The 72,089-nt window shown below is 34.1% G+C and overlaps 2 protein-coding genes and 1 pseudogene across 3 annotated transcripts; 2 read left to right on the top strand and 1 right to left on the bottom strand.

Moving 5' to 3' along the window:
* The first annotated feature begins 8,155 nt into the window (after positions 1 to 8,155).
* Positions 8,156 to 9,804, top strand: LOC150034329 (uncharacterized; annotated as a pseudogene).
* A 24,933-nt stretch (positions 9,805 to 34,737) lies between these two features.
* On the top strand, positions 34,738 to 40,092 carry LOC120083336 (glycosyltransferase family protein 2). 2 transcript variants are annotated; one of them, XM_039039054.2, is made up of 5 exons: positions 34,738 to 34,842; positions 36,248 to 36,295; positions 36,373 to 37,512; positions 38,139 to 38,809; positions 38,919 to 40,092. In XM_039039054.2, exons 3-5 carry the CDS (start codon positions 36,407 to 36,409, stop codon positions 39,935 to 39,937), a joined length of 2,796 nt encoding a protein of 931 aa, XP_038894982.1. In that variant the 5' UTR covers positions 34,738 to 34,842; positions 36,248 to 36,295; positions 36,373 to 36,406; the 3' UTR covers positions 39,938 to 40,092. The 2 variants fall into 2 exon arrangements, with proteins under 2 accessions (XP_038894982.1, XP_038894981.1); XM_039039053.2 differs by lacking the exon at positions 34,738 to 34,842 and adding an exon at positions 35,459 to 35,998.
* A 1,697-nt stretch (positions 40,093 to 41,789) lies between these two features.
* On the bottom strand, positions 41,790 to 43,427 carry LOC120083337 (KIN17-like protein). Its single transcript, XM_039039055.2, has one exon. The coding sequence runs from the start codon at positions 43,053 to 43,055 to the stop codon at positions 41,868 to 41,870; it is 1,188 nt and encodes a 395-aa protein (XP_038894983.1). The 5' UTR covers positions 43,056 to 43,427; the 3' UTR covers positions 41,790 to 41,867.
* Between the last annotated feature and the right edge of the window lie 28,662 nt (positions 43,428 to 72,089).

Below are 72,089 nucleotides of genomic sequence, written 5' to 3'. Positions count from 1 at the left end.
AATAAACTAGGGCATAACACGCGCCCAGTGCAAAATCTTCCACTTGCCCTAGACTATACGCGGCCTGTCTTGTAGACCCATAATCTGCAGGTGTCCTTTAAACACCTTAATCGTGAGGACCTTTGCAAATGGATCAATAACGTTGTGCTCTAAACCTATCTGTATGACGATCACATCCCATCGATGCACAATCTCTTGGATGAGATGATACTTTCACTCTATGTGCTTCTCGCATTTGTAACTCCGAGACTCTCATAAATTGGCCATAACACCACTATTATTACAATAAAGGGTGATGGGCTTTGACATGTCTAGAACCACTTTCAGATCAGTCAGAAATTTCCTAAGCCACATAACTTCCTTAGTAGCTTTACAAGCCACTATACTCAGCCTCCATGGTGGAGTCAACAATGCACCCTTGCTTGGTGCTCCTCCAGACCACTGCTCCTCCGTTAAAAGTAAACACTGACCCTGATGTGGATTTCCTATAAACCTTATCAGTCTGGAAATCAGTGTCCGTGTATCCTATAAGGATCAAATCCTTAGAACCATAAACGACCATGTAGTCTTTCGTTCTCCATAGATACTTGAGGATGTTCTTAATGGCGGTCCAATGATCAAATCCCATATTAGACTGATATCTACTGACTATCTCCACTATATAGTAGATGTCAGGTCTAGTACATAACATTGCATACATCAGGCTACCAACAATCGACGCATAAGGGATCTGTCTCATTTCCTCAACCTCTTGAGGTGTCTTACGACACTATTCCTTAGATAATATAACTCCATGCTTGAAAGGGAGTAAACCTCTTTTGGAGTTCTGCATAGAAAATTTTACAAGCATTTTATCAATGTACGATATTTGAGACAAACCTAGCGTTTTGTTCTTTCAATCTCTAAAGATTTGAATTCCCATAACAAACTGCACCTCTCCCAAATCTTTCATTTAGAATTAGGTTGCTAGTCAATTCTTAATTTCAGTCAATAGTCCTACATCATTCCCAATGAGTAAGATATCGTCTACATACAACACTAGAAAAGCTACTGAATTGTTGATGATCCTCTTGTATACACAAGGCTCATGAACATTCTGATTAAAGCCATAAGATTTGATTGCAGTATCAAATCTTATATTCTAAGATCGAGAAGCTTGCTTCAATCCATAGATGGACTGATTAAGCCTGCAAACATTTTGCTCTTGACCTTGGGTTATGAATTCCTCAAGTTGCTACATATAAATGGTCTCCTTAAGATTGCCATTCAGAAAAGCAGTCTTGACATCCATTTATCAAATATTATACTCATAATATGAGACAATGGATAGGAGAATCCGGATATACTTTAAAATGGCAACGGATGAGAAAGTATCCTCATAGTCGATTTTCTCAACTTGGGTATAACCCATTGCCACAAGTCTAGCCTTTAAGGATTGCACCTTCTCATCAGCACCCCATTTTCTCTTGTAGATCCATTTGCAACCTATAGTTTTAACCCCATTAGGTTGATCTACAAGATCCCAAACAGAATTGAAGTACATAGACTCCATTTCGAGATCCATAGCTTTGATCCACTCATCTTTGTCAACATCCTTGATTGTCTTCTTGTAAGACAATGGATCCTCAACATCTTCGTCAGCTACCATAGCTAGGATTTCTATTAAACCCATATAATGAACAGGCATATTCACAACCCTCCCACTACGTCAAGGCTTCCACAACACTTAAGGCGGATTTAACATATTAGATGATCTAACTTCAACAACTTTTGTTGAGGTGGTGGGTTCTTCAATAACTTTTGTTCAAAGTTCAATAGTTTCTTTGAAAATTTCATTCAACACAATCTTATTGCGGGATTATGAACCCTTATGTGGTCTTCCTCTAGAAATGTAGCGTTTATCGACGTAATCACTTTATTTTCTTTTGGATCGTAAAAGTAACCTCCTATCGTTCTTTTAGGGTAGCCTATAAATAGGCACAATCTTGAACAATGTTTCAGTTTCTTAGGATTTGCCTCAAGCACAGGTGATGGGCAACCCCAGATCCTGAAATGGTGTAGACTACCTTTATGTCCATTCCACAATTCCAAAGGTGTTCTACTAACACTCTTGAATGGAACACAGTTCAAAATATATGTGTAGTCTATACTACATAACCTTAGAACAAGCCCAGTAGGGATGCATAACTCATCATAGACCGAACCATGTTCAATAGGGATCAATTTCTCCTTTTTAATACACCATTCTGCTGAGTTGTACCAAGTGTTACGAGTTGGGATACAACTCCATGTTCTATTAAATAGTTCTTGAATGTAAGATCCAAAAACTATCAGATCGTAATATTTTAATCGTTTTATTTAATGCATTTTTAACTTCAGCTTTAAACTCTTTAAACTTTTCAAAAGCTTCAGACTTCTGTTGCATTAAATAAACATATTCATATCTAGAATAATCATCAGTAAAAGTGATGAAATATTCAAACCCTCTCTTGCTTTAACATTCATAGGACCGCAGAGGTCTGAATGTACAAGTACTAAGGGTTCTTTGGCCCTATGACCTTTTCCAGTAAAAGATCTTTTAGTCATTTTGCCTTCAAGGCATGACTCACACACTAATAAAGAATTTTCTTCTAACTTGCTTAGAAGTCCGTTCTTGACCAATCTCTCAATCCTATTGAGATTGATGTGTCCTAACCTTAGGTGTCAAAGACGAGTATTTTCTTTAGAAGAAATTTTAAGTATTTTATTTTGAGTTACCACAGTTTTAAACATTCCAGTGTTAAAGAGGGCTTTAGTTGCTAACGGTCTTAGCACATACAAATTATTTTTCAGCTTAGCGAAACAAATATTAATACCATTCTTGAAAATAAATGCTTTATTTATAGAGAATTGTATAGAGTAGTTTGTTCTAATAAACACTTTATAGAAATTAAGTTCCTCTTCAAACCAGGAACAAGAAATACATTTTCAATTAAAATATATCTATTCTATAAAGTTAGTTGGAAACCTTCTACTACCACAGCTGAGACGATGTCCCAGTTCCAACATGCATTGTCATCTCCCCAACATCCAGTTTCCGCTAGGAACTAATTCCCTGAAATGAAAAACAAACATGGTTAGTAGCTCATGAATATATTATCCAGGTAGAATCATCATTCTCCACTAAACATGTCTTCAAGATAAATAAATCAGATTTACCTATCTTGGCCTTTTTCTTTTCTGCCAAGTATTTGGGACAATTCCTCTTCTAGTGTCCTTCATGGTTGCAATGGAAATAAATTCCCTTTGCAACCTTGGCCTTCTTGCCCTTCTGGGTAGTAGCTGGTAGGTTAGGTTTCTCCTTTCCACCTTTCTTCTTCTTCCACTTTTGGTATCGGAAGAAGAAGGCACAAACTTAGTTCCAGAGGATGATTCTCTATAGAACTTCTTAGAGGACGACGCAACATTTGTTTGTCCCTTTTTTTCCTTACTTTTCATCAAGGACTGAAACGTCTGAAGCTTATTGAGCAAGGTTTTCAGGTTGTAGTCAATCTTGTTCATAACAACATTGCTACAAAATTGTAGGAAACGTTCAGGTAAAAACTCCAAAATGAAGCTAACCTGTCAAGCTTCATCAATGACAGACTCATTCATCTCCGACATGTTGAAGTGGACCATCATGTTGAGAACATGTTCTCTAACAAATACCCCTTTCTTGCCTATGAGGATTAAAGATATGTTTAAGAGTGTCGCACATGAGTTGTGTGGACGGTTGTCCAAACATCCTCTGCAGGGACTCCATGATTTCATGGGCAGTGATCATGGGTTCATGCTTCTTGGCTAGGACTTCAGAAAGGCTAGCCAATGTTGGGAATGTCCTAGAACTCGCAATTCGTGTTAAACATTCTATTTTATCAATAACAATGACTTGTTGATTTTGCATCTTATTATGAAAATCCAATAAATGCATCCTTGGCTATAGTCTGAATGTTGTAACTTTATGTATTGACATAAACAGGATGATTTTGACAGTATATAGCCTAAATGGTCTAATAAGTATATGGATGAAATTGGTTATCTCATCCTGGTAACACTATTGGATGCAGCCCACTATGTAGTTATTAAAAGAAGTTGTAAGGTGCTACAAACGATGTGATCCACAAATCGTTCATGTTGAGATATGAGAGTGGGAGCATCCTATGCAATGAGTTTGCATATAGACTGGACCACGAATATAGTCACTTTTCTTTATAACGACCGTTTACTGTAAAACAGATTATTTTATTTATTATATAACCTAGACTAATTTGATCTTAATCCTAACCTAGCTATGAACTTCTGTTTGTTTGGGATTATCCTTTGATCTACAAACGGCGAGAGTAGTCCAACAGCACTGCTCAATAAGCTTACCATTTTAGGGATAAGACCGGATGAATAGCTAGGGACATAACTTTGCAAGATGGAATTCACTCTTACCCTATTTAGGGTTAGCAGATAGGTTGTTCTCTTAATTACTAACTCCAGGTCATGAAAAAACGGGGACCCGCCTTCTCGTGATAGAGAAAGAATTTGATTCATAGAGGTTATGAATCAGAATTGTTCATTAGAGGATCAGTAGGAACTTAAGGAACAAGATGTAGTCACAGAGGTAAAACGGTGTTTTTGACCTAGCTGTGATTACGAACAACCTCCACATCGTCTTGTTTCGATAGAGTATGGTTTTGGGCTGATCGACCTCTACTGATTATGGTTATTAAGTGGACATAATATATCTACAGTGAGGGGAGTTCACCTATGGGCTATAGTGAAGAGTCCCATTAGTTAACGAATGAGGGTTAGATCAGACTAATGAGTTTAGCCGATTAATCTCGAATCGTTGGAGCCCGTGATCTATAGGTCCGCGAGGTCCCCCTACTAGCTCGTAAATGGATAAGCTTTAGGGTAGCTTGAGAAATTAATTTGAAACGTTCAAATTAATCGGAACAAGAGAATAAATATTTAAATATGATTTAAATATATGAAGATGATTATTGTGCAAAAATTAATTTAATATTTAATATTAAATTAATTAATTTTTAAAATTAATTTATGAAATTAATTTAAGAAAATCATTTTTTATGATTTAAAGTCATTTATGTTCTAAAAAGAAAATGGAAAAACGTTTTGCATGGTTGCACAAAATGGAAAATGAATTTTCTCCATTACCATCATTTTTATACTTACACAAAAGGCATTATCCTTTCTACTTTGATTCTCCAAGCATGAGCTGCAAGCCATGCACTCCATCTCTTTGCATGTTCATCTACTATATAAAGAAGATTGGAGTTGTTGGAGAAAGAAAGGAATACAAAATTTTGAGAGAAATTTTCTGAAGAAGAAACTGTCTTGTTCAGTCGGGCTGCTGTGAGATCTTCTTTTTTCTTCACATCTTCAAGCTGCTCTTGAGTCCCACAACTCTGCCTAAAGCTCCAATATCTTAGTAGGAAAGGCTTTGAGGTGGGTCACGGTGATTTCAAGTGAAGACAGCAGCTGTACAAACATTTTCTTGGAGAGTTCTTCAAAGGTATGTTTTGAAAACCCCACTTTTAAGAAGAGCATGCTTTAGTTTTTGCCAAAATTAGTGAATTGGAATACTTATGGATCCTTGATACTTCCACTGCATGTTGTTTAACTTTTTCAATTGGTATCAGAGCATCTTTTAAGCTTTCAATTCAGTCTAATTTTTGCAAGGTGGGTGTTTTTTCATGAGATATATGAAACTAATGCACTGCTATGGTTTTCTCTATTTTGGCATCTTAATTCTCTTTAATTTCTCAATTAAATTTGTAATTGGCTCTTCTTTGATGAGCATTTATGTGTTAGCAAGAGTCTGTAATTTATTTAGAGTCATTAGAGTTAAAATTAAGATGTAATTGAATAAACAAGCGAAGGAGGTCGTGCTGCTGTTCCAAATTTTTCAGCTTCTACTTGAATTTGTTGCTGAGGTCCAGTTGCTAAACGGTCGTTTAGCTCCAAACGTTACACGATGAGAAGAAAAGCTAGACAATCATTTAGTAATATGCACTGGTCGTTGTGATGTTGAACGCTAAACGACCGTGTACCTACGGGAGTTAAGCGATGCATTCATTTGCTATACGATAGCATTATGCAATCGTTTAGTTTTGTCGTGGGAACTAGACGTACGTTAATTTTGCTAAACGATAGCGTTATACGATCGTTTAGCAATGATATGTGCTAAGCCTGTGATGAATTGTTGCGCGATAGCACTGAGCGATCGTTTGATCGTGAAGCTAAACGATCGTATAGATAAATGCTATGCGACGTGATGATGTTCTATACGATGGAGCTATATGATCGTTTAGCTGCGGCGGATATTAAACGATGACTTGAATGCGCTAGACGATGGTGTTATGTGACACTTAGTACTATGCAATGGAGCTAAGCGATTGCACTATGATGGAACTAAGCGATCGTCTAGTTCTATGTGATAGATCTAAAGGATCGTCTAGCTTTCAGCAAACACTATGCGATCGTGTACTTCCTATCAACCCAAGGTGATGACATTAGATGATTACCTCCAGGCGTTACACGATCGACCTTAGTAGCATATTGAGGTTGGACCGAGAGCAACTGGTTCGACTAGTTTACTCAAGGTTCAATCTGGTTCAGGCTCAAATGTGTTGGTCCGGTTTAGGCTTTGTTGGTCTGGTTCAGACTCGTCCAGCCCAGTTCAAGTTGTTTTGGGTTTGATTTGGAGTGGTTCGAGCGGTTCAAAGACGGTTATAAAGCTGTTTGTAATAGTTAGCTAGTTGTTTGCTTGTTTATGCCAAAACGAAAACCATAACAGTTAGTATTTAATTGTTTATGCATGAGATGTATGTGATAATTAAATAAATTCATGTATATGCATATAGTATGTCATGTAGATTTAAAACTCCACCGTAGGAAGCATGTTACATGCATTGATAGTATGTTATAATTGTTATATTATATAGTATGCATGTTAGGGTTATGTTTAATATAATAGTTATATTAGATACCTTTATTGAATGTTGTGGATGTTAAGCATGTCTAAATTTTGTATGTTGTTATAAAATTGGTTAGACGTTTAAAATCCATAACAAAGAACAGCTGCATGCTCACTTAGGTTAACAACTAATTTTAGATTGTTGCCTTATAAAATACGGTTACAAACTCATATCGGTTCATAAACCTATCTAAGGCTGGGGTACTTAAGTTAACGGTTTACAAAACACCTCCTACCTGGGGATTATGACCAAACTATTGAGAGTTGTTAACTAATTTTATGAGCTTGCATGAGTGATGTGAGGTAATAAAATGGTTTTTCACCTAGACATTGTAGGTTAAATCCAATTATAAGAGTTATATTTGGATAAACCACTTAGACTTAGGTTGTATGAAATTGGCCGTCATGCCTAAGTAAACTACCCAAACATTTAGAACAATTTAGTGGAAGATTAACAATATATTTGATATATAGTTATTAGCTTTCACGTCCTCAAGAGTTCACACCTGAGATTCATACTCGACTTCTTATCGATTTTATCTCGACAACTCCATACGGAAAGTGTTTGCATCGGTCAATAACAAGGTGAATGAGGGAAGTGGATATAGTAAGTGGGTGAAGGAAATGTGTCAACATTGTCCTACAATCTCCTCTATTAGTTTGAACTGTGAGAATCCTACGTTGCACCTGTTGTAATTTTTATGTGGCACTAGCTAGTCGTTAACTGTGTCGATCCCTACGGAGGGTTGTAACATAGGATTTGGAATAACCCATGCTTCAGTTAAATGAATAGGATCTTATAGTTCCATCGTGGATATTGTCTTCTCTCTCGGAGGCATATTCATACCGTCCTATAAGATCTGAAAATGGTCAGTCACACTTACAAGAATTACTAAGTGTTAGTAAAGATCTTGACCGAAAACGATAACCAAAAGAACTATTGGGATATGCGTTATTCTAGATAATAGTATTTGGTCAAGAACTGTCTTGTTTCTATGAAGGAATTCTTGACTGCCCCACGGTAGCACTTGTTCTAAATCACTTAAGTATCGTTGCAAATAAATAAAGATTTATTGGGTACTTTATTAAGTTTTGCTAAAATGGATTTAGATGCATATTTAATAGAATTTGTTTAAAATGTTTCAGCAAATGTCGAACTCGATTATAAATCTACTTGATTCTGAAAAATTTAACAGAGACGATTACTCGAATTGGAAATCAAATATCAATCAAATATAAGTAGTCGATGACTTGAGGTTTGTGTTAACGGAGGAGCATCCTCCAGTTCCCAGTTCAACGGCGACCCGAAATGTTTGGGATGTTTATGATAGGTGGGTAAGGGCAAACAAAAAAGCCTGTGCCTATATCTTGGCGAGTATATCTAATGTGCTCAACAAGAAACATGAGGTCATGCCCACAGCTCGTGAGATCATGGCATCATTACAGGAGATGTTCGGGCAACCGTCATCGTCTGTTAGACATGAAGCTATCAAATATGTGTATGTGACACGTATGAAGGATGGGACCAATGTGAAAGAACATGTTCTCGACATGATGGTCCATTTTAACATTGCAGAGGCTCACGGGGCTATGATAGACAAAACAAGTCAAGTGATCATGATACTGGAATCTCTTCCTGAGAGTTATCTGCCGTTTAGGACAAATGTTGTCATAAACAAAATCACTTATAATTTAACAACATTATTGAATGAATTGCAAACTTATCAATCCATGATGAAACTCAAGGAAAAAGAAATAAATGTTATTTCTAAACCGAAAAAGTTTTAAAAAGGGTCTACGTCTGGTACAAAACCCGTTGATGATGATAAAAAAAAAAATGGTTCTTCTTCTAAAGATAAAACCATACGATGAAAAAGAAAGGAAAAGGGAAAAAGAAAACCGCTGCGAAGAAAAACAAAAACAAAACTCCCAAGGGAAAATGTTTCCATTGTGGAGAGGTTGGGCATTAGAAGCGTAATTGCCCAAAATATCTGGCTGAAAAGAAAGTAGAAAAGAATAAACAAGGTAAATATAATATACTAGTTCTTGAAACATGTATAGTAGAAAATTCTCACCTTACCTGGATATTAGATTCAGGCGTCGCTAATCATGTTTGTACTTTTCTAGAGGAAACTAGTTCTTGGAGAAGACTTTTTGAATATGAGATGACTTTCAAAGTGGACACAGGTGAAGTCATTTCAGCTGAAGCAGTGGAAAATGTGAAGTTGTTTTCTAGAGATTCTTTTATCTTACTCAAGAATGTGTTCTTTGTACCTAAGATGAAAAGAAATCTGATCTCCATTTCTTGTCTTTTAGATAATATGTACAGTGTATCTTTTGAATATAATGAAGTGTTTGTTTATTCAAGAGGTGTTCATATTTGTTCTGCTAGACTTGCAAATAACTTATACATATTACAACCAATGGAAGAAAAAGCTATTTTAAATATAGAGATGTTTAAAACAGCTGAAACTCATAATAAAAAAGTTGGAAATTTCTCCTAACGCCTATCTTTGGCACCTCGGGCTTGGTCACATTAATCTTAACAGGATTGAGAGATTGATAAAAAAACGATCATCTAAATCAGTTAGAAGACAATTCCCTACCTCCATATGAATCATGTCTTGAGGGAAAAATGACGAAAAGATCATTTTCTGACAAAGGTCTTCATGCCAAAGAACCTCTTGGACTTATACATTCAGACCTTTGTGGTCCAATGTATGTTAAAGCTCAAGGAGGATATCAGTACTTCGTCAGTTTTATTAACGATTACTCTCGATATGGCTATATTTCCTTAATCAGTCACAAGTCTGAAACTCTTGAAAAGTTCAAAGAATTTAAGGCTGAGACTAAAAATCAATTAAGTAAAAGAATTAAAACACTTCGATCTGATCGAGGTGGTGAGTATATGGATTTGCAATTTCATAACTATTTAGTAGATTATGGAATTCAATCCCAACTCACAGCACCTGGAACACCACAACAAAACGGTGTTGCAAAAAGGATAAATCGAACCTTGTTGGACATGGTTCGGTCTATGATGAGTTATGCTCAATTACCTCAATCCTTTTGGGGATATGCAGTACAGACTATAGTTTATATTCTGAACATTGTTCCATCCAAAAGTGTTTCAAAAACACCATATCAATTGTGGAAAGGACACAAAGCAAGTTTATGTAATTTCCGTATTTGGGGTTGTCCAACACACATGTTGGTACAAAATTCTAAAAAAATTGGAAACACGTTCGAAATTATGCTTATTCATAGGATATCCCATAGAAACAAAAGAATGATACTTTTATGATTCCCAATAAGATAAAGTGTTTGTATCGACAAATGCAACTTTCTTGAAAGAGGATCATATTAAAAATCATCTACCTCGCAATAAACTAATATTGCAAGAACTGTCTAAAGATACTATAGAAAAATCAACAAGAGTTATTGATCAAGCTGGTCTATCAACAACGGTTGTTGTCCCATCACGTCCATCCTAAGAGTTAAGAATGCCTCGTCATAGTGGGAGGGTTATTCAACAACCTGAACGCTACATGGGTTTAACAGAAACTCAAAGCATCATACAAGATGATGGTTTAAAGGATCCATTAACCTTTAAGAAGGCAATGGAAGATGTTGACAGGGAACAATGGATAAAAGCCATGAACAATGAAATGGAGTTTATGTACTTCAACTCAGTCTGGGAACTTGTAGATCAACCATTAGGTGTTACACCTATAGGTTTAAATGGATCTAGAAGAGAAAACGAGACCAAACTAGCCAATGTTGGGAATGTCCTAGAACTCGTAGTTCGTGTTAAACATTCTATTTTATCAATAACAATGACTTGTTGATTTTGCATCTTATTATGAAAATTCAATAAACGAATCCTTGGCTATAATCTAAATGTTGTAATTTTATGTAGTGACATAAACAGGATCAAGTTGATAGTATATAGGCTAAATGGTCTAATAAGTATATGGATGAAATTGGGTATCTCATCCTGGTAACACTATTGGATACGGCCCACTCTGTAGTTGTTACAAGAAGTTGTAAGGTGCTATAAACGATGTGATCCACAAATCATTCATGTTGAGACATAAGAGTGAGGGCATCATATGCAATGAGTTTACATATAAACTGAACCACGAATATAGTCACTTTTCTTTATAATAACCATTTACTGTCAAAACTAACTATTTCATTTATTATAAAACCTAGGTTAACTCGATCTTAATCCTGAGCTAGCTATGAACTCCTATTTGTTCGGGATTATCCTTTGATCTACAAATGTTGAGAGTAGTCAAACAGCACTGCTCAATAAGCTTACCATTTTGGGGATAAGACCGGATGAATAGCTGGGGACATAGCCTTGCAAGATGGAATTCACTCCTACCCTGTTTAGAGTTAGCAAATAGGTTGTTCTCTTAAGTACTCAGTCTAGATCTTGAAAAAACGAGGCCCCGCCTTCTCATGATAGAGAAAGGATTTGATTCATAGAGATTATGAATCAGAATTGTTCCTGAGAGGATCAGTAGGAACTTAAGGAACAAGATGTAGTCACAGGGGTAAAACGGTATTTTTGACCTAGCTGTGATTATGAACAACCTGTGAAGGATCGACTTACTGATTATGGTTATTAAATGGACATAATATATTTACAGTGAGAGGAGTTTACCTATGGGCTATAGTGGAGTGTCCAATTAGTTAACGAATAGAGGTTAGATCGAACTAATGAGTTTAGCCGATTAATCTTGAATCGTTGAAGTCCATGATCTGTAGGTCCGCGAGGTCCCCCTACTAGCTCGTAAATGGATAAGCTTTAGGGTAGCTTGAGAAATTAATTTGAAACGTTCAAATTAAACGGAACAAGAGAATAAATATTTAAATATGATTTAAATATATAAAGATGATTATTGTGCAAAAATTAACTTAATATTTGATATTAAATTAATTAATTTATGAAATTAATTTAAGAAAATAATTTTTTGTATTAAAATGATTTAAATTCATTTTATGTTTTAAAAAGAAAATTGAAAAATGTTTTGCATGGTTGTACAAAATGGAAAATAAATTTTCTCCATTACCATCATCTTTATGCTCACACAAAAGGCATTATCCTTTCTACTTTGATTCTCCAAGCATGAGCTGCAAGTCATGCACTCCATCTCTTTGCATATTCATCTACTATATATAAAGAAGATTAGAGTTGTTGGAGAAAGAGAGGAATACAGAATTTTGAGAGAAATTTTCTAAAGAAGAAACTGTCTTCTTCAGTCGGGCTACTTTGAGATCTTCTCTTTTTTCACATCTTCAAGCTGTTCTTGAGTCCCACAACTCTGCCTAAAGCTCCAAGAGCATAGTAGAGAAGGCTTTGAGGTGGTTCACGATGATTTCAAGTGAAGACAGCAGCTGTACAAACGTTTTCTTAGAGAGTTCTTCAAAGGTATGTTCTGAAAACCCACTTTTTAAGAAGAGCATGCTTTAGTTTTTGCAAAAATTAGTGAACTAGAATGCTTATGGATCCTTGATACTTCCATTGCATGTTGTTTAACTCTTTTAGCCAAGATATACGCTCGGACCTTTTCATTTGCTCTTATCTAGCACTCGTATGCCTCTCAAACATTTCGAATGGCATTTTGAGCAGGAATAGGAGGACAATCCTCCATAAGGAAAAAATGCAAGTTAGGGATGATCAGTATTGTGTTAATTGTGTTTTTCCATGTATAATTTTTGCCTGCAAGTTTATCGGCGAGGAGAAAATTTAAAGTTGCAAAAGTCATGATTAATAAATTATTGAAACCATACAAATTATTTATATTAGTACTCTTTGCATTAATCCATTTAGGAAAAAAATCAAATTTAACAAAATATCTAATACACCCTAAGTGACATCTATTTTGCAATAATATTTCAGTGAGTCAAGACAAAAGCCACTGTAGGGTGATCAGGTGCCCTTTCACTAAAATGAGACTATCTCAACCAATAGAAAGAACAACTCCTTGTTACTGTAACTATAAGTCACAATTGTTCGGTCTAGAAATTGTTAAACTTGCTTAACATTTCTTGTATGTGTAACCCCTCATTTTAGATTCTAAAGTTTCTCCCCAATGAGCCAACTATAGGGAAAACCAATTGGGGTACAAACTAAAGTAATCTTATCCATTTTTGGAGTTTGATGTAAACAATCATGCAAATGTCATCCATATGGGGACACAAGAAAAGGTGCCTCAAGGCCGAGCATGGAACTTTACTACAAACTAATGAGAGAGACCGTGTGATATGTTGACACATCCCACTCCCACTTACTATAAACACTCTCTTCATTTACCTTGATATTGACTTATACAAATACCATCTATAAGGGGACACAAGCAAAGGTGTCTCGAGGCCAAGTATAGATCTCCCGGTATGAACTTTTAGGGAGAAATGTGAAAAGGTAAAATGAAGTATCATATGCCCCATTTTCCTCCCACTGAGTGTTATACCTAGGGTTATTTAACTTAGAAAAATCCGGGTAGTGATTTTTAATTAAGTGTTTTGTTTAATTTGTCCAAAAGTAACACTTACTTTGGATGTTTAAACAACTTTGATTAATCATTATTAAACACTTTAATAAACTTCAATTAACCATTGCATGCTTGTAACAAAATTATCTAATTCACCATTCCAAGTAAGTTCCCAGGTAGGGGTGTTACATTTCCGTTAACTTAAATACCCCTACCTAGACAGAACTAACTTTAGACAAAAGATCCCTTATAGATACAATGTTACAAATTTAATCTTTTAATAAAGAATCAATTTAATCCTATTAAACTTATTAAAAGATTAAACTTTATTTCTAATCTTATAAGAAAAGTAATCTTAGGTCTATGTGAATCATATTTTAAAACTATTTTAAAAAATAATTTTAACCTAAGATTTGCATGCAATTCTGAATTATTGATTTAATTTCTAATTTTATTTAATTATAACTTTGATAAAATAAATTAAAATCAAGTAATTGCATTCATTGACATACTTAGTAAATTATAACAATCATAAATTACCTAAGGTAGTGTCATGCTTCATGTAATTCCATTTCATTACTAACTATAACACTTATATAATTAGGTAATGGAATAATTAATAACATTCATCCATATATACATAAAACTATATATTATAACACTTATAATATAAATTATGCATGACTATTATTAATGCATACAAACATATACATATATTATATATGTATATGTTATTATTAATGACTATGTTATTATAACACATATATTATATGATGCATAAGTATGCTATAAAAATTCAATCATGCAACTATATATTGTAACATTTATAATATAAATGATGCATGAAATTAAATGCATAATCTATGGTGGGATTTTATACTATATGATGTACATTATGACATATATTACTAAAAATAAATCATACATTATATGCATAATTATGGACCAAGATTGGACACCTAAACAGTAAGTTAAATTAATATAACACTTATATTAATTTAGTTAATAAAAAATGACTATCTATTACATAAATATAGCCAACCGTTCGAAAACAAGTGAACCGGGCCTTAAATTACTCAAATCGAACCGATCAGCCTTCGAACCATACCAAAACCACTCAAACTGATAAAATCGCAAACGAACCAATCGGATCAGGAACTGAATCAGACGAAAATCGATTTGTTCTTTCCATCTCAGAGTGTTACAACGTTGTGCCCTACATTGCAATGCTACGAAAAAAACAAATTTTCTTCCTTTAATACAGCGTTGCAATGCTGCGGTAAAGGCAGCACTATACAGCCGCGATCTTCTTCAAAATTCCTCCATTTTTTGCCTCAATTTCTCCAGAATCACACTGGAATAAACATGGTCTACTCAAAAATAATAAATACAGACTAGATCACAAGAATTATGTCCAAAACACGGGCCCTTGCAAATAAAATTAGTGAAAATAAAGGCTGTAAAGACTAGAATCAATCCTGAAAACATCCATAATTACAAACAAATATTCTACACATTCATAATATATAGAATACAAAATTTCCCATCATGAAACTGTAAAAAATCATTCTGAAAAATTGAAAAATTTTGGGCAAAAAACCTGGCTCTGATACCAAATGAAGCAACCGATGAAGGTCCTTGAGAAGAAGCGAGAATCAAACCCAAATCTTAATTTTACAAAACACACAATTTTACAGAAAACAAACAAAAAATTATGTAATTAATTAAAATTACAGCATGCTTTTAGAAGAAGAGGAAAAAGATAAGGAGATAGAAAACCAACCCTTGAAGATCTAATCTTCTTTCTGTGAATCATTTTCTCCAAAAAAAAAAAAAAAATCACGAACTCGAAACCCTGATTTGGACAGCACCACTCATAACCTCTTGTATTCACTATAGAGGAAGAGAATCTCTAAGGAGTTTTGTGGGCTCTTAGGTATTTGGAAGAGAGGGAAAATTCAAAGGATAAAAGAGGAAAGGTATATACTTTTTTGGAGATTTCTTGCAGAGAGATCGTTCTATAAAACTCTCTAGCCATCCAATTTTGTTAAGAAGACACAAATCCCACAACCACTTTTCCTCACACGTAGTGAGTTGAGAGAAATTAAGGGAGGGAAGTTATTTCTCTCACACTAATTCAAAAATTAAAATCAAAAATAAAAAAATTAATTAATTTAAATTTAAATAAAATTATTATACATATATATAATAACTACCTTAATTTAGGATACCTGAGGATCGTCTTGACCGCCATCCAGTGATCAAATCCTGGATTGGACTGATACTGACTGACAATCCCTACTGTATAGCAAATATCGGGTTTGGTACACCATATTGCATACATTAAGCTTCCTATAGTTAAAGCGTAGGGAATCCATCTCATCTCCTCAACCTCTTGAGATGTCTTAGGACATTGATCCTTAGACAAAACGATTCCATGCATGAAGGGTAATAAACCCCTCTTGGAATCTTGATCTTGTACCTAATTAACATTTGATCGATGTACGATACCTGAGACAGGGCTAACCGTTTTTTCTTTCGATCCCGAATGATCTGGATCCCTAGAACATACTGTGCCTCACCCAAATTTTTTATTTGGAACTGAGTAGCTAACCATTTCTTAATGTCAGCCAGATACCCTACATCATTCCCAATGAGTAGGATATCATCCACATACAGTACCAGGAAAGCTACTAAACTGTTGATGATTTTCTTATAAACACAAGGCTCATCAACGTTCTGATCAAAGCCAAACGACTTGACCGCAGTGTCAAATCTAATGTTCTATGATCTAGATGCTTGTTTCAGCCCATAAATGGACCTATTAAGCTTGAAAACTTTTTGCTCTTGTTCTGGAACTATGAACCTCTCTGGTTGAGTCATATAGATGGTTTCTACAAGATTACCATTAAGAAAGGAAATAGATGTCCATTTGCCATATTTCATAATCATAAAATGTGGCTATGGACAGGAGAATCCTGATAGACTTGAGCATGACAACAGGTGAGAAAGTTTCCTCATAGTCAACTCCCTCGACCTGGGTATAACCCTTTGCCACGAGTCGAGCCTTAAAGGTTTGCACTTTTCCATCTACATCTCTCTTTCACTTATAGATCCACTTACACTCAATAGGTCTTACCCCATCAGGCGAATCAATAAACTCTCAGATGTTATTGAAGTACACAGACTCCATTTCCTGGTTCATGACTTTAATCCCTTCATCTTTGTCAACATCCTCCATCGCTTTCTTAAAAGACAACGAGTCTTCAACCCCACCATTCGAAATGATGTTTTGGGCTTCAGTCAAATCCATTTAGCGATTCGGTTGGTTCATAACCCTTCCACTACGTCGAGGCAGTCTCAACTCTTGAGCTGGTTGACTAGATGTTCCGACCTCAACAACCCTTGTTGATCTGTCGGCCTGTTCAACAACTCTTGTTGAACCCTCAGCAGTCTCAGTCTCACTAGAAATCTCTTGCAAAACGAGCTTACTCCGTGGTTTATGATCCCTCATGTGGTCTTCTTCCCAGAAGATAGAATTTGTAGAAACAAACACTTTGTTCTCACTTAGATCATAGAAGTATCCACCTCTTGTTTCCTTGGGGTAACCTACAAAAAGGTAAACCTTCAAATGTGGTTCCAACTTCTTTGGATTAGTCACTAGCACATGTGTCGGACAGCCTCAAATCCTGAAGTGGCGTAAACTACCTTTACGGCCTCTCCACAACTCAAAAGGTGTTTCAGAAACATTTTTCGAGGGAACGTTGATCAGGATATAGCATGCAGTCTCCATTGCAAAATCCCAAAACGAGTCTGGAAGATGAGCATAACTCATCATAGACCGAACCATGTCCAACAAGGTTCTATTTCTCCTTTCTGATACACCATTCTATTGAGGTGTATCAGGGGTCAAGAGTTGAGACGCGATCCCATGTTCTATCATATAGTTCTGGAATTGGAAGTCCATATACTCTCCATCACGATAAGATCTTAGTGTTTTTATCTTCTTACCTAATAAGTTTTCAACTTCAGCCTTATACTCCTTGAACTTGTTAAGGGCTTCAGACTTACGTTGCATTAGGTAGAGATACCCGAATCTTGAATAATCATCTATGAAAGAGATGAAATATACATACACACCCCGAGCTCTAACATTCATCGGACCATAGAGGTCTGAATGTACAAGCTCCAAGGCTTCCTTGGCTCTATAACCTTTTCCAGTAAAAGGTCTTTTGGTCATCTTGCCTTCGAGGCATGATTCACATACCGACAAGGAGTTTTCTTCTAAACTCTTTAGAAGTCTACTTTTCACCAACTTCTCAATCTTATTGAGATTGATGTGACCAAATCTTAGATGCCAAAGATGGACGTTTTCCTTAGAAGAAACCTTTGGTCTTTTAGTTGTTGCTGTACTGAACATTTCAGTGTTATATAAGGCTTTTATGACTAATGGCCTTAGTACATATAAGTTACTTTTTATTGAACCATAACCAATCTCCATTCCATTCTTGAAAATAAACACTTTATTCTGATAAAAAAAGACACGATATACCCTTGTTCAATGAGACAAGAAACCGAGATTAAGTTCCTCTTCATATGAGGAACTACAAAAACATCATCCAGTAACAGATAATGTTTATTGTCAACAAATATCTTCAGCCTACCTACAGCAACAACTGAAAAAACCTCACCAGTATCCGACTTAGAGAGTCATCTCTCTTTATGGCAACGTTTGCCAGGAATTGAATCCTTTGTAAGAGGAACTGACATGGTTGGTAGCACCCGAATCAAGGATCCAGGCAAAATCATCATTCTCTACCAAACACGTCTCCAAGACCAATAAATCAGATTTACTGTCTTTCCTCCTCTTTTTAAGAGTAGTGGAATCAGTGTCAGATCAATTGGCACTACTAGTTTCATCATCCATCCCTTTGTGCTCGACAAGTAAGAACTGACGTTCAAACAAATCTTGCAACGAGTCCATGATCTCGTGTGCAATGACCATGTTCTCAACCCTTTTGGGCAAAACATCAGGTATGTTAGCCAAAATGTGAAGTCGAGCCAATGAATTAGCCTTCATCCACACCTCATATGCATTACGAACACTTCGCGGTGCATCAAGGGTCGGGACTTGAGGACACTCCTCAACCATGACAAATTGAGGTTGTTTGTCATGAAATACATTTTACATGATTCTTTCCACTGTATATATTTGGTCATATTAAAAACAGTAAACGGAATACTAACGAGTTGCTGAAAAGAAAAACACATTGACCTACGATAGGTTTTAAACAAATACCCTTTGTAAAACAAACAACATCCAATAAGGTTTTCGAAAAACTAATATGAACCCCGTGTGAAATCTAGTTTCACAATGACGGTTCAAAGGTTTAGGACAAAAGCCGCTGAAGGGAGGTCAATTATCCCTTCTCTGAACTGAGAAGTTCTCAACCAGTCATTAATACCAAAACAACTCTTGCTCCTATAATGACTAGCCATCATTGATTTGGTCAAGAGATCATTAACTTACTTAACAATCTCCCGTAAGAGTGACCAGCCATTTTAGACCCTGGAGATGATTGTTAGGATTTGTGTCCTAATTCTCCCAAAGTCTCGTTGTTTGTAATGATACACATTATTTTATGAATAAAATAATTGTTATTTGATTCTGGCATTTACTCATATCCAATAAACAAAACTTCATGGTTATCCTATGTAAACTTAAGCATGCATATGTGATATACAAGTGGATCATGCCTTAAGTGATAACCTAAATAGGTTTGTAGTATAAGGATTAAGGTGGGATACCTGATCCTGGTGACACTACGGATACGGCCCGCTTTGTAGAAGTCTGCAAGTGTTGTAAACTACTATAGATGGTAGATCATGACCATTCATATGGAGACATGCGAGCGGGGGTGTTCTATACAAAGAGTTTGTATAAGACCAGATCACGAGATGACTAGACTCTGTATATAAGTCGTTGATCTTGGAGACTTACATCTCACCTAAACGACCATAGGTGACACGACCTCAATCTTGAGTGTTTTGGGAACTTCTGCCTTTGAGAGCTGTCCTTTGATTAGTATCGGTGAGAGTGGCCAGATTGTCAACTTAACATGCCTACATTTTTGGGGACTTGTCTGATCTGAGAGTAGGGAAATCAATACACAAGATGGAATTCACTCCTTCCCCGAAGCAGGGGTAAGTAGAGAGATTGCTCCCTTAAGGGCTGATTTTAGGGCTTGAACATAGTGGCCACAGCTTCTCTTTGGAAGAGAGGACTCAGTCATAGTAGGACTATGACTTATGTTCATTAGAGGATTCAATGGTACTTAAGAAGTTAGATGTAACTACAAGGACATAACGGTTATTGGCCGAGTTGTACGTATGAGCAATCTGTGAAGGGTTGTCGCACTACTGATTGGTTAAGCTGGACACATAATATATCTATGATAAGGAGAGTTCAGTTGTCAGTCTTTAGTGGAGTGCCTGGTAGTTAACGGATGGTGGATCCCGTGACTAAAGAGTTTAGTCAGCTATTCACATACCGTTGGAGCTTCGAGCTACAGGTCCATAAGGTCCCCTTGGTAGCTCAATGGATTCAAGTTGAGGATCAGTTCTTGGTGTTGATTTGAAATGTTTAAATTGACAAGAGGTAACTCGATTATATATGATATGATCTGTATGATGTATGAGATACATCTAGTAGAGGATAATGTAAATGAGATTTACATTAAGTGCCATGGAATAGAAAAAGAGCTATGGTTTATATTTTTCATGAGATGAAATATTAAAACTATATGTTATAAATATATTATGATAAATTAGTTATCATTTATTTTATAGTAATTGGATAATTATCTTTTTTTCTCTAATAACCAATTGAGTGGGAGGTTATTGGTGGTTTCATAGTAACCGTGAGATAAAAGAAAAAATGCTTTCCTAATTTTAGTAAGAAAAAGATTTGCAAAAATTTTTTTTTTTAGATTTCCAATCTCAGAATATACTCACAGATAGTTGTCAAGTAAATTAGATTTACTAAACGACAGCTTGGAGTTAGGTAAACGATCATGGAGTGTTCTTAGGTGATAGACACTCAGCTAAGAGATGAGCTAAACGATCGCGTAGTTTTTGTTAGACGATCACTTAGCTTTTCCTAAACGATTGGGCATCGACCTATACGATAGGTTATTCCATCTCCCATTTGCTCAATCGTTTACACAATTGTGGTTCCTCTGGTTTTCTGCCTCAAACCAAGTCCACACAGAGCCCACCCTCTAGATTTTCACACCAAGAATACCAAGATAACCTTCTTGGTGGTGTCATATTCAATTCGACACGGTCGAGGTTCTGTGGAGGCCATTCGGTGTGTTTGGGGTGTTCATGACCTTGGAGATCGCTTAGTTCGAGTGCGCGGTGTTCGTGTAGTGTAGGGGTCGTGTTGGACGAACGTTCGTGTGTTGCTGTGTTGCGATGATCGAGCGTTCGTGATCAAGGAACTCGAAGATGAGTTTGCAAAAGTGTGTTGCTCTTGTCTTTGATCTTTTGTATAGCATGCTGTAATTTCTGTATTTTAGCATAACTGTATGTTTCCGTTTGTGATTGTAATTGTAAAGTTTATATACGATTGTAATTTGAAATGATCCTTTTGCTGCTCATGGAAATCCTCGTATTTCAATTTCCTTCAAATTTCACGTCCACTTTCAAAGCAATATCATATTAGGTTTTAGATTCTTCTAAAATTAGGTAGAATTTTTAATTAATACTTAGTTTTCAATTTTATATTTTAAAAATAAGATTTATTTTATATATTTATCTATTTATCACATAATCAAATCTATTTTCTATTTTTCATGAGTTAAATGCATCATTTTTTTAAAAAAAGTATACCATATTGATTTTTTTTAAAAAAAAATAAAGTTATTTTCCTTAATATTTAAAAATAATCTATAACAAATAAAATCTATCATACTAAATAATTATTTAAAATTTTAAATTACAAAAAGAAAAATTAAAATTCGATTATAAGTCTATTTTAGTTATTATATCTAATATAAGATGTTTTTGTATTTATTTACCAAACACTCTAACCTACCTTTTCAAGTTTAATTTTAAATTTACAAAACACTATTTTACTTCTTTTCACAACTGATTTTTCTAAAATCAATGTTGTCAGCAATTATTTTAAAAGCTATAGTAATCCCAAACGAAACCTAACTTATTTAATTCATGATCATGATGAAGATACATAGCATTTTTGAAATTTACCAATTTGTATCTTCGATTTCTATATGGGACACTTGTCCATTTTTAATTGATTCTAAAATTTGATTATTTGTAATTTTATCATAATAATCCAAAATTTCTCATTATCAAAAAGCCTAGAAGGAGCAATAATAAGAAAACACACTCAAGTACATAGAGGTGAGAAAAATAGAAATAGTCTCTAAAAATATGTTCACATAATGCTATTTTTTACATCATCATTGTTATTATTATTATTATTCAACCCATTTTATAAAAATTTAACTTTAAAGGACCAAATTGGTTTAGAACTATAATCATAATATTCATATAATATTTAACTGAAATTACATTTTGGACAAATGAAAGTACCGAAATTAAAATGGATATAAAGAACTCAAAATACAAGGACCAAAATTAACATAACAACTCGAAGTCTATCTATTACCATGTCAAGTGCTTCCCCATCGTATATAGCCATCACTGATACAAAAGAGACATTTTATTCCGGTGATGGCAAACTTAGTAGAGAAGGAATCTCATATTCAGGGGGAATTGGTATAGATGGCCCTTATTTAGGGGTCAACTTGAAATTTGACCTCACTTTAAAAAATGCTCGAAAATTGGCCTCTTGTTGATGTCATCCACATGCGAAAGTACCCATTTGACTTCAAAACGGGCACGAGGGCCTGTTTCTAGCTCCTCAGTCCCACTCTCGTTCCCCGCTCCTACTCCTCGCTCCCACTCCCCGCTCTCACTTCTCGCTCATTTGTCTTGATTCTCATATGACATAATTACAATTTTTTTTCTTCAATTTTCTTATCATTTGTTCAGATTATTCCTCTTATTTTCTCACTCCCCACTCCAACTCCTCATTCTCCGCTTCCGCTCCCCACTCCCACTTCTCTTTCCTTTGTCTTGTTCTTTATCAGACACAAATGAAACATTTTTCATGGGGAAAAACTACAAAGCGAAGAATAAATAGAGAAAAACGAAGAAAAAGAAGGGTGACATAAACAGAAATCGTCGGAGAAGAAAAAAGGGATATTGACAGAAACAAAAAAAAATGAAGAAAATTAGGAAAAAGGGAAAAAGAAGTGCTACAAAAGAGAGGAATACGGAGGAAGAAGAAAGAAGGTTAAAATGGTAAATTCACGATACGATGACATCAGCAAAAGGCCAAATTTCATTTTTTTTTTATAAAAGTGAGGTCAAATTTCTAATGAACCCCTAAATAGGGGCCATCTATACAAATTTCCCGATATTTAGCCATCAACTTGAGTAACAACTCAATTGAATATGACATATATTCTCAACCAAGAAGTTAGGTTAGATTTTAAATTTTGTCACTCCACAAGTTGTTAGAACTTTTAAAAAAAATTGTGGTCAAAATGAAATGTCATATTTTTCATGTCCTTTTAAACTAATTTGATAACACATGTAAATTTGTAATTGATCTCTCAAATTTATTAGCATATATTTGTATTACTAATTCAAATTAATGACATAATAATTTGTGATCTAGTGAACAAGAATTAACTATGACATTGACTCCAAAAATATTATCAAAATTCATCACTCAAACCATACTATCAAAATTTGTCTGTCACTCAAACTATACTATAAAAACTTTTTGAGAAGTGTTTCTTATCAAAGGCATTTTGATATGGCTAATGAGTTAACCAACGGGACACAGTACTTTTAATCGAAAAATCAATTTGATTTATTTTGTATCATTCGCTCAATGAAAAAATATAAAAATCAGATTCTACAAACAAATCTATGAGACTTAAAGAAATGATTGAAAGTAATAAAAAAAGTTAAGTAACTAAAAATTACTTAGAACGACCTATATTTCAAACAAATGAAAAATATGTTTTTTTAAAAAATTGTTATAAATTTTAGAGAGAGAAAAATAAAAGGGAAACTATTTACACAAAATAGTAAAATTTTAATCTTCTTTGATAGAGGTTGATAGGAACTGATAGATACATATAGAAGTCTATCAGTGATAAAAATTTATAGAAGTCTATCAATGATAGAAACTGATAAAAGTTTATCACTGATGTCTCGCTAATAAGAGTCTATCAGTGACCATGAGTATTCTTTTGTTATTTCTATAAGTAATTTGATATTTTTTTTAATAGATTTTAATAGTAAACCTCACATTGAAGTTATAGAAGGAAAAAAGTTTATAAAACAAGGTTGTAATAATTTTTTTTTAATTTAATTTTTGAAAAATCTAAAAATGTGATATGGCAACCATCATTGTTTATTATCTCTCTTTAAAAAAAGTGATTATTGTAACAAAAAAAAGTATAACATTGTTACAATCATGTTAAAGAATTGGAGTTAAATTAAGCATAGATCAATTGGTTTAAAATTATATATCATCAATTAAAAAATTCGAAATTTAAATCTTTACTCAAATAAATAAATAGTTAAAAGATATGTTTAAATATATGGAGAAAAAAATGTCAATAGTGAGCATTGGGGTTATTAATTTTGAACTTGGAAAGAAAGAATGAAATATAATTGGGTGTGTCTCCACTTACTTCAACTTGAAGTATACCATTAATGACCTCCCTCTATAGGCCATTGACTTTTTCCAACTAAACCTCTTTTCATACAACTTTATGAGATTTATAATTAATTACATTTTATTAAACTAAAATCTTAGGATTTGAAATTGATTTGATTGCAAGGTCAAGATAAATTAATATTATTTGATTTCCTTAATTATATTACAACTTTTTGACCATCTTTTTGAAACTAGACAAAACTTGCCAACTAAACTTCATTAAACATGTTTAGTTACTTTATCCTTCAAATACTTGACATTTTTTAAAGGAAAATTGATCATATTTCACTCTATCATTAATTGTAATCTCTTTGGAAAGCATGTCATTATTGCTTCAATGAAGATATTTTATCAGCTTAAATTATAAAAAATGTCCCTGAACTTTACACTTTGTGTCAAAAATGTCCCTAAAGTTTCAAAAGTTTCAAGAATATTCTTAAACTTTAAAAAAGAGTTCAAAAAAATATCTTAACCATTAGTTTTGGATGGAAACCGTTAAAGTTTTGTTTCAAAAATACCCTTAATAAAATTTCAAAAATACCTCAACGGCTAGTATTTGAATAAAAACGGTTAATTCCTCGTGAAAAAAGTGACTTTAAAAATTAAAAAATTCTACTGATCAATTTGTTTGAAGTTTACTTAAGTTCGAAAAGAACCAATTTTAAAATAATAGATATCTTCATTTTTTTTCATATAGGTACTCTCATATTTCGCTTAACTTTCAAATTCTTAGCTTGCACCAATTTTCTCAAAAACTAAAATAAAAACCAAAATGTTAAGTTAAAAAATAAAATACCACAAAATTTCACAAAGTTCCAAAATCAATATCTCCTCTTGAAACATACCAAAACGATAAATAGTCAAATAAAAGAAGTATCCGCCTAAATCATGTTAGTTCTTAGGAATTTAATATTTATTTTAGGTCTTAGATAGATTATCGAGCAAAAGAAGTCATCGAACATTTCGGATGCAATTTGGGCTAAAATGGATCAATTAGCAATCAACATGGGGCAAAACAGAGAAATCGAGCAAGGGGAGGCACGACATTGCGCAAGCACTACGATTCATATGCCCCGCGCTATTTACAAAGACAGTCTGCTAGGCAAGCTTGCAGTCCTGCCCTACGGTGCCGCAACACTCTCCATTTGATACGCACGCATGAAGAGGCAGTTCTTCCAATTTGCACTCGTTCCAAAGAGTCAAATATAATTTTTTTATTTGATTATTTATCATTTTGGTATGTTTCAAGATGATATTTTAATTTTGAAATTTTGTAAAATTTTGTGATATTTTATGTTTTAACTTAAAATTTTGGTTTTTATTTTTGTTGCTAAAAAAATTCGTGTAAGCTAAGAGTTGGAAAATTAAGAGAAATATGAGAATACTAATATGAAAAAAATGAGGATATCTTATAATTTATTTTAAAATTTGTTTTTTTGGAACTTAAGAAAACTTCAAACAAATTGATCATTATGAGCATTTTTTTTAATTTTGTTAATATTTTTAAAGTCATTTTTGTCATGAGGAATTAATGGCTTTTGTTCAAATATTAATGGTGGAAGTATTTTTGAACTTTTATTAAGTTAGTATTTTTGAAATGTTTGGAAAGTTCAGTGGTATTTTTGAAACAAAACTTTAACAGTTTCCATCTAAAACTAATGACAAAAGTACTTTTTAAACTCTTTCTTAAAGTTTAAGAGTATTTCTGAAACTTTTAAAACTTCAGAGGCATTTTTAACGTAATGTGTAAAGTTCAGGGTATTATTTATAATTTAACCCATTTTATCATTTATATGTTATATTGACCAATTGAATTTTATCTTCAAAGGTTGGTCGTTTGAAGGATCACATTATTTCAAAAAGTCTTAAATATATTTTTACTATAATTTGATATTTAAGAATATAACCTTCTGTCTCATGGTTGAGTTTATAATATTAAAAATAAACATATATGAGTTATATAAGCACATATTTGAACTTTTTAGATTTTTGTTTATTTCATCTCTAAATAAAAAAAAATTTAAAAAAATTTGTCTTTGTCTAATAGATCTTTAATTTTCAATTTTGTGTTTATTAATTTATTGACCTATTTGATTTTTTTTTTTTTTTTCATTTCACAAGATTTTGTTAAACATAAATTTAATTTTATATCTAACATATTAGTTAAATTTTAAAAACTTTGAATATGTTAGATATTTATTAGATAGGATTATTGAATGTTCATAACTAATTAGACATTTAAATAAATGGTTTAAATCACTTTTAATTCCCAGATTTTCATAAAAGTAACAATTTAGTCCCTAAACTTTAGTTTTTAATGATTTAGTTCTTGAACCTTCAATTTTGTAACAATTTAATCCTTAAACTTTACTATGTAAGAATTTAGTCCTTATACTTTCAAATTTGTAACAATTTGGCCTTTATTATAGAATGAGTTAAGATTTAATAAGATTTATGGCATAAATAAACCAATAAACTAACTAGAAAGACTCAATATTTTTATAAAATACAAAGTTTACATCATAAAATAATAAAAATTGACATTTAATTTTGATAAGTTTAGTTACATTAGGGATTAAATTGTTATGAATTTAAAAGTACAAGAACTAAATTGTTATATGCTAAAGTTCAATGACTAAATTGTTACAAAATTAAAAGTACAGAGACTAAATCGATACAAATCAAAGTTTATAGACTAAATTGTTACTTTCATATAAGTTTAGGGATCAAAAGTATTTTTTAACTTAAATAAATTTAGTAAGATAGATTCACATATTGATGAAAGAAAAGAGTAACAATCTCTAGGTTACATTATTATGTTTTCGCATATGATAACAAAAATAGTTCTTCTAAATACAGTATAATTCAACTAACTATAAATGTTGGAATCCTAATATTTACACATTGTTGAACATACACAAAAATAATATTAATAATAACAAGCAAACTGTCTTTCTCTTATCATCTCTATACAATACTCCAAAAGCAATTAATTAGTATAATAGGAATAAATACTTAATGGAGTTAGAGACATGTTCTTGAATTGAAAAAAAAAAAAAAAAAAAAGTAAACACAAAACAAATTTAAACATCTCAAATATTTATTTAACAAACATTATTATTAATAGTAAAACATTGATGTTATTATCGTTTTTGTGATAGTTACAAATTGTTGTTAACTTAATTATGACATATTCTACCATCATGCATAAAATTTCTTTTTGTCGTCACGAGCCCTTTGTGGGCTTCCTTGTCAGCAAGCTTCTTTTATCTGGTCTCATTCTTCGAGTTGACCTACATGAGAGTTACAAGCACAAGTGTGCTACCAAGTCTATCACAGTCCGATGCCTAAGTACATGGAGTGTATAATTCAGCTAAACACATAGAGTAAAGTCAGGGTCCTCCTTTGGAAATTAATTATATTTTTTCCCTTAGGGATTGTCGAATGGAGATTTTATAATACCCTTCCTCTAACACTTGCCTACAGTTACGTGTAACATCGACAATGTTAGGATGGTTGCGACCATCAAGATTGCAAGGTGCCATGGTTGAGCTCGACTCATATATTTCTCGATTGTATATATTTTCCAGCTCGGTTGGTCAGCTCAAAACCTAAAGTTCTTACTTTTTCCTTTTGGAGGATGCACTCCATGTTGCCTCTTATTTTTCATTAGATTTGAGTTCACTCATGAACTTTGAACCTTGTCTAGGACAACACTCGATCCATTGCATTGCATTATGTCTATTTTATGGTTTACCTCTTTCAAAATCAACTAAAATTTTAGTTGTGTTAGGTAAGTGCTTTCTAAGTTCAAAACCTCTCAAAGCTTTGAAATTTTCACCTCTTTGCAATTTCCATTCAAAGGTGAGAATGCTTGGGATTTTTTTTTATTCCATTCAAAATGGCTTAGCCAACATTTAAATTGGTGTTTAACATATGGCATCAATAGTTAAATCATATCTTGAACACATACATAAGAAAATGATGTTACCCTAAAGACTATATTACGCAATATAACAATATTTTTTTTAGTATAACGAGTGGAATTGTATGAGAATTTGGATCTCCGACTTCAATGAAATGAATATATATGTCAAAATTACAACAGATCTATATTCACTTTGGCCTATATAATAGTATCAAAATTACAATAAGACATTTTTATTTCTTTCTTCTAACTTGATTTAGCATTCCTCTTGTGTCATGAAAATCTAAAATTGTTGTAAAAAAAATGTTGTATTGTATATTCATATACCAATATTTCTACCATATACTATTTTATTAATAAAGTGTTTTGAATGTGGTAGCCAACCAAACTGATTTGAATAAAATTTTCCCTTTTAACATAAACTTTATCTAATATTGTTTGGTATGCAAATGGGAAACCATTGTTTTCAATCAAACAAATACAATAAAATTGTTATTATTATTTTGTGTTCTTTGAATTTTCTACATTGATAGGCCAAATAGAGCTACACCAAACTTTGCTCTTTTTTTCTATACATAAGTTATAGTGGTCAAAGGCAGCTGAAATTTGGGTTCTCTTAATTAATTAAGTCAATCCACTTAGTGCTTTTGTTATAGTAAATTTTACAAGTTGTTAGAAGCTTTTCAATTGGAATTTAAATTGATTATCAATGAATTAGCTTTTCAAAAGGATTTCCATTATGGATACAAGTTTTCAATATTTTTCTCCAAATTTCTTTGGCAGATGATATTTGAATTCTTAACTAAATTTTAAAAATGATAATAAATTTTAAAAATTTGAATTCGAAAAGTTTCTTTAAAAAAATTAAATAACAAATATATATATATATATGTGTGTGTGCGCGCGCGCACAAGTAGAAGTTGGTCAATAAGCATCATTTTCAAAAATAAAAATCAAATCGTTATCAAAAGAGTTTTTTTAAAAAAAAAAATGAATTTTGAAAACATCTATAAAAAGTTGATAACAAAATGGATAAATTTATGGACAAAGATAGTGTTTATAAACTTACTTTTTAAAAATTAAAAACCAACAATCAAATGGTTATTAAAGGGCACCTTAAGATCCCATTTGTTAATCATTTGATTTTTTATTATTTTAGTTTTTGAAGATTTTATTGGTCTTCTTTCATAATTTTATCATGATTTTCATTTTTTCTAACAAAAAAATTAATATCTTAGCCAAATTTTAAAAACAAAAGTTATGACGTTGATAACTATTTGATTTTTTAGTTTAATGTTTGAATATTAAACTAGCATATAAAACACTCCTTGTATATTAATATACTATTAAAAAGCAGACAAAAAGAATTGGCGGAAAACGTTTATAAACTTAATTTTCAAAAACCAAATGGTTAATGAAAAGAGGCTTAAATATTTAAGTATTAGAGATAAATAAACTTGAGTTCTTGTTAGAGTATTATGAAATTTTTTAGATCAATTGGAAGTCTAAAAAAGAGGTTATATTTTATAAACAAGTACTTTAATGAAATGATATAAATAATAAATTTGTACTATTAATTTATGTATCGTTTTATAAACAATAAATTTATCATGATTAGTGATTACTTAACAAAAATAAATTTTATAAATAATTATTAATTAGAGTTATTTTCAAATATAGGAAAATGAATTTGTTAAAAGACTACAATAAACCGCAATAGACTACTCTATGTGTCTATCTATGTCATGATAGACAAAGATAGTAATATTGTATATTTATTTCATGATAGACACAGATAATAGTCTATCGTGCTATCCTGTAATATTTTGTTATTATTTATGAATATTTTTAATAGTTTTATCATTTAAAATAATTTTTTTATTAAATACTAGTTTTTTTTGTTATTTATTTATTAAGAAAAATACCTATGAAGTGCTTACTTAAATTATTATATAAGCAGAACTTTAATTGATTTTAATTATTCATATGTTAAATGATCAAATCACGCATATTTATATTTCTACGCGTTAAAGTGTTTTTTTTAAATAATAATAATAATAAATTAATAATAAAGGACAAAGAAAAAGTATTCTTCAATCTGAATGATACTTCGAATGTGCTTCCAATCTGCCAATGATATAATGTATTTTATTTTGGTGGATTTTATCCTATTTTGATCACTGAGAATTTATTTAATTTTGATCCTTTTATTTATTTTATTTTATTATATTATTATTTTATTTTATTTTATTTTTATCTACACTAATTTTTTCAACATCTATTTTAAAAAGAAGAAAAAAGAAAAAGCATATCTAGTACACATGCTCACTTAAAAATAAATTTATCGAAAAGAGACTATAATTTAGTTTACCTTTTTAAAATAATCGTGGATAATTGTGTTTCTTTTAAAAAAATTAACAATAAAATAAAGTAAATTAGAGTTTGACAAATTTCAATTTCCAACATAAAAATGTATATTATGGTATTTTCGGTAAATAGTATTAAATTATTGTGATTAGAATAATACTTAAATAGACCCACTATCAAAATTTCCACATTTTTATTATTTTGTTGATAATTTATATTTTTTAGTAACTGGATACAATTTTATATCCTTTGTTGTTTTTTTTTTTAAAAAAAACTATATTTTGTTTGCTCTAGATTAATGGTTATATATGAGAAAAATACGTGCAAATCTTTTTAATAAAATATAACCAAAAAAAAAATTGGTGCCACTGAACTAATCATTTTTTAAAATTTAGAATATAAAATTTGGGTGTGCAAGGAATATACTAAAAATACAAAATCAATTTTAATATTATAAAGGATAAATATGAGATCTTAAAACTTATTAATTAAGAAATAACTATCTATTCTAAAAAAATCTACCTAAATAGTGTGAAAATGAATGTGTATTTTAAAAGGTGATTTTAACACATTTATTCACAATCAACTTTACAAATACTTAAAGCATTTAAAATTTTTACGTCACCACTTTTAGCGTTCTCAAGAGTAATACCAAAGCCAGCCTTAGTGAGTTTTTTTTTCTTAAATAAAAAAAAATAAGGACGATTTGTAAATACAGAGAAATGAGCTAAAATATTTATAAAATATAGTAAAATTTTAGAATATGATAGATGCTGATAAATACTAATAGACTTCTATCAGTGACATTGATAGACACGAATAGAAGTCTATTAGTGTTTATCAACGTCTATCATTAATAGTTCTAAAATTTTGTTATATCTTGTAAATATTTTCAACAGTTTTACCATTTGAAATAATTTTCCAAAAATTAATATCGGAAAGGTAAAGTGAGTTTTTTAAATGTAAATTTGAAAAATTAAAATTGAACAAAAACGATATAGTAAATTACATCCTCGAATGAAGACTAAAGTTTTGTGTTGAAGATGTTTCATTTACATTTTATATAGAATCTATTATCTACCATAGTATGAAAAGAATAATTGTTTTAAATGATAAAACTATTTAAAATATTTTCAAGTATAGCAAAATGTCACTGTTTATTAGTAATAAAACAAGATAAACCACGATAGACTTCTATCACTAAATGATAGACCACAATAGTAATAGAAGTCTATTATGGTTATCACTTAGTGACATTTTACTATATTTATAAATAAGTTTACTCATTTTTCTTTATTTGAAAATAACCCTCATTTTCATTTCATTATATATATAAGAGAAAATATTAGTTGAAATATTATTTTGGTCTTTAAGCTTTTAATATTCAATTTCAATACTTTCAATAAATCTTAAAATTAGTCCATGAAAGTATATTTACAGTGTAAGTACAACAGAAGTGAAAGAGTTCAAACGACACAAATCTCTTAATTGCCTAACACATCTTATATGTCAATTGAGCTATGTTTATTTTGACACATTCACAATGTCGTGATTTTCTTGCATTAAAATTATTATTAATAATATTTAACCAATTTTGAAAAAAGAAGACTTTGAATGAATAAATTTAATATCTATTTGAAGTACAATGACTACTCGAAAATATATAGATTGAAATTAGACAATAAAAAAAATACAGGACTTAAAATAGAATAGAACAGAAATATAGAGACCAAAATAATATTTTTGATTGTTCATTCGAAACCGTTATGGAAACGAAAAAAACGAAGTTGTGATAGTTACAATGAATATATAACAACTTGTTGAATTTCAAAGCATTATATTCAATCAAATCTATGGTTGAAAAATGAAGAAGATTGATGGAAAAGAAAAGGTTATCAAAATTACTTTCTTTTTGGTAGGAAAGTTCAAGAACTTTAGGCTTTCTAACGAATGCTAATATACCCACTGGGAAAATATCCTAATTTCATGCTAAAAGGAAATCCTTTGATTGTGATATGTGTTGTTTCATTTCAAAGTAACAAATGCTTTTTGTTTTTCTTCTCTTTTATTATATTTTACATGACCTTTTCTAAATGAGTCTCTAGAGACTATGGTGGTAAGTTACTACCCATTTTAGAATAAAATATAATTTCGCACACGTAAAATCGTGGATAGATTGTCGAATTTTTTTAGGGATGACTGTAAATATAGTAATCAAATTCCAAATACAGTACAATGTAAAATAATTTACAGATATAGCAAAATTTAGATCTAACTTTCGGAATCTATTAATAATAGATTGTATAGCTGGTAGGAGCTTATCATTGATACATTTTATTATATATTTACAATTCTTTAGAAATGTTGTTATATATTTAATTATTAGTCCTAAAAGTGCTATCCTACGCTATTACTCGTAAAAAATGTATGGGTCCAATTCATTTATTCACTATAACAAAAGTAGAGAAGGGAACAATGCCAGCTTAAATATTGAAACATTTAATATTTATAATTTAGCCAATGAAATGTATTTGAATAACACCTTTTCACCCTTAGTTTGAATAAAACTTAGTAGATAAAACACTTTTTATCATCTAAGAGTTGTAGATTGGTTCAGTTCCCCACTCCAACAAGAATTGGATTTATATGGCATATGATGCTCACAACAATTTGATTTAGATTATGAAATTAACGCAAAAGCGAGCATAGCCAATTGACCTCGAGATCTTTGGTTTAAGTCCCTTTGTGCTCTCACTTGTACTAAAAAAAGAAATTATGAACTTAACATAATAAATAAAATTGTTAAGAGTTAAACACCTTGGTATGTTCTATGGGTGTTCAAAAAACCCGATGACCTAAAAAAACTGATCAACCAACCCAACTGTGTGGTTTGGGTTGGGTTGGATTCGAATAAATGAAAATTTTATGGGTCGGATTGGTTCATAGGTTCACCTAATATAACCCAAACCAACCTGAATTTATTATTAACTTTAAGATATTTTTTATTATTATTTATAACACAATTATTTATACATATATTGATTTTAATTTGATTTAATTCCAATATTTTTTTAATAATTTATTCTTCAACAACTTTTAAAAGTAGTTTCTTTGCACTTTAGAAAGAAAATGTCACTATTGAGTTGTTAATCTTAATTCAATATATGAAAATAATTAAATTAGATTTTTACATATTTACGTTTTGCTTCTTTTTAGAACAAAATTTTAAATAAATAACCCAATTAACTCGAACCAAACCAACCCAAATATTTGGTTGGGTTCATTTTTTCATAAGGGTTATTTAGGTTGAAAAAATTTACAATCCGAACAATTTAGTTGAGTCTAAAAAGTCTTTTAACCCAACCCAATCCATGAATCCCCGTAATATGTTCTTTTTTTTTTTTGCAAAACTTTAATGAATTTCTAACATTATTTAAAAACAAGCAAACCATATGAAACAAGTACTCGAGCACACATATTTTATAAAATTTAAAAATAAAAAGTAAAAAACAGAAACATTATCGAAATAATCCATATGTTATTTACGATAGACAATATAAGAATTTGAACTACAAACCTCTTAATAGTTAATATTATATCAATTAAATTATGCTCGATTTTTTTCCTTTTTTTTTTAACTTTATAGAAGCAACCTCAATGAAACTTTACATTTGCATGCCCCAAAAAGTAAAAACACACTAATGCATGGATTCAAAATTTTCAACTTGCAACTCAGCTCTAATTATTTCATATAAGATAATGCATCTTGACTCATCTTCTAATCGAAATAAAATCCTAATTCTTGATCTCTTTATTCAAATAAAAAAATAAAAATAAAAATCCATCTCTTTTCATCATCCTCCACTCACAAAAAAACCTAACCAAATTAAAAACCAACATGAACACTTTATTTTTTTTATTTATTTTTTTCTTTGCATTCAAATTGGCCAAAATTAAAGTTTGGGAGAAACCCATTTTTCAGAACTTGCTACTTCATTTCTCTACGTTTCTTCTAACTGTATACAAAGTCAAAACACTTTTATTCCTCTTTGATAGTATTTTAAGGCTTATTTTGATGCCTATGGTTTTAATTTCAAGTTGTTTATTTTTGTTTGGCTTTGGATGTTTTGCTGAAGAAGATATCGTTAGCTGTTCATTTGGCTTCTATTTTTCCATTATTCTTTTGCTTTAACTTCAAGTTTTTTTTTTTGTAAGTATTATTATTTTTTTACTTCTCTGTTTGTTGTCTTTTTGGCCATCTCCTGCTTCCTTTGGTTGCTTTCGCAGTCAGATCTGCCTTCAAATATGGCGTTTTGACCTATCCTTTCTTTCACTTTTGAATTAAAAAAATTCTTTTTTTTAAGGGTGTTATTATTTTAGAGATTTGGGTTGTGAATTTAGCTTATGGGTTTCAAATAATTACTTTTTTTCTTTTTTTTACAATATATGGGATGGGAGAATCGAACCACTCATCTCTATGTTGAAAGTACGAGTTTACGTCAATTGAGTTATGCTCGTATTAGTTTTAATATTTTAGTTTCTTTCATATATTTCTAAAGAAAGAGGAAAATATATGATGGTGAGGTTTTTGGGTTTTTTTTTTTTTTTTTTTTTACTATTTTAAATACTATGTTAGTAGGCTTAAACGTCTAAAAATAATGGTTGTGAAATCATAAGGTTAAATTACAAATTTGATTTATATATATAATTTAGAGAAAGTTAGAACTAGAATTTAGTTTTTATAATTCAGAAAGTTAAAGAATTCATTTCTATGTTTTGATCATGAAATATTCCGTAATAATCTCGACTTGTGGTGTGATAAAATGAAACTTTTGAGTCATAAAGACTAAATTCTAACTTTCTCCAAACGTAAGAACCAAATTTATAGTTTAAACCAAATCATAATAAATCCATTGCTTAGAATTAGTAGAACAAATCTCTTTTCTACAATCAAATCTTTTTGCACAATCAAATTATTATCTAGAGAGAGTAGATTATGGAGATAAAACTCTCTATAATTACATATATGAGTCTTATACAATTCAATAGTCAAGAATTGAAGTATAACTATACTTTTAGCTCTACTGAAATATCATGTCAAACTAAGTATATCTCAACTGGTATAAATTGTTGAACTCATAAAGAAAAAAGGTTTGAAATACGTTTGACGGGTAATGTTATACTCTTAAAAAGGATATTTTATAAATTACTTTCTACAGAGAGAGAAGTAGATTCTAGAGAGAGAGAGAGAAAGTAGAGAAGTACCAAAAACGCAGGGAAGTAGCCATTTTCTAAGGCTTTAAATCCGGGGCTTTGTAAGTTGGATCTTGAGGGATTCAACATAGCAAGACAAAAAGGCAGTGAGGGTAATGCTTTTCTTGACATTGTTTGTTATAAAGAAAAACTCTAATATTATAAGTGTCAACCCCATGTGACATTGAGTGCATTTCTTCATGTACAAACACTCTTTTCTCATATCCCACACCTTTCTTTTTCTCTTTTATACACTAACCCAAAACCTTCTTCCTCTTTTAAGTCTCTTAATTCCTCCCTCTTCTTATTCATATCTCAACTTCCTTCGCAAAACCCTTTCTCATTTCAATATCTCTTCACAGGTTTCTCAGGTGGAAGATATAGTTTTTGCCCCAATCGGAGATTTTAAGGTGAGAAAAGTACTTTTAACTTGGTCTGAGTTTCATTTGAAAGACATGTCTGATATGTGGTTGTGTTGGTGTCACAGGTTGCAGTTGTTTTGAAGTTGTGTCGTGGAGAAGATGGGAATGTTTCGGAATTCTGCGACGGGAAATGGGGATTACTTAGAAGGGATGATCAGTGATTATGTTGGAGGGAAGGGGAAGTTAAGACCTCAAAGAAATTCTTCAACAAAGATTGTTGCTGGTCTCACGTGTCTCCAGTTTGCCTTTGCATTATATGCAACATTTCTTCTGTATTATGTCAGTCCTTCAATAGACTTAAGAACCAAACCAGATTTCTCTTGGGCTACTAGAATTGCTCAACAATGGAGACAGTTCGTAATACCACCCCATGTTGTGGGTCGATACCAAGAACCAACTTCTCTGATGATGCAAGCGGAGTTCAGACCGATCACTCCTGAGGAAGCTTGTGAGAATGAGAAGATTGATTTTGAGCAAAAGAAGTCCAATGATGGGCAGATGATAAAGTTGAAAACAGATCTTTACAATGAGATTCTAGATTTTCAAAGCAAAAGCTTTGGAACTGAGACTCTTCCTCAGCTAATGGCAATGAAATCCAAGTGGGATTTGAGAGGGCCAAACAAGCCAAAAGTTACTGTGATCTTGAACCATTTCAAGAGAAAAACTCTGTGTGCACAGCTTAATTCTTTGCTTCAACAAACCCTTCCCTTCCACCATATTTGGGTGCTTGCATTTGGGAGTCCAAATGAGCTCTCTTTGAAAAGAATTGTTGATAGCTATAACAACTCAAAAATTAGCTTCATTAGCTCAAGCTATGACTTCAAGTACTATGGAAGATTTCAAATGGCCTTACAAACTGAAGCCGATTTAGTATATATTCTTGACGACGACATGATTCCTGGCCGTAAAATGCTACAGATCTTGTCTCATGTAGCAGGGACAGACAAGTACAAGAATGCCGTTTTAGGCAGCATAGGAAGAATTTTACCATTTCGACAAAAGGATTTCACATTCCCGAGTTATCGAAAGTTCCGCTCCAAGGAGGCAGGGCTTTACTTGCCTGATCCTGCTTACGACATCACCGTCAATAAAATTGTGCAGGTTGATTTTCTCTCCAGCTCTTGGTTCTTATCTGCAGAGCTTGTGAAAACACTTTTCATTGAAACCCCCTTCACCTTTGCAACTGGAGAAGATCTTCATCTAAGGTAACTTTACTCCATCTACATTACTGTTTTCTTCACTCCCTTCAATACTGAAAATGAATTGTCATAACATAAATGTGATGAATGAAAGCATTAAAAAATTACAATAGTGGAGGCGAGCAATAAAGAAATCATGCACTATTTCAATGAACTTTCTATAGGGGAATCTGATCACCCAACTCTAGCTTTCAAATTTTCTTACTAATCCACTTTCAAGTCGCCTCTGTATGCTGTTTCCACTACTCATATTTCTCTATCTCCTAATTTGTTTGTATTATGTCACTATTCTAATTATATTAGACACATCTGAGATAGAAAACTCAGAATCTCCAAAGTGCCTTTTCATTATAAAACTAGCCTGCACCGTATAGAATATTTCAATCATGGAGTTCATGTGGAAAGCTTACACGGATTCAGAGATAAAGATAAGAAATGGCAACATTTCAAAAAATTAGTAACTCACTTTTTTCGGTGCAATATGTGCAACAAACAAACACAACACTAGAATAAAAATTGAGAGATTTTCCAAACTGTGTAATAAAACTTCCTCTGTATGAAGCATTATCAGATATGATTTATCTGTCCAGCAAGTTGTGATTAGCTAATTGTTGTAATCCCAAATTATGCAGCTATCAACTTCAAAAGTATAGAAATGCTGGCTCATTTGTTCTTCCTGTAGACCCAAAAGACAGAGAAACCTGGGGTGACAGTGAACACCGGCTGGCTTATGTGTCCGAGACAACCGTGATATTCAAGGACATTGTTCAAGTTCGAGATGATCAATGGTGGAAAGCGCTGTCTACGGGTTATATCACACAATGGGCAGCTATGCATCCACAAAAGATAGATGCTCTATTCTATGCTCATTCTGTTGATGAAGTCAAAGCACTAGCACCATTACTTGAAAAGTTCAGGTCCACTGTTGGCAAGAAGGCTTATATTGTAGTGTCGGGCGGCAACTTCTGCCCATGTGAAGATGCTGCAGCTGCTCTTAAATGGCCGAAGTTGGTTTGTAAAGAACGGAGGTTCAAGATATTTGACTTGGCTATTGGGGCTCTCTCCGGAATATCAAATTCTGAGGTTCCTGTGGTGCAAGCAGTGTATGCTAGTATGAAGGGATTGATCAAAATACATAATCCCAGCGTCGTCATCACCGTGGCTGATGTTGATCCTAATGTGAAGAAGGCTTTGAAAATGGCATCAGAGGCTAACTTGAATGGTACAACACTGATTCTTTTGCCAAGGCCTTCCATTTCAAAAGTTCTTTGGATGGCTGATCTTCGATCAACCGCACTTCCAAGTAAGAATGCCAAGATACTTCTTATTTTTCCTTTTCCTCTGTTTCTCCTGATGGAAACTCTTGTCATGCAACAGCAGAACCCTCATCCAATTTTTTTGTTCCCTTTCAGATTGGAACAAGATGCGGATTTCAATCAACATTATCACACAAAACCGTGCCAGCTCATTAACAAGGCTTCTCAAATCACTCAAAGATGCATATTACCTAGGGGATGAGATACCTATCAGCTTCAACATGGACAGTAAAGTAGATGAGGAAACTATAAAATTAGTTAGCTCCTTTGAGTGGCCCCATGGTCCCAAAAGCTTCAGAAGGAGAATCATCCAAGGAGGGCTAATCCGAGCAGTAAGTGAGAGTTGGTATCCTGCTTCGGATGATGATTATGGACTCCTACTTGAAGACGATATTGAAGTCTCTCCATACTACTACCTATGGATCAAATATGCCCTCCTGGCATATCACTATGATCCACAAATATCTCTCCCCGAGCTATCGTCAATCTCCCTCTACACACCTCGGCTAGTCGAAGTAGTGAAAGAAAGACCTAAATGGAATGCAACAGAGTTCTTCACGCGGATTCATCCAAACACACCTTACCTCCATCAGCTCCCCTGCAGTTGGGGAGCAGTTTTCTTCCCCAAACATTGGAGGGAGTTTTATGTTTACATGAACTCAAGGTTTACAGAAAATGCAAAAGAGAACCCAGTTCAGATCCCCAAATCTAGAACAAACGGTTGGCAAGCATCATGGAAGAAGTTCCTAATCGACATGATGTATTTAAGAGGCTATGTAAGTCTCTACCCTAACTTCCCAAATCAAGCCAGTTTTTCAACAAACCACATGGAACCAGGAGCTCATATAAGTGCCAAGGACAACGTCGTCAAGCACAAGAAGGAAGATTTTGAGGTTCCATTATTGAAAGAGAACTTCGTAAATTTCTTACCGAATGGGAAATTGCCAGCAGCTTCAAGACTACCGTCGCTGAACCTCTTCAATCAACCAGTGTCACTAAAGGGCCTCAAGTCTGCCGGAGCCAAGCTAGGGCAAGACGTGCTGAAATGTGAAGTTTCTGAGATTGTAGCAGTGAATCATGAGACTGGTCTGCCTTCACATTGTGCAAAATTCTGATTCGTTCTTGATGATTCTTTGCTTCTTACCAACAATTCATTTCTGTAATAGATTTGCTGTATTTCATCTCGTCTGTAATTTGGCCAATATAATCTGATCAGTTTAATAAGAAAAGCATTCAATTTCAAGGAGTGAAGTTGGTATTGGAGGTGGAATTTCATCATCATCGTCCAGAACCCACAATCATGAACAAATAACAAGATAAGTTTATTACTCAATAGTGATGTGAACAGTTCTTGAATGAATGGCAACATGAAAATTTAATGCTAACCCTTCTAATAAATAAATCACAAGATCGAAATAAGAATCAAACAGCAGCAACATTATCCTAATGGATTTTGTAAAGAGCGTCCATTCCCACAGCATGGAGGAAAATTTTTCACCATTTGAAGAGACCACTCATCAAAATAAATCTGCCACCTCTATAACCTTTCGTTATTGAGATTAAAAAATCCCAAATTCTCTGCTTTCAGCCACTACCACTTCCTCCTTAAAAATAATGTACGGAAGCCCAAAAAGAAGCTATTTGCTGAAATTGAAACTTCCACATAGGAAACTAAGAAGATTCTTTCAAGGGAGTGGAGAGAGGATAATTCAGGTGCCTATACTATAAAATCATTATTCACCTCTTAAATCACCAATTCACCTAAAATCTTAAGCCGGTGGGTGAAAGTAGATTTAATTACATATCATCTAACACTTCCTTTCACTTGTGGGTACTTAAAAATATGAAAAATGCTCAACAAGTAGAAATCTATATTAATTGGGGAGGAAATAACATCGCAGGGGCTTGAACACAAGACTTCCCTGGACCACCTACTCTGATACTATCTTAAATCACCAATTGATTCAAAAGTTTAAGCTAATGGGTGAATGTAGATTTAATTATATATCATCAAACAACCTCTTTATTTCCATTCTTCAAGGATCATTCACTTGATTACTAAGACTTCGACTTTCTACAAGGCTATCTGGAAGATGAACACTCGTTTTGCATTAATGCAGGAAAATGGTTCAAAAGAGGCACCCTTTGTGTTATTTATCTCCTAATTGATCTATTCTGCAAAAATTTCACAGATGATATGAAATTACAAAAGAAGGGAGGATAGTCAAACACCAAGCATCTTTTTCCCCAGTATAGAATTGGTTCTCTCTAATGTTTTCAATTTCTTATTTGCATGGATGACTGCATCTACACTGCTACTATCTTTATTTGACAGTTTAGTCGGCAATTCTTTCCCAGAGGTCTTCTGGCTCGATGGAAAGAAATCCAATTCCATGCCATTTGCCACTATCTAGATTTCTATCTACCAGATAGAGAAATAATGCAGCAAAATGAAGCAAGGGGGAGAAATACTTCTCTAGATAGAAGAAAGTGATACTTGCAAACCTGTGTCACGTAACAACCAAAAGGATGGAGTTTTGTCTTCTGTGCTGTTAAAAGTATGAGATGTAGCAAGTTAGTGCTATTTGAGATCCTACTTCATATCAAACATAAATGGTGCAAAAGCAAAAACATACTAAACAAAGAACACATTTCAATAGTCTATGGACATATACTTAAAAAGTTTAACTTACAGAACGGATCCTATTGAAGTAAATGTCAGGAACATGCTCAAACAGTCAAACTCAACAACTTCATAAATATTGAAGACCAAGAAACTAGATTTGCTAAATCCATGGATACAGCATACATGAAAGATGTAAAATGTGTGTTCACAATTTATTTGGGATGGGAAAGGGAGGGTGCCCTCACATCAGACATCCCTCTGCACGTCTGCATTTTCCTTTCAAGAAAAAGAGTATCATGTAAAAGAGGTACCAAGCAGAAATATTTGGAAGACATCAAATCTCAAACTAGAACAAACATGCTTAAAGAAAATATTGAGAACAAAATTACAAATAGTGAGTTTTCTATTTTATCTCAAAGTTATGATGTGAGTTTACAAATATCTTCATATTCTACAGCCTTAAGCACTCTGCCATCATACACACCCTTCTCTATTTGAACTTTAGCACAAAACTTATCAGTGTCAACACCCAACAACCTAGCATTTGATCCACGGTACGCCCCATTTACAATCCTTACTAAACCACCAATTTGTGGTATCACTGTTTCTAATTCTTCTTGATCAACTCTCAACACATGCTTGCCATCGAGCATTTCGATCTCTCCAACATATTTATCAATCACTTTTCTTACAACTCCCTTCTGTTTATAGTATCCCTTCTCAGCCAAATCCTTGCTCATGATTTTCACAATTATTCCCTCACAAAGCCAGTAATCCTTCCTATTAAGCTTCTCCTTCTTCATCTCTTCTTCTCTCATCAACGCCTCCAAAGCTGACAAACCACCACCACCCATCTTGTTTTTGGAATTCTCTCCAGATTTCCCCTTGGCAGTCTCATGTGTCTCATCCTCATCAAAAACCACCCTGGAACTCTCTCCTTTCTCCTTCAATTTCGATGATGTTCCCAAAGCAAATCCTAGTTTAACCCCACTATCCAATTTCAACTCTCTCGTTTGTTCAGCCTCCAAAGGCTCAGCAGATACAGAAGCCAAAGGTGCTAATTGCTCAGCCCTCTCAATTTGCTTCTTTATCTCTCTCTCTTGCTTCTCTTCTTCAGCTAAATCTGCCCGTATCCTCTTATTTTTCATTCTCTCTTTAAAAAGTGTCTCTGAATCTCTATCTATGTAAGTAATGAACCAACCCTTGGGAGTTTCCTCTACCTTACATTGCCCAGTTCGACCCAAATGCTTTACAAACTCAGTAAGAGTAGCCCACTGCGTTGAATTCATATGAATATGATGTCTGTCGTTAATGTATTCATTATAGACAACTGTAGCTGCCACACGACTGAATCGATGGCTACGTTTAAGATGCTCCATGAAAGAACTCTCAAACTCTTCAGAGTAGCCTTCAACAATACGATGAGGATTTTGGCCAAAGATCTGCATCTGGCGCTGGTGGCTTTCACTCATACAGTGACATTTAAAGCCATTCTCATCTCGGCACTGCTTTTGACACATCTGACAATACCATCTCAGCTTCTGTAGCCCTTTTGCCTTGATTCTGTTCGCGATTGCTTTAGGGGTTAGAAATTCGTTCTTCCCCATAGAAATTTCTTTTGAGAATTAGCGAATCCCTGGGTAGAGAGAAATGAGGGCTTTTCTATATCTTCAGATTGAGGACAATCCGGTCCTCCACCGAATTGGCCCTGATATCAAAGGAAAAAAAAACCCTAAGCAGCGAGCGACTGGGAGATGGAGATCGGCGTCGAGCAGCTGGGCTGAAGGCGGTAGGCAGTGGCACGGGTTCTGTGGCTACAGCAGGGAGGGAGATAAGAAAGAAAAGGGAGCGTTGACGGCGTTCCGGCAGCGGATGCGGCGGGGAAGGGAGACTAGTAGAGAAGATGACTCGACAGAGGGGGCGGGCGACAGTGGCGAACAAGTTCTTTTGATTTTGGCTGATATTTTTTAAAAGAGAAACAAAATAAAAACATTTTTTAGTTCATATAATTAATAATTTAGTCGTTGAATTTTGATTTGTAACAATTTAATTCTTCTAATTTTAATGATGTAACAATTTAATTTCAAAACTTTGTTATGTAACAATTTAATCTTTCTACTTTTTTTAGGAAAATTGTAGTGGATGGCAATTTTGGATTAGGATATTTAAAGTGTGTGGCATACTTTTCCCATTTTGCAAATATGACACTGTTTAGTATATGAAATGTATCAAGTGTATGGAGTATATCAAGTTTATCGAGGGTTCGAGTGTATATCAGTAGTGTATCAACTATATCGTATATATTATGTGTACCCGTACTTTTTTTATATTTCATAGGTTGGACTTTTTTTTTGTCATTTTTGCAAAAGTAATAAGTCTAAGCTATGAGCTTAATTTTTAAAACTTATTTTACCAAATATGTAAGAAGTCCTTTTTAAAATTTGTACAAAGAGTTTGTATAAGACCGGACCACGAAATATTTAATCTCTCGTTATAAATCTGTAAATTGATTAGATTAATATTTCATAGGATGATCATGTGCGACTCGATCTTAATCCCTAGTAATTTATGAACTCCTGTCTGTGAGGTCAGTCCTTTGATTTGCACAGATGAGAGTGTCTGAGTTGTCGACTCAATAAATCTACCATTTTGGGAACTTGACTAAATGGGGAGTTGGGAACATAACTTCAAAAGATGGAATTCACTTCTTCCTTTATAGGGTAAGTAAACGAGTGGTTCTCTTAATGCTGACTCTAGGACTTGAACAAGGGGCCCATGAAAGACCAAACAATGGGTGTTGTAAATCTCTCTCCGACAATTGAATAAAATTTATAATATTACTTAATCCTATAACTAGTGCTAAGTCTGGATCGATCCATGGGGAAGTGCTAGTGTGAGTTTTTTTGTTAAGCCAATTTCGTAATAGACCGGTAAATGGGGGGGAGGGGGGTTGGGTATGGATAGTGACTAATGCGTGAGAAAAATAAAGGCAATGAGTAAATGAAACCTAGGATTAGGTTTATCTAGTTTCGAGAGCAAGAGGGATATTCCTATGCAATTTCAACCATCGATTTAACATGTATTTGATTTATGCATGCAGAACAACTTGCTTGGCACAACTAAACTAGCCTCCACAGTGGCTGAAAACTAATTTGGAATGAACCAAGCTAGCGCCCTAATTATTAATTAAAGCTGGAAAGTCAAGCTCTAATTAAACTACATGCCCCTAAATATATTGAGTTCGATAACGTCCATATAGAAATAAAAACATGTGCATTAAGCCTTAGGATTCCATTTGTGTTGATCAACCAATTGGATAACCTAATTAATTAACCAAATTATCCTTGAACCTAGATTTAGCATGCATTCTAAGATTCAAGTCCAACCTATAAATCCTAACATACATATTTGATCAATTTATTTACTACTGGGTGATAGAGCTAGACACTCAAGTGCGGACATGACGAAGCTACTAATCGATTAGCAAGGGTAATACATGCTTATAAGGAATAGCTAATGCACAAACATACATTTAAAAATTAAAATGGATACAAAGAAAGCGTTTAGTAATCCTTCATATTAAGCACTTAATCCAACCACAGAAATCTCAAGAAAAATACATGGGTTCTTGCTCCCAAAACTAAATTGAATTACCTCATCAATCCATATATGAACTAAAGAAGAGAGCTCCAATCCATTAGTTACAACTCAAAAAAAAGGTAAAAACCTAAGCTAAGATGCAAGAAATACAAAGGAAAGGAAGAATTTTGAGAGTGACTTCAACCTCTATTAAAATCCCACATGAAAAGGCCATAAATTTAAAGAGATATTTATACACCACACAAAGCATAGCTATGTTTTAGGGAAGTGCTGCTAAGCTGGCTTTTGTCGTCGTAGCGTAAGCCTTCAGAATAGGTACACTAAACTTTATGCTCTCATGAGCGCACGTGCCCTCCGTGTTCATCAAACTTTGGAGCGTAGCTATGCTCTAAGGAAGCGTTGCTATGCTCTCACTAATGTTGCTCTCTGCCTTCAAGTGTAAAGCAAGCATAAAGGGTAGCTTTGCTACATTGTCCTAGGACATTTTCGTAATTGTGCATCCTTGAAGCTCTTGGTGCTCAATTTCTCTTTCGGTAGCTCCAAATCAACCCCGAACGACTCGTAACACTTTGAAATGCATGGTTTGCTTGAATTCCTACAAGAATATATATTTAAACACTTTAAACATAACAAATAAAGGAGATTAAGGACATAAAATAGCTCTTTTCGAGAGTTATCAAATACCCTCAACCTAAACTTCGCTCGCCCTCTAGTAAGATGTAAAAAAAAAAAGGATATGAATCTTATGCTGCAAATGAGTGACTCGAAACTTAAATATGAAGATAACTAAGAATCTACAACAATAAGATCAATCAAATGCATACAATCAATTAAGAAATTCGAAACTAATTCTCTATCCGCTACATGTGTGTTTGTTTGGCCAATCCTATCTAGGTCTTTACTAGCCTGGAAAGGTTATATACAATCCTCAACTCGTTTTTCTCTTACTTTGGCTCAAAACACCAATCATCAAGCAATCCAAACAATCAAGAAGGTAATACTTTAACTAAAGTGCTTGAAAACACACTCGGGATCTCTAAACTTGCATTCCTTTTACTTAGGGACACTAGTTTTCAAACTCCACTGTAGGGAATTGTACTCACTCTTTTCTTGCAAATGTCCTTATTGATCATAGCAAATGACAGCCTTTTTTACTGCTAACCATGCATATACATTACAAAGTTTATATTTTTCGTCATTTGTTTTTTCTTTTTTTCCTTTTTTTTCTTTTTTTTTGCTTTCTTTTTCTTTTGAGCTTAATTATTTCTAAGCAAACATATTCTTTTATTTTCCATAAGTCTCGTATTACAGACCATCATGCAAATACGACTCCCTAACTGATGGAGCCTTTCGGAGTGACAACAAGCATGTGAACCAAATAACTCAATCCTAAGCATTCAAGATCCTAAATAAGATGGCCATGTGCTAAAAAGGGGAAGGGAATTAAGAAAAAATTTTTAATTTGGCCCAAAATTATGCATGCATTTTCATGAATTCTAAGCAATTTGAATAAAGAGTTACCTAAAGCTTATTATAGAAAGTAAGCATCACAATACATGCAATACAATAAACATTGAAGGATGTTGGAACTGAAGGAACTCTTATGCAAGAGTACCTATGAGCGGAAGTAGATCTTTCCAATTCATTGTGACGGAATTTTCATATATACATTCACACATACAAATATGCATTCACAACGCTAAATTACTGGCATTCTTAAAGGATAAATAAACAAGAGACCGAGAGAACATACCAGTTGAAAACTTTCTTCATTTGAAATTTTGCTCTCTCCGCGAACGAACTCCTCTCGCTCTCGCTCGACCAGCAAGTAATCGTCCAACAACACCCCGGTCGTCTACACGAACGACTCCGCACGAACAACAAGAAATAGGGACGACACTACCAATCGTGTACAAAGATCAAGCAAGTGGAAGAAGGGAAAAACTATCATATAGTCAGATGCTTGATCGTTTCGGCGAGGTACACGATCATGTAGTAAAAACTAGGCGATCGTCTATACGATCGTTTAGTTCAGCTCAGGCGCTAAGCGATCGTCTAGGAAATGGTAAGCGATTGTCTAGAGAATGCGCGCGCAGGTGTGCGATCGTTTAGTAAGTTGGCACTATCGTATAGGCTATGAAAATACTAAGCGATCGTTTGCTAAACATTCCGTGAGCAATTATGCGTCTCTCTTGCAAAATGAAAACCATTTTCATTTTATTCTTCAGTTACGAAAACCGAATTCAACTTCCCACTATCTTATGGTTGCAGAGAAAACGTCAGGTAATTATCCTGTAACTATCCAATTAATAAATTAATAAATATAATCACATTATATTCATAACCTATAGTTTGATATCATATATCAACCATAGTGTTTTCTCATCTACTTGATATAAATCATATTTATATCCAATTTCCTCCAAATTAATGTATCTCATACATTTAGTCAATCATATCATATATAATTGACCAGTTCAATTATATCATATATAATCGAACTTCCTTTTGTCAATTTGAACATTTCAAACAGACCCAAAAACTGATTCTCGACTTGTATCCAAGCTACCAAGGGATCCATGCTCGAAGCTCCAATGGTACGTGAATAGTTGACTAAACTCTTTAGCCACAAGATCTACCATCCATTAACTGTCAGGCATTCCACTAAAGACTGACAGCTAAACTTTTCTTATTACATATATATTTCTGTGTCCATCGGATATAACCAATCATGAGTACGATATCCCTTCACAGATGCTCGTAAGTACAGTTGAGCCAATTTATCATTTTGCCCCTGTAGTTACATCTCACTTCTTAAGTACCACTGATCCCTTTAATAAACAATACAACATAGTCCTACTATGTGTGAACACCTCTCGGACCATGAGAATATGCGTGGCGCCACATCGTTCAAGCCCTGGGATTAGCCCTTAAAGGAGTTATCTATCTACTTACCCCTGCTTTGGGGAAGGCGTGAATTCCATCCTGTGTAGCTGAGTTCCCAGCTCCCAAATCAGACGAATTCCCGAAGTGGTAAGTTTGAGTCAGCGACCTGGCAACTCGCACCCATGCAAATCAAAAGACCGCCTTCAATGGCAGGAGTTCCGAAATCACTCAAGATTGAAGTCATGTTACCTATGGTCATTCTAGTGAAGTGAAGTCTCTGTCATGAACGGCGTTATATAACGAGACGTTAACATTTTGCGGTCAGGTCTTATACAAACTCTTTCTATAGGACGCCTCCGCTCGTATGTCTCCTACACAAATGATCAGGATCAGACCATCTGTGAAAAGTCATAACATTTGTAACTATTCCACAAAGCGAGCCGAATCCATAGCATTACCATGATAAGCTTTCCCTTCTATATCCATATACTATAGACCATTTTGGTTATCACATAAGACATGATCCACTTACATGCTTAAGTTACATAATGACAACCAGGGATTTTAGTTTATTGGTTTGTGGTAAAGCAAATAAAACATCAAAATGTGCAAAGTCAAGAAGTGAAATAAATATCATATATTATACATCACAAGCATTCGTACAAACTATTTACAAACTACAAGACACGAGACTTTAGGGAATCATCCCCAACAATCTCCCACTTTTCCTAAAGCAAAGTGGGGTGTACAAAAACAAGTACAAAACAATAAACTAGGGCACAAAGGCCCAGTACAATAAAATCTCCCACTTGCCCTAGTCCAACCGCGGGCAGTCCCGTAGACCCATGCTCTGAAGGTGACCCTCAAACACTGTAGCCATGAGAGCCTTCGTAAATGGGTCAACAACATTGTGCTCCAAAGCGATCTTTATGATGATCACATCCCCTTGATGCACTACCTCGTGGATCAGATGATACTTCCGCTCTATGTGTTTGTCACGCCTGTGACTCCTGGGCTTCTTATAGTTCGCCACAGAACCACTACTATCACGATAGAGGGTGATTGGCCTAGACATATCTGGAACAACTTCCAGTTCTATCAAGAACTTCCTAAGCCAGACTACCTTTTTAGCAACTTCGCAAGCTGCAACATACTCCACGTCCATAGTGGAGTCGGCGATACACTCCTGCTTAGTGCCTCGTCACACTACAGTTCCTCCGTTAAGAGTAAAAATTGATCCTGAAGTAGACTTGCGAGAGTCCTTATCAGTCTGAAAGTCAAAATCCGTGTATCTAGTAAGGATCAAATCCCTAGATCCTTACACGAGCATATAGTCCCTCGTTCTCCGAAGATACTTGAAGATGTTCTTCACTGTGGTTCAGTGACCCTGACCTGGGTTAGACTGATACCTACTAACTATTTTCACAACGTAACAGATGTCTGGTATAGTACAGAGCATCACATACATCAAACTGCCAACGACAGATGCATATGAGACCTGTCTTATCTCCTCAACCTCTCAAGGTGTTTTAGGACACATATCCTTAGACAAAGTGACTCCATGCTTGAACGACAGTAGACCCCTTTTAGAGTCCAGCATCGAGTACTTGAGGAACATCTTATCAATGTACGATGCCTGAGACAGTGCTAGCACTTTGTTCTTACGATCCCGAAAGATCTGTATACCCAGAAAAAACTGAGTCTCTCCCAAATATTTCATTTGGAATTGGGTTGCTAACTAGTGCTTAACTGTAGTCAGTAGACCTACATCATTCCAAATGAGTAGTATATCATCTACGTACAACGCTAAGAAAACTACCGAATCGTTAACGATCTCCTTGTATGCACAAGGTTCATTAATGTTTTGGTCAAAGCCATACGACTTAATCGCAGTATGAAACCGTATGTTCTAAGATCGAGATGCCTATTTTAGCCCATAAATGGAACGATTTAGTTTGCAAACTTTTTGCTCTTGACCTTAGGCAATGAATCCCTCGAGTTGCACCATGTAAATGATCTCTTCAAGATTTCCATTCAGAAAGGTCGTCTTGACATCCATTGCCAGATCTCATAATTATAATAAGCTGCAATGGACAGAAGGATGCAGATCAACTTCAACATGGCAACAGGCGAGAAAGTCTCCTCATAGTCGACTATCTCTACATGGGTATAACTCTTTGCCAAAAGTCGAGCCTTGAAGGTTTACACCTTCCCATCAGCACCCCGTTTGTGCTTGAGATCCACTTACAACCTATAGGTCTTACCTCATCAGGTTGATCTACAAGATCCATACTGAGTTGAAGTTCATCGACTCCATCTCGAGATCCATGGCTTTTACCCATTTATCCCAGTCTATATCCTCCATTGCCTTCTGATAAGACAACAGATCCTCAATGTCGCCATCTGCTACCATAGCAAGGATTTTCTTGAAACCCAGATAACGAGCGGACGGGTCGCAACCCTCTCACTGTGTCGAGGTTCCCTCAACTCTTGAGGTGGAACTAACCTACTAGATGAACTATCATCAACAACTCTTACTGATGAAGCAGGCTCTTCAACAACTCTTGTTGAAGTTTCAGTAGTTTCATTGGAAAGCTCACGTAACACGACTTTACTACGTGGACTATGCTTCATAATATGATCCTCCTCCAGAAAAGTAGCGTTCATGGAAACAAACACCCTATTTTCCGACGAATCATAAAAATAACCCTCTCGTGAACCTTTGAGGTAGCTTACAAAGAGGCATAACCTCGACCGTGGTTTCAACTTCTTAGGGTTTGTCTCAAGCACATGTGAAGGGCAACCCCAAATGCAGAAGTAACATAAAATAGCTTTACGCCCATTCAACAAATTCAGAGGTGTTCTCGCAACATTGAAGGAACACAGTTGAGTATGTAAACCGCAGTCTCCACTGTGAAACCCCAAAAAAAGTCCGGTAAGGAAGCGTAACTTATCATCGAACAAACCATGTCCAACAAGGTTCTATTTCTCCTCTCCGCTACACCATTCTGCTGAGATGTACCCGACGCTGAGAGTTGGGAAACGATTCCATGTTCTATCAAATAGTCCTGGAACCCACAATCCAAAAACTCTCCACCTCGATCTGATCGAAGTGTTTTAATCCGTCTATCCAAGGCATTTTCAACTTTAGCCTTGAACTCTTTGAACTTTTTAAAGGATTCAGACTTCCGTTGCATTAGATAAATATACCCATACCTAGAGTAATCATCAGTGAAACTGATAAAATACTCATAGCCACCTCGAGTTTACACATTCATAGGACCACAGAGGTCAGAATGTACTAACTCGAGAGGCTCTTTGGCTCAATAACCTTTTCCAATAAAAGGTCTTTTAGTGATCTTACCCTCAAGGCTCGCACACTGGTAAAGAATTTTCTCCTAACTCACTTAGAAGACAATTCTTCATCAATCTCTCGACCCTATTAAGAATGATGTGTCCTAATAGAAGGTGCCAAAGTTATGTATTTTCTTTTGGAGAAATTTGTTGACGTTTAGATTGAGTTACGATAGATTTAAACAACTCTGTGTTATTGAGAGAACTTAAGGCTAACGGTCTTAACACATACAAGTTATTTTCCAGATTAGCTGTACAAATTTCAACCCCATCTTTATGAATAAACACTTTATCCACATTAAAAGAAAGCGTATATTTACATTGTAACAGACGCTTTACAGAAATAAGGTTCCTTTTAAGTTCAGGAACAATATAAACATCTTTCAAAACTAGAAACCTATTATGTAAAGATAACTGGATGCCTTCAACTGCCACAGCTGAGATGACATGTCCGGTACCTACTCGCATCATCATCTCAACAGCCTCTAGTTGTCGCTAGGATCTAATCCCCTGAAAAGAAAAACAAACGTGGTTAGTGGTGCCCGAATCAATTATCCAGGCCGAATCATCATTCTCCACTAAACATGTTTCTAGCACAAGTAAATAATATTTACCTCTGCCTTGGCCTTAGCCTTGGCGGCCTTCCTTTCCTTCAGCCAGCGAGAACAATTCCTCTTCCAGTGTTCGTTCTGGTTGCAATGGAAATATTTTCCTTTTTCAACTGTCGACGGATGCCTCCTTGGGGTGACAAGTGGCGGGTTAGCAGGCGCTTTCCCTTTCCCCTTACCACTCTTCTTCTTCTTCCCCTTTGCAGAGTTAGAAGTAGAAGGTGCAAACTTCATTCCTGAGGTCGAGCCTCAATGGAACTTCCTAGAAGATGAAGCAACATTTGCCTCAGCTATTTTCCTCTTCTTACTTGTCAGTAAAGATTGGTATGTCTGCAACTCGTTGAGGAGAGTTGTAATGGTGTATTCCACTTTGTTAAGAATCGCATTGCTAACAAAGTGGAGGAAGCTCTTCGACAATGAATGCAGGATGATGCTAACCCGACTTCCCTCATTGATTCTAGAACCATTTATCTCCGCCACATTGAAGTGGACCATCATATTAAGCACATGTTCACGAACAAAGGTGCCTTTCTTCATTTTGGAGTTGAAGATGTATTTCAGAGCCTCTGCAAAGTGCTATCCAGACGGCTATCCAAACATCCCCTGCAGGGACTCCATGATCCCATGCGCTGAGACCATGGGCTCATGCTTCTTGGTCAACATGTCACTAAGACTGGCCAAGATATAGGCTCGAGCCTTCTCATTCGTCCATGTCCATCGCTCGTACGCCTCCCGAACATTTCGAGCAGTGTTGGGAGATGGAATAAGAGGACAGACCTCGGTAGGGCAAACATTAGATCCTCGATGATGAGTATCGTCGTGATCATATGTTTCCAATTGGAATAGTTGTCGCCAGTAAGTTTTTCGGCACTAAGCAAAGCGATTGTGGCTGTAGCCATTTTAAAAAACTATTGCTGAAAAATGAACAAACTTTTATAAGACTCTGCTAAACCATATTTTAACCAATTAGTTTTAGCAAAACAGTTTCCAAGTACCCTAATTGATTAGACTTCTATTTTGCAATGAAGCCCCAGCGAGGTAGGACAAATGTCACTAGTGGGGTGATCAAATGCTCCTTCACTGGGATGAGACAATCTCAACCATCAGGCAATACCAACTCTTAGAACTGAACTAACAGCCATCATTTATTTGATCTAGAACTGTTAACCCTTAACAATTCCACGTAAGTGTGACCCCTCATTTTCGGTGCCAGAGTCTCGCCGTAATGAGCCCATCGTAGGGAAGAAGCATATTAGGACAAGAGACTAAGTAACCTTATCCTCTTATAGGAGATCAAATAAAGAAATGCGCAAAACTGACATCCTATGGGGGGACCCTCTCAGGGCAACTTGAGGTGATGTGCATAAACTTTATTCAATCCAACGAGAGAGACCGTGGGATATGCTGTCGCACTTCCCACTCCCACTTACTATGAACATTCTCTCCATCCACCTTGACATTGACCTATCCAAACACCATCATTTAAGGGGACACTCCTAGGGTGCCACGAGGCCAAGGGTAGATCTCACGATGTGGACTGTAAGGGAGAAATGTGAAAGGTTTAAATGAAGCATCATATGCCCAAGTACCTTCCACTGAATGTTCTACCTAGGGGTTCATTAACCTAAACAATCTGCCTACTGATTTTAGTCTAAGTCATTTATTAAATCCGCTCATAAACAACTTTTATCTATGAAAAAAACAAGTTCAAGTAGTCACATTTAAACACTTTAATGGATTGTCCTTAACTTGCATGCATGCATCAAATCTATCTAATTCACCTTTTCAGGTAGGTTCCCAGGTAGGGGCGTTACGTTTTCGTCAACGTAAATACCCCAGCCTAGACAGAACTCGCCTTAGACAAAAGGTCCCTTATAAATAAATTTGCTACACTTTAACCTTTTATTAGTCAATTTAATCCTATTAAACTGATTAAAAGATTAAAGCCTAAGGGTTGCTAATCATATTAGAACTGTGATCTTAAGTCTATGTCATCCAGGTTTTAAACATTTTAAAACCAAGAATTAAACCTAAGTGAGCATGCATGTCTTTCTTATTGCTTTTAGTTCTAATTTCTCTTTAACCTTTAAAAAGAAACAACTAAAATACATTGCCACACAACAAAGTATTTATAACGCTTATAAAGTAACCTATGTGTCATGCTTCATGCAATGTCAGGTCATTACTATACATAACCTTTACATAAAAGTAACAACCAAGCAAACATGCTTTCCATACACCCTTATACTATAGCAATTATAATATAAAGATGATGTATGTCAATGTTTTTTATGAGTGCATAAATATAACTTTTATATTATATGATGCATGAGCATGCTCTAACGTAATTTAAATCATACTTCTCTAAATCATAACATTTATAATAAAGAGATAATGCATGACCAATGTATAACCTAAGGTGGGATTTTTCTATACGTGCATACCATATGACATAAAATAAACCATACATCTCATGTATTTAAAAAACACTGATTAATGGACTAGGATGAACCAACTCAAAACCGGAATGAAAAGAAATCTATCTATTACAGCTTTCCACCGAGCAAACTGGTACACAAGCGAACTGGGTCTTAAACCGTCGGGCGAAGCTCCCATCGTTTAGTAAATGCCTTCATGTAAAAGATCGTGTAGCGCACACTAAATGATAGCGCGAAAGCTAAATGATCGCTTAAATGACAATGAGGCTGTAAAGCCTGATCGTCTAAACGATCGCTTATCACGCAAAAAGTAAACAATTTACCATGTGATATCCTCCATGATCGTATAGTCAGTAAATAAGTGATGAGACTTGTTGAGCTATACGATCGTCTAGTGCATGCACGCGTTAAACGACACCTGAGCATCTGATACTCAGCGATCGTCTACCTCATCGTTTACACGACTCGACCAATGCTTGGTCGTCTTTTTCCTCGAAGAACAACAACCTTGCTCCGAACTTCTTCATCAACAACTCAAAACTCAAACTAACTTTGAAATTACAGACTCGATAGTAATTAATTATGGCCAAAAACGCAAGGGCCTTTACAATTAACTGAAAATGTAAAAGAATTTAACAAATAGAGGTTTCATCCCAGAAAACTCCATTAATCAACACATCCACAAATGAATTAACAAGAGTACCTATGAGCAGAAGCCGATCTTTCCAATTCATTGTGACAAAATTTCCACATATACATTCATACATACAGATATGCATTCACAACGCTAAATTACTGGCATGCTTAAAGGATGAATAACAAGAGACTAAGAGAACATACCAATTGAAGACTTTTTTCACTTGAAATTTCGCTCTCTCCGCGAACGAACTCCTCTCGCTCTCGCTCGACCAGCAAGCAATTGTCCAGCTATTGGGATTGGCGTTCTAATTCTCCTGGAGTCTTGTTGCTTGTAATGATACACATTGTTTTATCAATAAAATAACTATTATTTCATTCTGGCATTTACTCATGTCCAATAAACAAAGCTCCATGGTTATCTTATGTAAACTTAAGCATGTATATGTGATATATAAGTGGATCATGCCTTAAGTGATAATCTAGATAGGTATGTAGTATAAGGATTTAGGTGGGATACCTGATAACGGGCAGAAATGCACGTTATTACAACACTAAGATACAAAACAATGTGGGAATGCGATGGTAAGAACATGCAAAATCATGTCCAAAAGCATTAAGTTGAGAACATTGCGATTGCATGTACCCATCACATTAAAGCAGCTAATTTACGTATTTTGTGCAGGAAAATGCGTTGGCGCAAAGCAAAATTGCGGTCCAAGGAATGCGGCGCCTGAGCGCAATAGAAGATTGCGAACGCAAAGCTATGCGATCGTATGCGGTCGCGAAGATCTACTCAAGAAGGTGGCTGCATAAAGATGGCGCATCAAGGTGAAAGCTTAATAAATCATGATGGGACAGAAAGCTGATGACGGTCGAATCCGAATTTAGTTGACAAACCATTAACAACAAACTGTAGCAAGTACACTCAACTTTTTGGTGACCATTAATCGGCACATCAGACAGAGATTTAATGACTTCCCATCATTGCAATCATTTGAGAGAAAAGCTCTTCACCCTGAAGCTCTATAAATACCGAAAGCCACCTTCGTTAAACGAGTTTAGAGTTTTGGAGTTCCTATTCGCCATATACATAGAAGATCGATCATAGATATCTGTAATCTGTAATTAATATACTTAGAAGGTGGAGGCGAGTGAAGACAGAAGACGTCGAAAGATCGTTCCTGGTTAGCTTGAGAGACATTTATCTAAGTTTACTGTTATTTTGGAGTTCCTGTTATTTCATAGATATCTGTAATCTGTAATTAATAGATATTTTGGAGTTCCTGTTATTTCATTCTGGCATTTACTCATATCCAATAAACAAAGCTTCATGGTTATTTTATGTAAACTTAAGCATGTATTTGTGATATACAAGTGGATCATGCCTTAAGTGATATCCTAGATAGGTCTGTAGTATAAGGATTAAGGTAGGATACCTGATCCTGGTGATACTATGGATATGGCTCACTTTGTAGAAGTTTACAAGTATTGTAAACTACTACAGATGGTAGATCCTAACCATTCATGTGGAGACATGCGAGTGAGGGTGTCCTATACAAAGATTTTGTATAAGACCGGACCACGAGATGACTAGACTCTGTATATAATGTCGTTGATACTGAAGACTTACATCTCACTTAAATGACCATAGGTGACACGACCTAAATCCTAAGTGTTTTGGGAACTTCTACCTTTGAGGGCGGTTCTTTGATTAGTATGGGTGAGAGTGGCCAGATTACCAACTTAATAAGCTTACCTTTTTGAGGACTTGTTTTATTTGGGAGTTGAGAACTCACTTACACAAGATGGAATTCACTCCTTCCTCAAAGCAGGGGTAAGTAGAGAGATTGCTCCCTTAAGGGCTGATTCTGAGGCTTGAACATAGTGGCCACAACTTCTCTTTGGAAGAGAAGACTCAGTCATAGTAGGACTATGATTTATGTTCATTAGAGAATTCAGTGGTACTTAAGGAGTTAGATGTAACTATAGAGGTATAACGGTTATTGGCCGAGTTGTATTTATGAGCGATATATGAAAGGTTGTCACACTGTTGATTGGTTAAGATGCACACATAATGTATCTGTGGTAAGGAGAGTTCAACTGTCGCACTTTAGTGGATTGCCTGGCAGTTAACGGATGGTGGATCCTGTGACTAAAGAATTTAATAAATGAAATCAAGTATTGTTCAATTATTCAATATAAATGTTATATTGAGCAAATGTAAATGACTTAGATAAATTCGTTAGCCAGACTTTAACTAAGTATAATAAAATCCTAATAAAAATTAGAATATTTTAGTGGGAGAAAGTTGGTATATATGATATATCAAATTTCAGCTCTCACATCCCCAAGAGTTCACACCATGAGATCCATGCTCAGTTTCGTGTTGCCCTAGGTGCAACCTCCCTTCAGAAAGTGTTTGCATGGCTTAATAACAAGGTGAATGGGGAAAGTGTTCATAGTAAGTGGGAGAGGGACCCGTGTCAAGGTATCCTATGGTGTCCTCCATTAGGTTGCTCCGTGAGATTCCTATGGTTCACCTGCGTGTCGTCCTAGAGTGACCATCTCTTCGAAGAGCTTGATCATAAGGATCAGAACAGCGCAAACTCCAGCAATGGATAGGGTTTCAACAGTTGTGTTTCCTTTAGTAGCCTGTAGAAGCGTACCTCTGGAATTCGAAAATGCGAGGGTCACACTTACAGAATGAATTAAGTTAGTTAATGAATCCTTGACTGAAACAACGGTAGCTAAAAACTATAGGAATAAGAGTTATTCTGGTATTAGTGATTGGCTGAGATTAACTCAATTCAGAGGAGGAGTAGTTGATCACCCTTTGGTGGTTATTGCTCTAAACCTCTAAGTATCGTTGCAAAAACTAAAATCAATAGTTTAATCAGGGTTCTATAATTACATGTGCTTTTGCTAAATTGATTGAATAATTAAGTAATGGGTTATGACATAGATAAGTAATAAGGTCATTTGATTGTTATATGTTTCAGTATGTCTTCCACAATCATATATTTGCTTAAAAATAAGAAATTAACTGGTGACAACTATGTGACATGGAAATTTAATTTAAATACAATTATGGTTGTTGACGATCTATGGTTTGTCTTGACGGAGGAATGTTCTTCAGTCCCCGCTCGAAAAATGCATCTCAAGTGTTGAAGGATGCTTTTGACCGTTGGACGAAGGCCAACGAAAAGCCCCGAATCTACATCTTGGCAAGTTTGTCTGACGTTCTTACCAAGAAGTATGAGGCCATAATGACTATATATCACAACAAGGAGTCCCTTCAGGAGATATTTGGACAATCATTCGCTCAAATCCGGTATGAGGCCTTCAAGTACATTTCCAGTGTGCGCATGAAAGAGAGACAATCAATGAAAGAACATGTTCTCGACTTGATGGTCCATTTCAATGTCGTTAAAATGAAGGGTGTGGTCATAGACGAGTAAAGTCAGATGTCTTTTATTTTAAAATCTATTCCAAAGAGTTTTCTTTAATTCCGCAGTAATGAAAAAAATATATTACAATCTGACTACTCTTCTGAACGAGTTATAGACTTTTCAATCCTTATGAAAGGTAAAGGACCAGTAGAAGAAGAGGCAAATGTTACCCATTCCAAAAAGTTCTATCAGGGTTCATCCTCTGAAACTAAGTTTGTTCCTTCAACTTCTGGTACTAAAATGATCCAGAAAAAGAAAGGAGGGAAGGGGAAGGCTTCTGCAACTAGCAAAAGTAAGGGCAAAGCTAAGGCTGACAAGGGCAAATGCTTCCACTGTAATGTGGATGGACACTAGAAATATAATTGCCCCAAGTACCTTGCTGGGAAGAAGAAAGAGAAGGAAGTTAAATTTGATTTACTTTTCCTAGAAACATTTTTAGTGGAAAATAACCATGATGCCTGAATACTTGATTAAGGAGCCACTAATTACGTCCGTTCTTCTTTATTGAGAATTAGTTCCTTCCATCAGCTAGAAGGGGGTGAAATGACGCTCAAGGTTGGAATGGGAGACGCCATTTCAGCTCGTGTAGTGGGAGTTGCTAAGTTGTCTTTTGGAAATAGATTTTTGTTTTTATAAAACTTATACATTGTTCCCAAGATGAGGAGAAACCTTGTTTCTATTTCTTATTTAATTGAATAATCATACTCAATTTTTTAAATTTAAATGAGGCATTCATTATGAAAAATGGTGTGATTATTTGTTCTTTTAAACTAGAACGCAACTTATATGTGTTAAGACCAACTAAATAAAAAACACTTTTAAATCATGAGATGTTTAAAACTGCTAATACTCAAACTAAAAGGCGAAGAATTTCTCTAAGTAACAATGATACGTACCTTTGCATTTTAGATTAAGCTATATAAATCTCAATAAGATCGAAAGATTGGTAAACAATTGACTTCTAAGCAAGTTAAAAGATGATTCATTACCTCCATTTGAATCATGTCTCGAAGGAAAAATGACTAAAAGCCTTTTAGTGGAAAAGGTTATAGAGCCAAAAAGCTCTTAAAGATCAAACATTCGAATCTTTGTGGTCTGAGGTATGGTTACTTATACCTAATGAAATATAAGTCTGAAGCTTTTGAAAAGTTCAAAAAGTAAAAGGCTGAAGTTGAAAACCTATTAGGTAAAATAATTAAAATACTTTGATCTGATCGGGGTGGAGAGTACATGGATTTAGAATTCCAAGACTATTTGATAAAACATGTGAACGATTTTCTCCTCTCTCTCTCCCAATAGTTGGATACCACCTATCCCTCTATTGGTATCCCAGAAAATAACAAGGTCACTCACGTGGTAGTGTTCGAGATTGTTCAAGAAATTGTTCATGATCAAGATTGTTAAAGATCCATTTGTTGGAACTTGGAAAGGATTGTTCGTGGTACTTGGTAATCTACAAAGGTAAGGATCATTCTAATCTCTTCCCTAATGCATGCTAATTTACATGTTTATATATTCTGTTTTTTATAATGATTTTGTTCAATATAAAAATTGAATTGCGAGATGCAAGGTGTTCTAACAAAATGCTTCCACTGCGGGATCCAATCCCCCTACAGAATGGAAATGGAAGCATGTGACCATGGATTTTCTATTTGGTTTACCTAGGACACCCAATGGTTATGATGGTATTTGGGTAATAGTGGATAGAATGACAAAGACGACAAAGATTTTTCCTGTTAGAGCTACATTTACCATTGACCAATTGGTTAAGTTATACATTGATCGAATTTTGATCCAATTTAGGACTCTAGTATCTATTATATCAGATAGAGATCTAAGATTTACCTCAACGTTCATGCCTAATTTGCAAAAGGCACTTGGTACTAAGTTGCATTTTAGTCCAGTCTTTCATCCATAGATGGATAGACAGTCAGAACGAATGATTAAGACCCTAGAAGATATGTTAAGAGCTTGTGTATTACAATTTAAAGGTAGTTAGGATACACATCTACCATTGGCCAAATTCGCTTATAATAATAGTTACGATTCCAACATTGGTATGACACCATATGAAGCTTTGTGTGGAACACCTTGTAGAACTTTAGTGTGCTGGAATGAGATCGGTGAAAAATAATTGATAGGACTAGAGTTGGTTTAGATGACATCAAAAAATGTTAAGTTAATAAGAGAAAATATGAAGATAGCTCGTGACAGACAGAAGAGCTATGCAGATAAGAGAAAAAGGGAGTTAGAATTTGGGATTGGGGATCGAGTATTCCTAAAGATATCTTCATTGAAAGGGATACTTAGATTTGGTAAGAAAGATATGTTGAGTCCAAGATATATAGGACGTTACGAGATAATTGAACGAGTGGGGCCAGCAGCTTATAGGTTAGCTTTAACTACTGAAATATCTAAGATACATGATGCTTTCCATATGTCTATGTTAAGGAAATATTTACCTAACCCTACTTATATCCTCCAAAAGCAGCCAGTGCAACTAAAAGAGAATTTATCTTATGAAGAGTAACCAGTTCAAATTTTAGACAAGAAAGAGCATGTGTTGAGGAACAAGACTACTCCACTAGTAAAAGTCTTGTGGAGGAATCATGAAGTTGAGGAAGCTACATAGGAAACTGAAGATCAGATGAAAAACAGATATCCACACTTATTCCCATGAGGAGTAAAGGTAAATTGTAAACCCCTAAACTTGTTTTACTAGTTAATTAAGTTTAAGTTTTCTAAATTATGTGTTAAAGATGCGTATTATTATTAATGAAAAAATAAGCTAAATAAATTTAATGAATGAGGTGATTCTAAGGTTAAGAGAAGGAAATTTTTCTAAGTGTTAAGAGTATATGTGCTCGGGTTGTAAGAGCAATCGACGCATAGAGAGTTTGAGAAGTTTAAATAACGGCAAGCTATAAAAGGGCAAGAAAATATGCTAAGTGTAGAATATTGAGCTCTCGAGTAAAGTAGAAAGAAGTTAACACTTAGAGAAAGTAAAGGACTCCATGACTTAGAGCTATGAGACACCATGCAGCCAGAAGTCCAAGGAGGGGATGCTATAGCTAAGTACAACAACGCGGTATGGGGAAATAGGCGACCAACCTTGTCTGCCAACGTTAAGGCTAAATTGACAAACGAGACGGCAAAGGATCATGTGTTAAAAGGTGTCGCTCAGAAATAAAACGATGAGTAGAAGTATGCACTGACAGAAAAACGCTTAAGTGGCCAAAATGCCATGTGATGAAGTTAAGCTAAGGAGTTTAGCTTAATTAACTTGTAAGCAAGTCAGGTGGTAGTCATAGATACATCAATTGGAAGATAAGTATGTTAGGTGGCGTTTAATTAGGCTGGAATGTTCATGCAAGCCTAAATATAAATAACATGATGAAGAAGGAAAATGGTTTGCCAAAATTTTCCTACACCTAAGGGAAAGAGTGTTGTTGCCATCTGAAGACATAAAAATTGTGAAGAGTTCTCGGGCAAGCTTGAAGAAAAATTGGAGGATTACAATCAACTCAAAGGGAGTAATGCTCAAATTTTAAGGTAAGTGAAAGTTTTTATATTGTATCAAATACAATATAACCTATAGTTTGTTTCTCTCAATAATGCATGGCATTTAATATAAATCACATTTATACTAAATTTAATCATATGAATCTCATCTATATAATTAATATTTGAATCATGTTCAAATATTTAATTCCTCTGAAATAAACTTTATATTATAATGTATCAAATACATTATATTAATTATATCATATATAATTAAGTTGAATTAATTATATCATATAATTAATTCCCTTAATTAATTTGAACAATTAAAATTAGTCCAAGATTAGTTCTCAATAATCCCAATTAAATTGCAAAAGGGACCTTATGAACCTATAGATTGAAGCTCCAACCGTACTTGAATAATGAATTAAACTTCTTTAATTAAATTATTCAACATCCATTAACTATCGGTCAGTCCACTAAAGACCGACAGCTACACTCTTCATACTATAGATATATTTCTGTGTCCACTGGATATAACCAGTCAATAGTGTGAAGACCCTTCACAAATTGCTCGTAAGTACAGCTGGACCAAAATTATCATTTTGCCCCTATAGTTACATCTAACTCCTTAAGTACCACTGATTCCTATAATGAACAACAAGTCATAGTCCAACTATGACCAAACCCCTCTCAGACCAAGAGAGAGTGTGGTACCACATTGTTCAAGCTCCAAAATCAACTCTTAAGGGGAAAATTTATCTACTTACCCCTAACATTAGGGAAGAAGTGAATTCTATCTTATGTAGCTATGTTTCTAGCTCGCCAATTAGATGAATCCCCAAAATGGTAGGCTTTTTGAGTCGACAATCTGGCCACTCTCATCTATACAAATCAAAGTATCACCTTCATAAGTAGAAGTTCGTAACTCACTCAGGATTCAGATCATGTCACCTATGGTCATCCTGGTAAAATGTAAGTCTATATTATTAACGATGTTATATAATGAGATTATTCATTTCATGGTCCGGTCTTATATAAACACTTTTGTATAGAACACCCCCGCTCACATGTCTCTACATGAATGATTAGGATCAGATCATTTGTAGCACTTTACAACAATTGTAACATCTACAAAGTGGGTCGTATTCATAGTATCACTAGGATAAGGTATCCATCCTTATCCATCTACTACATAACATTTAGGTTATCACTTAAACATGATCCATCTGTATGTCTCTACATACATGTTTAAGCTACAGAAAATAACCTTGGATGTTAATTTATTGCTTTTATGGATTAATGCTACTAAATGTCGAATAAAATGTCTCATATTTTATTAAAAAAAATAAAATTGTTTGTACATTACAATTACAAACTACAAAACCTACGAGATTTAATGCATCAACCCCAACATTTTAAACCAGGGTTTTTTCATGTTATGTTTTCTTTATTTTTTTTAACTCTTATTTCTGAACCTTAGTATGTTAATGAGAGTGTTTTATTATTAAGCATATTTTCTTAAAAGAAGTCATTCACTAGGCTTTCCAGCTCACTCTTTTTAATATTTTCTTCCACAGGTAGCGATCAACTCCTGAGGCCTAGTAGTTCTACCAATCAGTCACTTCTCACACCCTCAAGAAGCTTGAAGCTTAGGTGGCTCATCATGTGTTGAACAAATGTTGTAAATAAGTTTGGTTTTCCTGAAATTGCTAAGTATGTTAAAGTTGATATTCTGATTAGCAGTAACATGTGTGTTAGGAGCTGTTGCTAAGATATGTGTTAAGTTCTGGAGAATCATAAACTGCTAATCAGGTTTAACCAGGATGAAGGACGTGGGTTCACAGGAGTATGTTGGCAGTAGTTGTCATAAGAAAATTGGCAACTGTTGTCTGCACATATCTTCTTAGGTTAAGAGGGTAATTTGGGGAGGGTGTGACATCAACGTAAGTAGATGAGTGTTCCCTTAAGTGGTGTCTCTAGGACTTGAACAAAGGGCCTTACCCTCTCATTAGCTCGAGAAGGGTTTCTATTTATTGTTGGACCACAAACAAGTTGTTCATTAGAGGAGCACTGATACTTAAGGATATAGAGGTAACCCAAGGGTAAAATGGTAATTTGACTCAGTTGATGTTATGGACACTCGTGAAGGACTGACTTGCTATTATTGATCTATATCCATGGATACAGAAATATATCTACAGTGAGAAGAGTGCAGTTGTGGGTCTTTAGTGAAGTGTACCTACAATTAATGAATATTGATTAATTTGGTTAATGAGTATAGCCAATTAATCTTATATCGTTGGAGCTTCTGATCTGCAGGTCCACCAAGTCTTCTTGTCCACTAAAGGATATCAAAAATGAATGATTTGGATTGTTTAAATCAATTTGAGGAAATTGTATATTAATATGATTAATATGTAATTGATTATAAATGTGAGCTATAATTTAAATTAAGTTGGAGAGAAATATTTGAATGAGATTCAAATATTTAATTCAAGCAGATTCGATTCATAAAGAATTAATTAATTAAATTAATAGAGAGGTGATGCACATAAACATACGATGTTTATTCATGTTAATTAAATATATACATTAAATTGGATTTAATGTATATATGGTTATTTAACTAATGTGCTAATTAATTAAATAAATGTTATTTAATTAATTGAGCACAAGGGTAAATTGGGAAAGACTTGGAGAAGGGGTTAACCCTTCTTCATATAAATTCTTCCTTATGGCCCTTTTAGGGTAAGAATTTCATTCGGTGAATTTACCCTAGCCACCAAAACACAAATCCTCTCTTTACTCTCTTCCTCTTCCAATTAGTTGAATACCACTTATCCTTCTATTGGAATCCTTGAGAATAACAAGGTTATTCTCATAGTTGTGTTCAAGTTCAATCGAGAAGAAGTTCGTGGAGCTTGAGAATCTTCAAAGGTAAGAATGGTTCTCTTTTAGTTTTCCTTCTCCAAAGCATGTTATTTCCTATTTTTATCCTTTGTATGTTCTATTTTAGAACATTGTTTTTGTTTATTCAAAAATTGATTTTCAAGATGCAAGGCATTCACACGCTTTCACTTGGGATTCGATCCTTACATATAGTATACGAATAAGATTAGGTACCTTATCTTGATAACATTATGGATATACCCCACTTTGTAAATGTTACAAATAATTTGGTCCAAATCGTTCATATAGAGACATGCAAGTGGGAGTATCCTATACAATGAGTTTGTATAAGACTGGACCCTGAAATACTTAAGCTCTCTTTGTAACACCATTAACTAAAGAGATTAATATATCAAATGATTACCATATGTAACTTGATCTCAATCCTGAGTGAGTTATGGACTTCTGCCTATGAGAGATCATCCCTTGAACACCATCTGAACCATAAACAATTATTCATTGGCGATTCTAAGCTTTTGGTCCTTGTTTTACCCATGGTGAGCTAGCAAGGGGACTTTATAGACCTACAAATTATAAGCTAATCCAAGATTAATTAATTACAGTCTTTAATTAAACTTCCTTTATTAACCACTGAGCAAACCACTATAGATATGTAGTTGAACTCTTATGCACTATAGGACGAGTTGTGTCCATAGATACAATCAGTATAAGCAAGTCGATCCTTCACGAGTAGATAATAATTACAGTTGGATCAAAATATCCATTTCACCCCTATAATTACCTCTTTTCCTTAAGTAACACTGATTCCTGTAAACTAAGTCCCTTTCGGGCCAGTGAGAGGGTGGGGTGATAGCTCTTGAAAAGAGTTAGTTTTATATCCCTAATTCTATCATATTTGTACAATTCTTATGCATAAAATGTTTGTTTTATAGGTAAATTCATCCCTAGGACTAAAAAAGTCACTTAGAAGAAAAATGTCCTACATTAGAGTCAAAATGAAGCCTAGAAGCATGAAATTGAAGAAGTCACCAAAATTACCAAAATGGCACTCAATTGAAGCATCTAGCATCCCAACAGTGTCACAACCCTATCCCAATGCTAGATCATTTGGATTTTAAACTTTTTTTTCTTTCTAGTTTAGTTCTTTTCTTTTCTTTTCTTTTTCTTTTTCTTAGGTTTAGTTTAATGTTTAGTAATAAATAATTGAAATAAATTTGAATCTCTTTCTTTGCAGATAATCTTAAAAATAAAAGAAGAGAAGTGTTTCATGCTTATTCAAACACCAGTCCAAAAATCAGAGGAGTTCTCTATTCCCCTTCATCTATTTTGTCCACGTGCTTTTCTTTTTGTTTTACAACATTGAGGACAATGTTAGCTTTTAAAGTTGGGATGGGTACGATGCATGCTTGCTTTGAGTTTGGCTTAATATCTAGATGATAGATCATGCTACAAAATTTTTATTTCACATAGATGATATATGCATATCTGGATAACCCTTGACCATTTGAGCTCGGGTTTGTGGTTTGCGTTTTCTGTGGTTTTTATATTTTGATGACATACTTTGACTCCTTTAAAATTTCGTGATTCTTGAAGCTTATTTTTGCTGCTTGATTTTTTATGCTCTAAAAATTTTTTGGGACTCTAAGCTTTACATTTTTTTGCTTTAAATATATGAATGTTTGATTATTTGAATGTATGAAGATACAATAGAAAAAATTAATTCATTTTGTTTTTACTCAATCATTTCTTTCTAATGAATGAAAAGTTGATGACACACTCCTTTAAGTGTATGCAAACAAGATCTTAGATACAAAAAATTTTCAAACAAAATTTTGACCTCATTTTTTAAAAGAAAAAAATCTTGTCAATCTCATGAAAAGAAAATTGAATGTCTTGTTTAAAGTTCATTTTAGAAACCTAAACTTCTGAAAAAGGTTTATCTTTCTTGACTTTCTTTGTCACCTCGAAAGGCCCACCTTTAGCCTTTAGAGTAACCAAATTGTTTTAGAAGCAAGACTAGACAAAGTGGATAAAAAATGGTCTAGTATGTAATGATAAAAATAGATGCTATAAAAAAAATCATCTAATGCATTAAAAAAAAAAAAAAACAATGCTAGCTAGCTAAAAAAAAAGTGTGTGTGTGCATAGATAGAGGTAAAAAAAAGCTACCTCCATCGTGTCTAGTTTGGGCCTCGTAAGAAAAGAGTGAATAGATTCCCGACGGTTGAGTGTAAAAGCTAGCCCTCTAGGTAAAAAAGATATCTTCTACATTTCGTGTGTGTGAGTTTTTAGGCACCCTTAGCTTAGTATTGTCTCTCTTTTTTTTGCAAGGTGGTATGTCTTAAGACGATAATCAAGGCAGAGTAGGGAAAAGAGGTAATGAGAGTTAAATAAACCCTTTCCGATGTCTTAGACTCTAAAATAACGAGAGCTATTGCATTCTTTCTTCCATGATTTTAGTAGAAAAACTATTTTTAAAAATGAGTTTCAATTGATTGTTTGCAAATCTTTGACTATCTAAGTGACTGATTGGATTACTTTCTAGACTGTTGAGACTCAAGATTAGAATCACCTGATCAAGTAAATCAAATGATTGAGTTGAGCCAATTGAATAAACCAAATGATTGAATGAATCAAATAATTTAATTAAATGAATAAATCCTTTTTGCTTGAATGTATATTTGTATTTTTCCTTGCTTGGGACGATCAAGAGTTAAGTTAGGGATGTTTGAAGCTCTTAAAAAGAGCTAGTTTTATATCCCTAATTCTATCATATTTGTACAATTTTTATGCATAAAATGTTTGTTTTATAGGTAAATTCATCCCAAGGACCAAAGGAGTCGCTTAGAAGAAAAATGCCCCAAATTGATATAAAAAGGAAGCCTAGAAGCATAAAATTAGAAGAAGTCACCAAAATTACCAAAATGCCACTCAATTGAAGCATCTGGCGACCCAATAACATCACAGCCCTATCCCAACGCTATTGTACAACGCTAAAAGGCAATAGGCAAGGAAACAGGGTAACATCGCAACGCTACCCTCAACGTCGTGGCGCTATGGGTTTTGACAAAGAAAGAAGGATTCTGCATGTGCCTGCCAAATTGGTCCTAGAGTTGCAATGCTACCTTAACCCTATTCCAACGTTTGAGGTTTGAAGCCGATAAGAGAGTTGTAACGTTATCCTCAATGTTGCAATGCTACACTCTTGATATAAAAGAAAATTTTCACCATTTTACGAGGGAGATCAGAACTTAACTCAATTTTTACTCAATTTTCTTACCTTTCTATACTTTTTGTTTGATTTTCTTCATATCTTTGAGGCATCTATGCTTATCTTTCATCAAATCTTGTAAGAAATGCTTCATTAAGGTATGTAATTCTAGTTTAGTTTAGGTTAAATCTTAATCTTTTTGGTATGAGGCTGTAAAATTCTATAATTTCTCATTCAAATTCTTGATATTTTTGTAATGAATACTTACTAAAAAATTCGTTCTTGATTGTGGAATTAATTTCTATGCATTGGATTTTAGAATCTTGGACAAAATTCTTTAATTCAATGAAGGCTTGAAATTGGGCATGTCAATGTGTTTGATTTTTAGGGTAAGAACTAATTCATGTTGATGTATGGATTTAGGGTTATCTTGAATAATCTTTCCATAATCTTGCATGTTTAGTTAAAAATCAAGAACAATCAAATTTGTAACCTAGGTCTTTCCAAGTTACTTGTTTGTTCTTAGTCAATAAAATCACTTCTTAATCTTACCTGGACTAAGTACATTATTAACAAGAGTCATTAATTGTTCAAAAGTCAATACATTAAGAGGACACTAAACTAGGCTAGATCAATTTAACAAAATAGAGTCTCTATTTTGAATTTCTCAATTACTTTTTCTTGTTTTTCTTAATTTTCTTCACATAAACAAAACCCCCCATTTTGGTTACCCTTTCGAGTTTGCAATTTAGTTAAGCGAACATAGATTCCCTGTGAATCGACCCGTGCTTTCCACTTTTACTACCTTTTTAAGTACTAGTTGAAGGAACAGAGCATTATAAATTTATTTGTTTAGGTTTGGGGTTTATTAACAACGTAGATTCCGTCTAACATGGGACTCCTTGTTCAAGACTCAAAATCAGCACTTAAGGGAACTACTCATCTACTTACTTTATGCAGGAAGGAATGAATTTGTGAAAATATGTTCCCAACTCCCCATTTAGTTAAGTCCTAAAAATGGTGGACTTATTGAGTCAACAATTTAGGCCACTCTCACCTGCGCAAATCAAAGGATTAATCTCACATTCAGGAGTTCATAAATCACTCAAGATTAAAATCAAGTCGAACATAATCATCATATGAAATATTAATCTCATCAATTCACGGGTTTACAAAGAGAGATTAAATATTTCGTGGTCCGGTCTAATACAAACTCTTTGTATAAGATACTACCACTCACATGTATTCACATGAACAACTTGGATCAAATCATTTGTAACTATTATAAAGTAGGTCTTATCCATAATGTCACAAGGAAAAGACACTCAACCTTATCCATGTACTATATAACTTTAGGTTATTTTATGAACATCCTCCACCTCGTATGTCAACTACATACTATTCAAGACTACATATAATAACCTTGGATTTTTTCGGTTAATGGATAAATCAATATTGTATAGTTAATAATTAAATTAATCAACTAATAAATACAAGACTTTATGGCACAAATCCCAACACTTAAGGACACAAAGTTGTCCTACAGTTATAGGGGTAAAACATATATTTCACCCAACTGTAATTACGAACAACTCGTGAAGGATCAACTTGTCCTACAATGCATAAAAGTGTAACTACGGGTCTATAGTGGTTTTCCCCATAGTTAATGGATGAAGATAATTAATTAAAGAGTTTAATTAATTAATCTCATATCATTGGAGCTTATAATTTGTAGGTCCATATGGTCCACTTGTTAGCTCACAACAGATTAACAATGACGAAAGTATTGAATGAATAATTTAAAATGTTCAAATTAATTTAGGAGAAAATATACTTATTGTATCATATACAATTTATATAAAATGTAATGTATGTAGATATATTATTATATATTTAAATTTTGAATATAATTAAAATTTAAACTATATAATATGGAAGAATATAAATATTTTTTATGTGGTTCAGATAATAAATTAATGTGAATAAGATTCATGTTAAAACTATAGGTTAAAATTTAGTATGCATGAGATTCATATTAAACTATAGGTTAAAAGAGAAATGTACATTTGACTATGATTCAAATATTTAATTAATTAAATATTAGATATTAATTAAAATTATTAATTAATTAATATAACTCTCTTTAATAAAGGGTAGTTGAGTATTGAAGAAGTGTGCAGTTTGCAATTTTACGATTAAAACTTCTCCTTCTCCTTCTCCTTCTCTCTAAGTGTAAAACACTGAACAAGAAAGACTAAGAGAAAGAGTTCTCTATATTCTTCTCCCATTCTCCCTTTCTCAATTTTCCTCATCTTTCAAGAAGGACTCCCACCAGTTGATTCCTTACCAAGATTTTTAGCAAGGAAGACTTCTTGAAGGATATTCACAAAGGAGAAGTTTTTCATTTACAAGAAGGAAGTCACATAGAAAAGAGATTGTTCTACTAAGGTATTGTTGATTTTTTTTTCCCTTTTTTCATGTTTAACCTTCATAAATTGCAACATGTGATGTTCTGTAATTTTGATTTTCTATTTTCTGAATTTTATCTTGAAAAAATCAAAGCAAAGCCGATCACATGCTTCCGCTAGTATTCGATCCCTTCACTATTAAGTATAAAAGACAGTGTATTGAGGGCTTCTCTACAAACTATATTGATTTGGTATTATTCATGCAACTAATGGTCACTTCGATGATCTACATTTTAGATGCTGAGAAGCAATATTGGGAGACCCTGGTGGATAAAAGGCTCGTATATGATTTAGATGATGATGCAGAGGATGATGATCATGGTGCAGAGCATAAGGATGATGATAATGATGAGGATGAGGATGGTTCTGATGATGATCATGGCTTTGATGGTGCAAACTCGAACAAGCCCATTGTTGCAATGAAAATATGCGTTGAATATGGTTATGTGCTAATATGAATGTTCGTTAATGTAGTTGATCATGCACTTTCGTCACAAGTTTTCTTGTTCTCTTGCCAAGTATAACAAGATCACAAGTTTTTCGGGATGATCCGAGATCGAACACGGAGACTTGTAGCTAAGGACGGTTGTAAATTAATGTGTTTAAGGCGAAATATAAGTAACTAAAATAAAGAAAGTAAGAAACATGCAATGAAGTAAGTAATGCGACTAAAACTAACTAAATAGGCAATGAACATTGGGAGAATAATTCTGAGAGTCTTGAGAGAAACAAGTTTAATACGTAATAGAATCGCATGGGAAAAGCAGGATTTAGGGAAATTAGTGCCACATATCTAAGTTTAGCTTTAAACAGAATCCTGGCTTGTATCATCCATTTCTCACACACCTCTCGGTGGCTAGCCACATTTATCATATCTCTATGACACATGAATGATGATGCATTGAGCATAAGGTTATTTCTATCTCTAGAAACACATCTTACGTTACTTAGTGAGTTCCACTACTACTTACCCTCTCGGACAGTTGGTCATAGCTACTTGACTCAATGAGTGATCAAAGGCAAGCACTCAAATAATTATACACTAAGCAAATAGGATTGGCCTCTAAACATTCAACTTAGTTCAAAACATTAACCAATCCCTAACTCGATGAAGATTAGCAACACATGGTAAATAAGAAAGTGATGGCCAAGAAAGGAAGATAATGAAGATAGACATGATGATATATAGGTAGATGCATTGATTACAAGATGTATTAATGTCTTAAGCCAAAATGTAATACAATAGTAGAGATAAGAAAGAAAGATGGATGACTAGTTTTCAACAATATCTTGCTTTCAACAAATGAAAGTAAAGGCTACGTGATGGGATGGTAGCGTGAAGTGGAGAAGGTTCTATCAGGCTCTTACTCTGGCGTAGTTCCGATCGTCAATCGGAGGTGATCTATGGAAGTGGAGAACTCTCAGAGAAACTCTTGAATGTGCTCTCACTTGTGATCACAGGATTCTGCCTAAGGCAAAATTCCTAGATACTTTGCCATTGATGTCAAGGCTCTACTTATAGATTCATCCTCTGATGACCTCGAGGATCCAACAATAGATAATCACCATCCCTT

The sequence above is a fragment of the Benincasa hispida genome, chromosome 8 (assembly GCF_027475165.1).
Source record: "Benincasa hispida cultivar pf3 chromosome 8, pf3_genome.v1.1, whole genome shotgun sequence".
Lineage (NCBI taxonomy): Eukaryota > Viridiplantae > Streptophyta > Magnoliopsida > Cucurbitales > Cucurbitaceae > Benincasa > Benincasa hispida.
The sequence above is the reverse complement of the archived record's forward strand: the minus strand, read 5'-3'. Positions and strand labels throughout refer to the sequence as shown.

Bases quoted from the DNA above. Each gene is read 5' to 3' on its own strand.
- LOC120083336 (XM_039039054.2), top strand. From the start codon at position 36,407: ATGGGAATGTTTCGGAATTCTGCGACGGGAAATGGGGATTACTTAGAA. The intron at 37,513-38,138 runs GTAACTTTACTC...CAAATTATGCAG, and splicing joins GGAGAAGATCTTCATCTAAG to CTATCAACTTCAAAAGTATA. The intron at 38,810-38,918 runs GTAAGAATGCCA...GTTCCCTTTCAG, and splicing joins TCGATCAACCGCACTTCCAA to ATTGGAACAAGATGCGGATT.
- LOC120083337 (XM_039039055.2), bottom strand. From the start codon at position 43,055: ATGGGGAAGAACGAATTTCTAACCCCTAAAGCAATCGCGAACAGAATC.